A 51,053-nucleotide genomic window follows, 5' to 3' on the forward strand; every position below is an offset into this window, starting at 1 on the left:
ATCACTGCTCTAGAGGAGATCTGCATGGAGGAATGGGCCAAAATACCAGCAACAGTGTGTGAAAACCTTGTGAAGACTTACAGAAAACGTTTGACCTGTGTCATTGCCAACAAAGGGTATATAACAAAGTATTGAGAAACTTTTGTTATTGACCAAATACTTATTTTCCACCATAATTTGCAAATAAATTTATTAAAAATCCTACAATGTGATTATCTGGATTTTTTTTCTTCTATTTTTTGTCTGTCATAGTTGAAGTGTACCTATGATGAAAATTACAGGCCTCATCTTTTTAAGTGGGAGAAATTGCACAATTGGTGGCTGACTAAATACTTTTTTGCCCCACTGTAAATTCCATTGCCATAAATGGATAATAAATTACCCTAATGTACAGGCTAATCAAATCAGGAAGTTGCCGCCTCTTCCTCCGAGTTGACACCTATTGTTCTACTCAGTCAGAGAAACAGTTTGCATCTGAACACCACGTTGAAAGGAGAGTCACTTTTAGCTCTAAAATATGCTGGATCAGGTAGTGCTCATTGCAGGAGTAACGGTGTTGGGTGTGTTAGAGCAAGGTAAGTTGATAATATTTTCTTTCTATAAAAAGTGCAGTGCTTTTATGATAAACCTGTGGTCATTATCATAGTACAAGTAATTAAGTGAACTTGTTTATATTCAATTTAACATTGTAAATGTTAACCTGTGGCAGAAAATGCACATCTTATCATATCTGATTCTTTGAGTGCTGGTACAATTTCCTTGTCAAGAAGTGTGTGGGGAAATTATTTTTCAGGTTTTTATAGCGTGGCTATTGTGATGTGTGTTTTTGTTGTAGCTTACTTCTCTCTGCAGGTGATATACGCCAGACGCAAGTACTCTGTCTCCCCACCTAGCACCTCAGGACCCCCAGAGTTTGAGAGGGTCTTCAGAGCTCAGTAAGTCTGCTAGATCTGAAATGACAAATGTCTATCAGCAATTAATACTGATTTCTATACTTAATTTACCCAAATATAATTTTAGTATTAAGTTGTTACATTATCATACTGGTGAGACCTGACTTTCGCAATTAACCCCTGTCTGCAAGCGGGGCCAATAACAATGGCCCTTATTGTCATTGGAATTGAACCAACTAATATGAGTGCTTGAATATTAAAAACAAGGGGAAACAACCAACTCTGTTTCACAGACAATAGATGTAGAGTGTAGGCCTATTTAGTTTATTGTCAAAGGTGTTTGAGGTTCTTAAAGTACTTGAATTTGGCACTCTGAAATTCAAGTACTGGAATACCTTAAATCTGACATTTTATGAAGTTGGTACATGAAAAGTAATTAAATTAAAATGAGAGGACAAAATGATCAAATATGGTAATATGAAAAATATTAGAAACGTATTTGTCTTGCAAATGAATTTCCAGGCAGACTACAGAGTTTATTTCCTCAAGTGTTTTGCGGTCTGGTTGCCAGAAGAGCTCGCTCATTCCACTCACACTGCCACTCAGCCAGCGCCTAATCAGAACTGATTGATTTTAGGCACCGCGAAACACCACATCGACAGCTAAAATGCCGGGCAAATGTATACTGAACAAAACGCAACAGGTAACGTGTTGGTCCCATGTTTCACGAGGTGAAATAAAAGATCCCTGAAATGTTCCATATGCACAAAAAGCTTATTTCAAATTTTGTGAACAAATTTCTTTACATCCATGTTAGTGAGCATTTCTCCTTTGCATAGATAATCAATCCACCTGATAGGTGTGGCATATCAAGATGCTGATTAAACAGCATGATCATTGCACAGGTGCAGCTCGTACTGGGGTTAATAAAAGGCCACTCTAAAATGTGCTTTTTGTCACACAACACAATGCCACAGATATCTCACGTTTTGAGGGAGTGTGCAATTGTCATGCTGACTGCAGGAATGTCCACCAGAGCTGTTGCCAGAGAATTTAATCATAATTTCTCTACCATAAGCTGCCTCCAACGTTATTTTAGAACATTTGGCAGTACATCCAAACGGCATCACAACTGGCAGACCACGTGTAACCACGCCAGCCCACGACCTCCACATCCGGCTTCTTCACCTCGTCTAAGAGCAGCCACCCAGACAGCTGATGAAACAGGAGTATTTCTGCCTGTAATAAAGCCATTTTGTGGGGAAAAACAAATTCTGATTGGCTGGGCTCCTAAATGGGTGGGCATATGCCCTCCCAGGTCCACCCATGGCTACGCCACTGCCAAGGCATGTGAAATCCATAGATTTGGGCCTAAAACATTTATTTCAATTGACTGATTTCCTTATGAACCATAACTCAGTAAAACCGTTAATTGTTCCATGTTGCATTTCTATTTTTGTAAAATATAGATTTAAGTCTGCCTGGCAGAATATTGATGATTTATTAATTTTTTATTTTATTTTACTTCACCTTTATTTAACCAGGTAGGCTAGTTGAGAACAAGTTCTCATTTACAACTGCGACCTGGCCAAGATAAAGCAAAGCAGTGCGACACAAACAACACAGAGTTACACATGGAATAAACAAACATACGGTCAATAACGCAATAGGAAAAAAAGGCCAAATACAGTGTGGGCAAATTGGGTAAGATGAGGGAGGTAAGGCAATAAATAGGCCATAGTGGTGAAATAATTACAATTTAGCAATTAAACACTGGAGTGATAGATGTGCAGAAGATGAATGTGCAAGTAGAGATTCTGGGGTGCAAAGGAGGAAAAAAAACAGTTTGGGGATGAGGTAGTTGGATGGGCTATTTACTGATGGACTATGTACAGGTGCAGTGATCTGTGAGCTGCTCTGACAGCTGGTGCTTAAAGTTAGTGAGGGAAATACGAGTCTCCAGCTTCAGTGGTTTTTGCAGTTCGTTCAGCAGAGAGCTGGAAGGAAAGGTGGCCAAAGAGGAATTGGCTTTGGGGGTGACCAGTGAAATATACCTGCTGGAGCGTGTGCTACAGGTGGGTGCTGCTATGGTGACCTGTGAGCTGAGATAATGCGGGGCTTTACCTAGCAAAGACTTAGATGACCTGGAGCCAGTGGGTTTGGCGATGAATATGTAGCGAGGGCCAGCCAACGAGAGCATACAGGTCGCAGTGGTGGGTAGTATATGGGGCTTTGGTGACAAAACCAATGGCACTGTGATAGACTGCATCCAATTTGCTGAGTAGAGCGTTGGAGGCTATTTTGTAAATGATATCGCCGAAGTCAAGGATCGGCAGGATAGTCAGTTTTACGAGGGTGTGTTTGGCAGCATGAGTGAAGGATGCTTTGTTGCGAAATAGGAAGCTGATTCTAGATTTCATTTTGGATTGGAGATGCTTCATGTGAGTCTGGAAGGAGAGTTTACAGTCTAGCCAGACACCTAGGTATTTGTAGTTGTCCACGTGTTCTAAGTCAGAACCGTCCAGAGTAGTGATGCTGGACGGGCGGACAGGTGCAGGCAGCGATCGGTTGAAGAGCATGCATTTAGTTTTACTTGCATTTAAGAGCATTTGGAGGCCACGGAAGGAGAGTTGTATGGCATTGAAGCTCATCTGGAGGTTTGTTAAGTGTCCAAAGAGGGGCCAGAAGTATACAGAATGCTGTCGTCTGCATAGAGGTGGATCAGAGAATCACCAGCAGCAAGAGCAACATCATTGATGTATACAGAGAAAAGTCGGCCCGAGAATTGAACCCTGTGGCACCCCATAGACTGTCAGAGGTCCAGACAACAGACCCTCCGATTTGACACGCTGAAGTCTGTCTGAGAAGTAGTTGGTGAACCAGGCGAGGCAGTCATTTGAGAAACCAAGGCTGTTGAGTTTGCCGATAAGAATGTGGTGATTGACAGTCGAAAGCCTTGGCCAGGTCAATGAATACAGCTGCACAGTATTGTCTCTTATCGATGGTGGTTATATCGTTTAGGACCTTGAGCGTGGCTGAGGCGCACCAATGACCATGGTTTTTGCCAGACTCAGCCAGTGATGTAGTAGAGGGTAAACGTTGTTTACGCACCTTTTTTATTTTGTTAATTATCATTTACCCACTTATTGCGTTCCCAGCTTTGATCAATGCTCAGAAGCCTTCTTGATCTGACAAACACTGTATAGCTAGCTCTGCAAACGAGTGGAATCATGTATGCTCGTTATGTAGGCCGTCATTGTAAATACGAGTACAGCTCCTTAATTCTTGGGGCTATGTGGGACGTTAGCGTGCCACCCGTGGCGCACCCTATCAACAGCAGGTGCATTTCAAGAGCGGCAAATTTGAAACCAAATAAATGTCAAAATTCAAATTTCTCAAACATACAACTAACTTACAGCCTTTGAAAGATAAACATCTTCTTAATCTAACCACGTTTACCGATTTCAAAAAGGTTTTACGGGGAAAGCATAAAGTTAGGTTATGTTAGGAGAGTACATTGACAATAGCTGTGTGTAGTGTATTGTCGATTCAAAGACAGGCGTCACCAAAACCATAAAATCAGCTAAAATTATGCACTAACCTTTTACAATCTCCATCAGATGACACTCCTAGGACATTATGTTAGACAATGCATGCATTTTTAGTTCTATCAAGTTCATATTTATATCTAAAAACAGCGTTTTACTATGGCGTTGATGTTCAGGAAATCGTTTCCCTCCAATACCGGCAGTCAAGTCATGACAACAAAATAATTAATTAATATTAGAAAACATTGGTAAAATATTATATTGTCATTCAAAGAATTATAGATTTACATCTCTTGAACGCAATGGACTTGCCAGATTTAAAATTAACCTTACTGGGAAATCACACTTTGCAATAATCTGAGCACTGCACCAGAAAAATACGCATTGCGATACAGACTAACCGCCATGTTGGAGAGATCGAAAATACTATGTAAATAATCCATTACCTTTGATTCTCTTCATCAGATGTCACTTCCAAAGAATCCCAGGTCCATAACGAATGTAGTTTTGTTCAAAAAAGCTCATCATTTATGTCCAAAAACCTCCGTGTTGTAGCACATGATCTAAGCCAGCCGGACTTCACTTCAAGAACGGAAAAAATATATTTTCGTTCGTTCAAACATGTCAAACGTTGTATCGCATAAATCATTAGGGCCTTTTTTAACCAGAACATGAATAAAATTCAAGGCGGACCATTGGGTTCTCTTTTAAAACGTTTCGGAATGAGAGTACCCACCATCAAATCACGCGCCAGGTGTCTAATGGGCCATCGCCGTTCCAACGCTCTTCTTCAGTCAGACCTCACTGTAGAAGACTCAAAACACTTTGTAAAGGCTGGGGACATCTTGTGGAAGCAATAGGAAGTGCCAAAATATTCCTCCTTCCCTTTGTTTTTCAATGGTATAGGCTTAAAGTCAATTCAACACATCAGGTATCCACTTCCTGTCAGAATCTGTCTCAGGCTTTTGCCTGCCAAATGAGTTCTGTTATACTCACAGACACCATTCAAACAGTTTTTGAAACTTTAGGGTGTTTTCTATCCATATATAATAAGTATATGCATATTGTAGTTACTGGGTAGGATTAGTAACCAGATTAAATCGGGTACATTTTTTTATCCAGCCGTGAAAATACTGCCCCCTATACCCTAACAGGTTAAGGATAGGGGGCAGTATTGACAATTTCAGAAAAAATATGTGCCCATATTAAACTGCCTCCTACTCAAACTCAGAAGCTAGGATATGCATATTATTAGTAGATTTGGATAGAAAACACTCTGAAGTTTCTAAAAACGTTTGAATGGTGTCTGTGAGTATAAAATAACTCATATGGCAAGCAAAAACCTGAGAGAAATCCTACCAGGAAGTGGAAATCTGGATGCATGGGCTCTCTTCAAGTCGTTTCCTATTGAATACACAGTGATGTAGTAATAATTGTGCACTTCCTACGGCTTCCACTAGATGTCGACGGTCTTTACAAAGTTGTTTGAAGCTTCTACAATGAACAGAGCCTGAATGACAAGGAGGGGAAGTTGTTGAGGCAGGGGTGACATCACTTCTTGGAGCGCGTTCATGAGGATGGATCCCTCCCGTTCCAAAACCTTTTTCTAGACACAGGAACCATCCGGTTGAAATATTATTGAATCTTCATGTTCTGAAGGCCCTAAAGATTGATTTTTTTACAACGTTTGACATGTTTGAACGAACGTAAATACAACTTTTTTTTAAACTTTTCGTCGCGACATCGTCCGCGCGCTTTCTACACTTGGAGTAGCTTACTGGACGCACGAACAACGAGTTATTTGGACTTAAATTATGGACTTTAGCGAAAAAACAACATTTGTTGTGGACCTGGGATCCCTGGAAGTGCCTTCTAATGAAGATGATCAAAGGTAAGGGAATATTTCTAATGCAATGTATGATTTTAGATGACTCCAAGATGGCGGCTATCTGTATAGCCTAGTGTATTTTTCTGAGCTCAGTACTCAGATTATTCCAGAGTGCTTTCCTCGTGAAGCTTTTTTGAAATCTTTCATAGCGTTTGCATAAAGGAGATGTTCATCTATAATTCTTTGAATGACAGCTTAATTTTTTATCAACGTTTATGACAAGTATTTTTGTAAATTGTAGCGCTGATTCACCGGCAGTATTTGAGGGAAATATTTTCTGAACGTCACGCGCTGATGTAAAATGCTGTTTTTATATATAAATATGAACTTTGTCGAACAAAAAATGCATGTATTGTGTAACATGATGTTCTAGGAGTGTCATCTGATGAAGATCGTCAAAGGTTAGTGCTGTGTTTTGGGTATTTGTGATGCATGCTAGTTGCTAGGAAAATGGTTGTGTGGTTGTTTTTGTCGATGTACTCTCCTAACATAATCTAATGTTTTGCTTTCGCTGTAAAGCCTTGTTGAAATCGGACAACGTGGTTCGATTCAGGAGAAGTGTATCTATAAAATGGTGTAAAATAGTCCTATGTTTGAGAAACAGAAATGATTAGATTTGGTTTTGAATATGGCGCTCTGATTTTTTTTCGCTGGCTGTTGATCCCGGTTACGGGATCCGTGTGGCAAGACTGATTTGCCTAAATAAAGGTTAAATTAAAAAAGTAAGCCTGCTCCCCCGGATTTGCCCTGATGGCATCGTATTCATTCACTACTCTGCCCAATGGGAAACTTCGCCACGACATAAACCGAGGTTAAAAATAACTACCTAAGTCCAGACCAGTGTGGGAAAGTAGCAGTGAGACGCCGCTGAGAGTGGGAATGTTTTTAACATCCCTCGACTCTTGCGTGTCAACATACATCCCCCCCAAACAAAAGAACTGACTCTCGGAAAATGAGTGTACAACTTGTAAATAGTCACTGATATTTCAGTCAGTCTAGCTAGTTAGGTAGCTCAAGGACTTTGGCTGTTAGCTCGCTAGCTAACGTTACCTGGCTATGACTAGTTAGTTAGAAGGATGCGGTTGGAAGCTAACGTTGAATGGCGCCTGACCACAACAGGAGCAGTTGACTGAAATTAAACTAGCTAACTATAATCAAAAGATGGGCTATAAATTCTCATAACAAAATACATATTCTTTATAGCGAGTAGTGAGACAGTGGTGAGTCAGGCGGCAATGGAGGCAAATGAGATGCACATAGGAAGCATTGAAGCAAGCAGGGAGAGAGGTTAGTAGTACTGTGGTTTTATTTAATTTGGCAAGTCAGGTTAAAACACATTTTTATTTACAATGACGGCCTACCAAAAGGCAAAAAGCCTCCTGTGGGGACGGGCTGAGATTTAAAAATACAGGACAAAACACACATCACGAAAAGAGAGAACACTACATGGAGACCTAAGACAACACAGCATGGCAGCAGCACAACATGATACATTATTTGGCACAGACAACAGCAAAGGGTAAGAAGGTAGAGACAATACATAACGCGAAGCCGCCACAATTGTCAGTGCCCGTGGTTGAGTCTGAATGAAGAGATTGAGATCAAACTGTCCAGTTTGAGTGTTTGTTCCAGTCGCTAGCTGCAGCGAGATGAAGACGAGCGACACAGGGAAGTGTGTGCTTTGGGGACCTTTAACAGAAAGGGTCCCATGTGGGGTCCCCTAAAATTTAAATATGATTCCCTGAGAGAATATTTGATCTTATCAAACACATGAACTTGTTTCTCTTCAAATGGGTATAGAATACATCATTTTAGAGTCAATTAAGGGCCTTTTACGCTGTCGGAATTCATTTCCATGTCATCTGTTGGGACAGCCTGTGGGACCTAAAATGTAGTGAAATATAAAGACAATTTAATATGTACACTGAAAAAAATATAAACGCAACATGCAACAATTTCAAAGATTTTACTAAGTTACAGTTCATATAAGTAAATCAGTCAACATCATCAGTACTGACTTACCATCATGTATGTAGTAAATAAGTAGTGAAACACGTATTGTTGAGTAGAACTTGTAAGGTGGTGATGAATAGTAAAAATAAAAATCATGAGGTTGTGGCCATAATGCCATCTGGTGGCGACTAGAAACTATTGCATGGGGGGGAGCTATTACATCTTCATGGTCCTTGAAAATAAATATTAGTACTTGAACAGCCTTGAATTTGACTTGCCACGGTCTGTATGAACCCTGGAATATTTACCCAAATACATTGCAAGATAATTTGGTCAAGAAAAATGTTATAGTCAGAAATGGCATGCCCAAAAGCCACCGAATCGCCCCTAGGTCAAGAAAAATGGATTTAATGTTTGCCTAAAAGCCACCGCATTTGTAGAATTGCCCATATGTGCTTGCTATGTATTTTTCAATGATTCTTGGCTCTTGGATGGATTTTTGTTTTGTTTCTTTAGAGCCAACTGCTCTGAATATTTCCCGATCTTCATCATCATCCTATGGGTGTCTGGACTCTTCTTCAGCCAAGGTAGGCACCCAAAATACATTTTCTGCTGCCTCAGTGCACCCACAGAGCCCCATGCATTTTCTTACAATTTCACTGAATGTTTGTATTGTGACTTCCTCTTTGAGTCAAGTTGACTCCCATTGAGGAAATGAAAAGAAGATTTTATGTTTTGACAGGCAGAGATTGGCAAAATATATATTTTTACAAGATACTCTAATGATACCAATGTATCAAAAATAAAGAGCTAAATCATTTTGTATTGGATCTAGATTAAAATACAGGTATTTTGTATATTTTAACATTTTCTAACACGCCTTCACTGCAACAACATTCTCAGTAATGGGGGAAAAACTGACTTGCTATCACTGTGATATTTGGTTGTTTATCTACCTTAGTTGAATGCACTGACTAAGTCGCTCTGGATAAGAGTGTCTGCTAAATGAACAAACTGTAAATGTAAAAATGAACAATTGCAAAGCACACTGGGTATTATTATTGGCCTTGTTTTGGGGGAGGAGCTCATGACAATAATACCAAACATGCTTTGCAGGTGTTCATTTTAACATTTACATTTGTCATTTAGCAGACACCCTTATCACACCATAGTGCAATTAGACTTCTGATACCAATGTATAGCATCACATAGCCATTGATTCTTGAAGAGTAAAACTTATAAATGTCTCATGAGCTTAGTTTAACTGTCTTACTCATCACAACCCAATAATATAAGCTTGTTTTACTCCATTGTTTGTGAAGTATGTAAACAAACACTGTACAGCTTCAAAATATGATTAAAACTGTTGTTTGATATCATGGATGGTCAGTCCTTGCATCAATAGCTCCATATATGAATTTGAGTGGTTTCTCCTGCCCCATCCCTCAGCTGTTTACTAAAAGAAGTGGCGGAGTGACCGCTTTGTTGTTTAAATCCCAGATTTCCCTTTTAACTGCTAAATTATGACAACATTTTTCTCTTCGTCACCTAGGTCTGTCAGCACTATGTGGACTCCTATACCTGTACGGGCGCTACCAGTACTTCAGGGGCTATGCTAAAACGGCACATGGACGGTAATGACCTATCGGTCTGTCCCTCGGGGCCTGTTCCTATAATTATGCCTCATTCCTTGGCATTGCAGATCATCGTTCTGTTCCTTGGAATTACATGTCTGGCGTATTAGATCATTGATTCTCAAGAAAGGGAGTAAGGAGTGATTTCATTTTGAAGTATAGAATCAGAATCAGTGTTCCCTCATAATAAATAGCAGCAGGTGCCTTCTACATGTGGATACCAGAGCCTTCTTTTTGCAGAGTTGTCAAAATGGGGTGGTCTGTTTTCTATTATCTGGAGGCTTGAACAATTCCTCAACTGTCACTTTCCCTGTATCTTTCCCATAGGAAGTTTTTTAGAAAAGTTGAATCTCGTATTCTGTCCAAATGTAATTTAGTCTTGTTCAGTCAATGTACTCCAAACCAACAATATTAAGTCATTGTTTCTGAATTATTGTGCAACGCATTGCTGAGAATTAAATTATCTTGCTCTCCCCCCCCTCTTTCTCTCCTTCCCAGACTAGCCCCTCTGTATTTCTGTGCCAAGGTTCTGTGGGTTCTGATCGGGTTTTCCGCCCTGGGGATTCTGGGTTCTATGTGTCGGTTCTACCTGGATCTGGACCTGAAGCAGCTCGCCAGTTCTATCCTGGACCTGACTGAGGAGGAGGGGGCGGGACTGTAAGGGATGAGCAGGAGAAGAGATTTAAAGGAGAGATGATGGGATACACTAACAACTGCAGACAAGCTACCTCCATTGCCAAATCAAGACTACTAAATGGAATTGTTGATTGAAGTAGGGAAAGATGTGTTCCAACCTTGAGCTGCAGTTTTGAAATGATAGTTATGTCCGGTCTTGGCCTATTGTAGGCTATTTTACAAACTGCTTGTAACCTCATTTAGATTGAGGTTACAGTCCCCCTAAACCAAGGCATGTTTCAGACTGAAATATGGAACAAAAACATTGTTTTGATGAAAGCAAACAGGGTAGGCCTATTCATTAATTAGTAAAGTTAGCTTAATCTTTTCCAAAAACCTGCATACCAAGTGTAAGCTCATATCAAACACAGCCAAAAGAAAACACCTGCAAAATGTGAGTACCTAATAGTTAAGAAGGGAATCATTTAAGCTTTAATGCTTTTAACTGTGTGTCTCAACTCATATTATTAAGCGGATTACTCCGTTAAAACGGGAGCGAACAGTGATATTGATTAGAAAGAAGCACCTGTTTGGGTATCGTGAGTCGCAGCTCAAATTGCCCCCAGTCCTTCATTTAGCAAATCACCTTGCAACTCCAGTAGGCCTAAGTGTTTTTCAGTTTAGACAGAGAATATAGGCTTAAACATTTTATTTAGTTGTCCAGTGTGCTGACTGACTAGTGTGCTAGCTAGCCTGTGTGTTTAGTGTCATTAATTGCCATAAGAAAAAGGCTTGTGGAAAAAGCAACTCCCTTGCTATCATTATTGCCAAAAAATTAAATGTTAGATTACTTCACTTGGCTACTATTAGGCTACTAACTAATCCACATTTGTGAATTCCAACTCTGTTCAAGCAAGGGTACTTCCTTACAAAATTAGCAAGCAATTTGGTAAAACCCGAGAGAAAAAAAGGGGCTAGACTGTTGTCATAAGTGTGCTGATGCATCCAAACGATGTTAAAGCCCCATGTTTATTTTATTTAGAAATTATTTTATGTCTAAATCTGTTTGTTTATTGAAAATAACTCAATATATTTATAATTTACTTCCCCGAGCATCCTTTTGCCATTGGAATGCTCAGTCTGATCTTGTGGGTGTGTTGATACAAATGTAAATATATTTACATACTCAGCCCTGATTGGTGGATAGAATTGTCTAGACCAGGGATGGGCAACTGGCGGCCCAGCCCTCCCTTTGTAGGCCCGCGGACCAATTTCCAAAGACCAAAGAAAATATTGTTGCGATCTAAACTTGCAGTAATCATGGTCGAATTACCAAACATTTCTCTCCACTCTATTGCAAAATGTGTAGCATTGCAGTAAGTTAGCTGTAAAACTGCACATTTTTCTCTCTGCACCATGGCAAAATGAGTAGAATTGCATGAAATGATTTCTAAAATTGCTAAATCTTCTCTCTGCTCCATTACAAAATGTGTAGATTTTTAGCAAACTTGCTTTAAAACTGCAAATGTTGCTTAGGGCCTCCAAAAGGCTAGGGTCTGCTCTAACTGCATGTGTGGGTATGCAGACCCACGAGCCACTACGGCCTCCCATGATGAGTTCAGATTTTTTTGTGGCCCTCACCCCCATCAACGTTGCCCATCCCTGGTCTAGACTCTAGAGCCTACCCCGTGTACCCCTTCAAAGTTGGAGAATACATATGCAAATAAAAGATGATTGGTCAGAATAATCAGATTCTGATGTCATTATCTGGACCAAAAATGCCATCTCACCTAAAGAAAGGTACTTTACATTTTAATGATTAAATGGGCCAAATTTTGCATGTTAACTGACCATTTTATTTTGGGTAAGTAAAACATGACCTCTTTTTGGCCAATGGACTAAAGGCCCAATGCAGCTGTTTATATATCAATATCAAAAATATCTGCGTAACAATTTAAACCTTACAGTAATAGTTTTCCATTAAAATTGACCAAAATAGCTTTTTAGCAAAAATTAATTTTTCTAGCAATAATTTTTTTCTCTGTCTAACTTGGAGTGGTCTTAGTGGGGAGGAGAATTTAAAGTAGCTGTTATTAGCAGCGAGGTTTTGAACGCTTGTTATTGGTCTGTTAACCAACTATTAGCCTGGTGATGTCAAGCCCAAACTTAAACCCATTCAAACATGCTGATTAGAAGGTCCTGTGTGGATAGTTGCTTGTTGAAAATACAATCAGGAAATAACTGACTCATTTTTTCACAAGTTTAATCAGCTGTTGTGCAATATGATATAAAACACAGGGAAAAACTGATTTTTCATTGCACTGGGCCTAATGTCAACACAGGTATATTGTGTAAAATGGTTTTTGGAATCCCCTGTTTTCCATTGGTGATTTAGTTTCTGTTGTATGGCATAGTGATCTGTGCTGGATCTTAGTGTTAAACATCAAGAAATAAAAAACATTTGGATTACTGTTGATATTTGATATCTGCTCATTTGTACATTTTTATTTGAATATAATCTTTGGTGAGATGTTCATTTGCACTGAAATTGTAACTTCATAAATAAAGCAACTAACTTTGTGAATGTTAAACATTAGTTATTCTATTTGTATTGAAGTTGGGTAGAAATTTGAAATAATTTGAGACCTATGCACATATGGGGGACACTGTTTGGGCTCCCCAAATCCTTCAGCTTTAGCAGTTTGTCGTTTGGGGAAAATCTGATCATTTTAGGAAAAGACAAACACAGAGAGACCAGCATATGGTAGCTTTAAAGACTTAAAGCTACCACAGATGAGGAGGGATACAACGCAGCTTCTGCTACTTCTGGATGGTATTTTATAGTGGAGTAATACTACTTTATTTATCCTGTAAATATGTCATTATTTGTAAGTGTTTGTTAGATTTGACTTGTTTTTGGATTTCAAAAAATATTGCTTATTTCTGGTGGTTTTGACCCACATATTTGCAGTTTGACTGGCAGGTCACCTGTTTTTGGCTTGCAAGCTGGCTAATTGTTTCTGGTTTTTCAAATGATGCATCGACACTGGACCAGCTTTTTTGTTATACCTGTCTGCTGGTTCCTGATCTTTTTGAAAACATCAGTTGAAGAGTCCCCTGAAGCTTGAGAGGATTGGAAGATGCAGTGCTGAGGCAGAGGGCTCGTAGTGAGGATGGCTGGCTACTACTCTGAACTGTGGGTGAGCTTTCAGGCGCACAGAGCTGCTGTATGGCACCAAGTGGGTGTCATACATTGTGAAGGAGGAGAAGTCCAGTAGCTGAACCATCATCCTTCCTCTGATCAAGCCATGAACTGTCCCTCCATCTTTGGAAGATGCATGCACAAAGATTTGGCCTCTATTGGTTGACCTAACTATAGCTAGGCTTCTCATTATGTATTTCTTGTTTTTTTTGCCTTTGAAGCGCTTTGAGATTGCTATGAAAATAATTATACAAATGTAATTTATGATTATTACTATCCCGGAGTCTTACTGTACACTGGAATGATTCTAAATGTCATTGTCCTCCAACATTTCCATGCTGTTGCTATGGTAATGTGCAAAGATTCCATACCATAACAGAATAATGAGTAATATTTATAAAGTAATTTTCTCAAACCCAAGGCGCTACACGCCTTGAGAAGCATGAAAAGTATCAGAGAGGAGTGGCAGGAGGAGTGGGTAAGTTAATGATTAAGTCTTCATCTCCATCTGTAATATATTTTTTTCAAATAAAATGATTTTTTTTCTGTTTCCCAATTTTGATCTTGTCTCATTGCTGCAACTCCCCAACGTGCTCGGGAGGCGATGGTCGAGTCAAGCGTCCTCCAATTTATGACTCGCCAAACCGTGCTTCTTAACACCCGCCCGCTTAAACCGAAAGCCAGCCGCACCTATGTGTCGGAGGAAACACTGTTCAACTGACGAACGGGGTCAGCCATGAGCCAAGTGAAGCCCCCCCCGGCCAAAGCATCCCCCAACCCTGATGACGCTGGGCCAATTGTGCACCACCCCTATGGTACTCCCCGATCAGGGCCGGTTGTGATGCAGCCCGGGATCGAACCCTGGTCTGTAGTGACGCCTCTCAGCGTATTCTTCTGGAGGTGTTTTAAACCTATTAATCAGATCAGGGCTGACCAACTCTCTTCAAGAGATACTATATGTGCAGGTTTTCTTTGTTGCAAATAAATGTAACTAATCTATGTGGATGTTTAGAAGAGGTCCTGGTCCTGTCATCATGGAGCCTTAACAGGACGGTAGGAAAGGCTTGGTTGTTGATTGTGCTCTGAATGGAAGTGGAGGGTCAAATGAGGTGCTTCTACATTCAGTTGAATGTATCCCAGAGGGGGAACCCTTAACTGGACACCACAGGTTTATATATTGAGGGGTTGTTTGACTGTTTATACAAACTTTTTGGTAGAATGATTTTTTTTTAATTTGGGAATTTATGCAACATACTGTACATAATGTATGGTCAGGTGTTTTTAAAGCAGGGTTGAAACAAAAGCCTGCACACCCTCGAAAGGAATGTTGGCTATCCCTGTCTTAGATGTTTAGGGACTACGGAAACACTGTTTTCAGTTCTCTTCTGCACGAAATGAATGTTGTGCAATGCATCATGCCTGCATTAGTGTAAAACATTCCCAGAAAAATGTATTAAATGATTCACCAGGGCAGGAGCAAACCCGGCGCAGGAACCCGAGGTGAGCCAGAGCGCCGTCCCAAGATGTCCATATTCAGAGAGATGTGGGATAAACTGGGGACCCCGTCGACGGCCCTCTCCCCAGGCAACTGGAACCCCAAACTCCCTCCCGCCAGGCTCGACGCCTCCCTTTCTTCCCTTTACTACCTTGACTTCAACTCCCGTGAAACCGAGCTGGGGCCCGATTACGCCCCCCTGGCCCTCACCCTGGGGGGCCACAGCCTCATCTTCCAGGAGGGCCAGTGGCTGTTGCAGCAGAGGCCCCAAGGGGCCAAGGGCCGGAGTCCAAAGGCAGGGGACCGAACCCGCATCCACCGCCTGAAGAATAAGAACCGGGAGTTACAGGAGGAGAATAATGCCCTGAAGATCCGGGTGGAACTGCTGATGGACATGCTGGCAGAGACCACAGCCCAGCTACAGGGCTCTGATCCTGGGGAGGGGGGAAGCCAGGACAGCCTAGCAGTACCACAAACACCTCAGTTGAAAAGGGCAAGCTTCCAGATTGGGTCTACTAAAAGAAAGTCCTAAAACAGTATGATAACAGTGGGACCGTGTGAAGTGGATGAAATGGTTCCTGCTGGACGAATAAACGGAGGTTGACTGTCATCTGTTTCATTGGTCTTGGTGTTTTTTTTAGAATGATAAGTATTTGACTGGCTATTCTAGCCTGTGCTACAGCAAGTGTGTTGGCGTTAGGGCAGCTTTATACCACTGCTGATGCATAGTTGTCTGCTGAGTGCTTTCGGGTGTGTGGTGGAGTGATGGGAAATGAGGCTGGAGACACCATGTTTTTCGCTTTCAGTTTTCTGACACAGATCCTTAGCCAGGATGTGCTATGCAAAAAAGTTGAGATCCCGCTAACTTTTTAGTTGGACGGTGCAACGAAAATGTAGTGCATCTCATATCTTTCCCTTTTGATTTGCCCCAAAGCATGGCTGTCATTGAACGCCATTGGTTTGACTGAGTTTTGGATGTGTCATTTCGATTGGTTTGGAAGCACCTTTAGTCTTGTTGTGTACTGGTTTGTCCAGGAACAGTATGGTGTACAGATGCTGTGGTGGTTACACCATAACTTATGTCACATTAGCTCTTATTTTCCCTTAGAACTGTGGGTAAAAAGATGTCTGTGCCAATGAACTTCCTGTCTGAAATTAAGCTTTTCCACACAGTGTTCCACAGCTGACACACACGCATATTCTAATTTACAAGTATTGTATTGATGTTAAGCAGCAGAATTCATTTCTCATTGATACTGTATGTGTATCACACTTAACCTATTGATACCCTGTTGATAGTTTTGCAAAATTCCAATAGGCAGCTTTCAAGGTTCAATCGAGTATGTAACTACAGCTTATAGACCCAGGTGGACCCGACCACGGCTCTGCATAGCCTTATAGCGTATTTACTTTACGCTAATAAGGTGAATTTATTGAATTATAGAAGGCCTAGCCAACATATAGACATATTAGTTAACCAGAAGAGCAACTTCGCTGATAAACAGTCTTTGGTCACTCGGGTCCAATCAGGTCTGTGTCCCCCTTGAAGGAAAAAAAGATTCTGCTTCGGCACTCATTGTCATCAGGTCCGTTCGGGTCCGGGCCCAGCTTCTTGGACCGGGGAAGACCTACATTGCATCCCCAAAAGACCAGTAATCCCCCCCCCCCCCCTCAAACAACTGGGATGCATCTGCAGAAAGATATTAAATCGGAGAGAAGAAAAAGAGAGGAAACGTTTGTATCTTGTGCCAGCATGGAGATAATCTGTGGCGCTATCCTCTGAAGTCCTGTGAGCTGTTCGCAGTAAACTGTGGATGAGCTATTGGTTCCTGATATGCCCTCAACTGCTCTTAGTGAAGGAATTGCTTATAAAATCCAGATTAAACACGAGGTTGACTGACGAAGAAATAATCAGTTCTGGTAGAGACTTGGACATTTATCTTTAGTCATTGTTTTATTTATATATATATATTTTAATAAGTTTTTCATGAAATACTGACACCATCATTTACACTGCAGCTTCATGCTCATTTTGTCAGTTATAAATGTTTGCTTTCAGTTGGAAGATAACAGAACCCATTCTCTCATCCTAAGTGGAATGTAAGTACTCCATTGAGAGAGAATTTGCAGGCATGTGAAAAATGCATCTGTTTGAACTGTCTTATATTTAGCTAATATTATCGAATCAACCAGATGCTAAAGAAATAGGATGTCTGTGGAATGCTCAAACTTGAGTAGAAATCAAGGATTCACTTTCAACAAGGGAGAGGGACCAAGGGAGAGGACATGCGAGAGGAAGCCATTTTGAAATAATGGGACATGCCACGTGCCAGTGCCACACGCTTTCCTGAAGTGTCAGTGCATCATAAATTAAGAGCGAAACAGCTCAATTGAACAGATTGTAACTTGGATAAGCAAGGAAGTTTAGGCTATGTGTGTCTGTCGTTTGTGTGTGTGTGGAAGTAGCAGTGATCGGGGGGGGATAATTGTAGCTTCCTGTCATTGTTAATCCTCATGTAGCCTAGTGACCTTATCTCCCCTCACCAGACACTCCCAGCAAGGTAAAACCACTATAACAACTATCTCCTGTCACTTGACTCCTATGTCACTCAACACATGCAGTCACATCCTATGAACGAATTGCAACAACGATACTTGTTGCAGAAATTGCCTTGTGTGCTGCACAGATACATTAGGACACAGAGGTGTGACGTGCTCCTAATTGTCTTCCCGTGTTTGCGCCCTTCCCTTGATTCATTGCTTCCTTTTCAAAACACATTGGTAGAGAAATTCTGAAGGTTTCCCGAACTTTCTCACTTGTGTGTTAGTCAGACCAAAATGAGTCTGTGTTTGGGTTGTTCAGTCTCCATCTCCATACTGCATGATAGGCGGATGGTGTATCCAGCTCAGGGGAAGTCAGCCGTTCTCTGTAAGGGTAAACTTTCCTGTCGTTGCATCGGGGCTAGAAGCCAACCGGATCAGTCTAGTGTTAACTGTTTCTATGGCCTGGTTGCTGTCTAAATCACCACTTGGAAGCCAGAGGGGAAGTGTTGACCCCCCCCCCCTAGGTAAAAAGACAGTAGGTAAAGTGTTTACTCTCAATAGCCCAAGTCTTAAATTGAGACTTTGCGTGCACAACTGACTGTCCCCCATTGACATCAATGTATGACTCATTGAAAGCAATAGGCCGACATGATTTTCACCACACTTAAGCCTGCGTGTCTCAATATGGAGTTAGGCCCTATGACAGAGTTCCACAGTAGCAGACGATGGAGGGGGATAATCTATGTTTAGATCCTATCCTAATCAGCTCCTCCTTATAATCAGAAAGGAACGCAGACAACAATGGGACCCTTATGTGGCAGTGTGTGGTGTAGCTTTTGCTTGTTAGCATGAGTCTTTATCATAAGCTTATATGTTTCTGTACTTTTTGATATCTTCTATTAGATTAGGCCGACAAGACCATATTGTGAAGGTTTTCCACTGATTTCTGATGACTCATGTCGTTATGAGTGGGAATGTGTTCACAATCAAGTTACCAGGGGAAACTAGGGTAAAAGATAAGTCAAGCACAACCTTTTCCTTCCTCTTCCTATAACCCCTTCAGTTGTGTTATGACATGTCCTGTTATATCAGATTCCGTCCTCTGTCATCACATAAATAAGAACACTGTCGTTTAAAGTCAAACGCCACAGTCAGCAAGGAAAACAATAAACCATTACAAAGGTGAATGAAGCTACACAGGTTTTGCTGATGTTCCCAAGGGCTGCAATGGGTGATTGTTCAGGCTGGTGTTCCAATATCACTGACGGTGTGGGGAACTGTTTCGTTTGGCACAGCCTTGTTCAGTGTGTTGTCGCCACTCTGTTTCATGCTGCTGGAAGGCCTGGGTAGTACAGTTACTTGTGCTAAAAGCTTAGGGGGTAACAGCTGTGTCAGTTTTTAGCATTTTCTTAGGATTTAGCATGCTGGGCCTAGGGCAGGTTAATGGACAAGAGTTGGTGTTGGCTCCAAAGAGTGCCCATGATACATACAGTACATACAGAAATTTAGTGGCCTTTATTCTCTAAGTTCTGTAGTGTCGTGAAACCCATGGGTTTGGAGAGAGAGGAAACAGCGAAGCAAGAGGGTCCACTCCTGTCAATCTGTTCATGCTAGAATAAAGCGATAAGCAGACCAAGTGGGGAGTTTTTGTATGGCTGTCTATGAGAGCGTGTCAGATTTGGTCAACAAAACATTTGATTGCTAAGTGAGGCTTATTTGATCGAATAGAAGTTTTGTAAACGTTTAGGTTGTTACGAATGTACTGATCTAAGTGGACGCACGTGGAATTTCGTCAATGTTGAGAAACTATTTTATATCGGAGTTGTCAGTTATTCACACGCGTATCTGCCCTCTCATTGACTAGAATGTTCCCACCTGATCTCGCCTCCTCCCGCCTACCTTCCATCTTTGAGGATATGTATTTCCATTGTTAGAGCGGTCACTTGACTATCTTGTCAATATAAGATTGGAAATTCTCTGTGCTACACTCAACATTACCTAAGTAGTAAAGCGAGCTAGAACATTAGTAATGGTCCGATTTTTATTTTTAATAGCTACTCTTAACTAATTTTCAAATGATCAGCACGCACGAACAACCGCACACTCACTCTTGTTGTATAAAATGACTGGTTAGTCGCCCATCTACAGCAAACCTTTGGACGGCCCTGCCATCTTATTAGTGCACTGGCACAACATTCTCACCACCTCTCTCTCTCTCTCACCCCGTCTACACTTGACATTGGTGTTCCAACACCACCATCCTGGCTGCAGGAAGTCATGTTTCTGGCACTGACCACCAGATGGGATTTAGCTGCTTCCTCTGGCAGGAAGCTGGTTCAAGTATGCTAGGAGGCAGGGAGGAGAGGGGGTTGAACGGGGGAGGACGGAGGGGTAGAGTGGGGCTCAAGGGGGTAGAGCTATGTCAACAAACAGCGCCAAGTTCTAACAATGTCAGTGGGACAATAGTCAGCGGGTTAGTGGGTTCAGACCGCTGAGTGTTTGGGTGTAAACGGGCCCGTGTCATCGCCTGTTGTTGTGTATAGGCTAGCACTCCAATAGCTTAAAGCTCAGGGTGGAAGAATCCCTAAGAAGGATGTTTAGGTAGCGGAGCTTGGGGATTGGTCAAGCGAGGGTGGAGTGGGCGAGGTATTGATGTTTTTTTTTTTTTCAAGGCTGGATGTTTTAGGGATAGTGGTTAAACAGGCTGTTGTGTCATGTGGGGGCAGCAGGTATCCTAGTGGTTAGATCGTTGGACCAGTAAACCGAAATGTTGCTGGATCGAATCCCTGAGCTGACAATGTAAAAATCTGCCGTTCTGCCCCTAAACAAGGCACTTAACCCACTGATCCACGGTAGGCTGTCATTGTAAATAACAATCTATTCTTAACTGACTTGCCTGGTTAAATAAAACAATTGTAAAGTGGGAAAAAGTGTACTGCCACTACCTTATATGAATGCAGGACAAGCTGAATGTGTGCCACATTGAGTGTGGTGTGCATTTGTTGGCAAACATACAGACTCAGATTTAAGCCATCATAAATGTTACATACACTAAATACTCTAATGTCAAAGTGGAAGAAAAATTCTAACATTTGTTCAAAATAATAATGACAAAAAATACTAATATCCTCATTTAGATATGGATTCAACCCCCTGAGTTGATACATGTTAGAATCACCTTTGACAGCGATTAAAGCTACGAGTCTTTCTGGGTATGTCTCTAAGAGCTTTGCACTCCTGGTTTGTGCAACATATGTCCATTATTCTTTTCTAAATGTTTCAAGCTCTGTCAAATTGGTTGTTGATCATTGCTTGACAACCATTTTCAGGTCTTGCCATAGATTTGAAAACTTGGCCACTCAAATATGCACTATGTTCTTGGTAAGATTTGGCCTTGTTTTAGGTTATTGTTCTGCTGAAAGGTGAATTCATCACCCAGTGTTTGATGGAAAGCATATTGAACCAGGTTTTATTTTAGGATTTTGCCTGTGCTTAGCTCCATTCAGTTTATTTTTTATCCTGAAAAAATCCCTTGTCCTTAACAATTACAAGCATACCCATAACAGAGAGGGGTACTCAGTAATGTATTGTATTTGCCCCAAACATAACACTTTGTATTCAGGACACAAAGTTAATTTCTTTGCAAAGTTTTGGTATTATTACTTTAGTGCCTTGTTGCAAACAGGATGCATGTTTTAATCTGTGCAGGCTTACTTTTTTTGTCACACTCATTTAGATTAGTATTGTGAAGTAACTACAATCTTGTTGATCCATCCTCAGTTTTCTCCTATCACAGCTATTAAACTCTGTACATTTTTTAAAGTCACCATTGGCATGGGGAAATCCCTGAGCTTTTTCCTTCCACTTCGGCAACTGAGTTCGGAAGGACGCCCGTATCTTTGTAGTGCCTGTATTGATACACCTTTCAAAGTGTAATTAATAACTTCCCCATGCTCAAAGGGATACTCAGTGTTTAAAAAAAAAAATAATAATAATTTATACCCATCTACCAATAGGTTGTCTTCTTCGCGAGGCATTGGAAAACCTCCCTGGTCTTTGTGGTTGAGTCTGTGTTTGAAATGCACTGCTTGAAGGACCTTACAGATAATTGTATGTGTGGGGTACAGAGATGAGGTTCTGTAGTCATTCAAAAAACCATGTTAAAAACTATTGCACACAGTGAATCCATGCAAGTTATTGAGTGACTTGTGAAGCAAATGTTTACTCCTGAACTTATGTAGGCTTGCCATAACTAAGGGGTTGAATACTTATTGACTCATGACATTCCAGCTTCATTTTTGATTAATTCATCCAAAAATCTATTTTTAACATTATGGGGTATTGTTTGTAGGCCAGTAAAAAAAAAAATCTCTATTTAATCCATTCAGGCTGTAACACAACACAATGTGGAAAAAGGCGAAGGTTGTCAGTACTTTCTGATGGCACTGAATAGCAAATGAGTGGCACGACCTTTACCACATGCGCATCTTTTTCCACATGCGCATAACTAAACTACGTGGATGTTTAGAAGAGGTCCTGGTCCTGTCATCACGGGGCCTTAACAGGACGGTAGGAAAGGCTTGGTTGCTGACTGCACTCTGAATGGAAGTGGAGGGTCAAATGAACTGCTTCTCTAACCAAGACTAACTTCTACATTCACTTGAATGTAGTCCAGAGGTGATCCCTTAACTGGACACAACACATTTATATATTGAGGAGTTGTTTGACTCTTAATACAAACTTTTGAGGATTTTTTTTATTTATTTGTGAATTCATACAACATAGTCAAATCCAATTTTATTTGTCACATGCGCCGAATACAACAGTAGACCTTACAGTGAAATGCTTACTTACAAGCCCTTAACCAACAATGTTGTACATAATGTCAACATGATTGACAAAGCAGTAACCAGAGGAATTTCTCTTTATTTATAGGGTGTGTATCAAAATGTTTTCTCCCACTTCGTTCCTACTGAACACCACTGCTGGTTTGGAGTGCAGGCTAGATTCAACCAATGACTGGAAGCCAGAGATTCTGCTCTGTGTACTTTCACACCCCTCGTGACCACCCACTAGTTTCCCAGCTTTCTGTGGGATGTGGTGATTTTGTGACCTCATTGCTGTATCAGAGTAGCTTGTAATTTTTCAGTGGTACTGTGACTTCATCTACAAATCCATAACACTGGTGGTAAATGTTGTCTGTGTACAAAACGTGTTGAATTGGAAATGTGAACGTAGTCTTTCTCAAGACCGGATGTTGGCATGCAAGTGTATGCACGTGCGTGTACAGTATGTTTGCAGTCCAGTTTGTGTGTGTGTACGCGGTCGTCACCCTGTGTGACGCACCCAGTGAAAGGCAGGAACCACTCCACCTTTGGAGGTCAGAGAGGTGTAACACATGGTCTGGCAAGTGTTCTCCCAATCAACAGGGGTAGTGTGGGTGTGTGTTCACATACAGCTGCAGGAAATATGATATCCCAATTTACCTAATTTGCTGGCTTTCATTTCCCTTCAATCTATCTTTTGAAGCTCTTTACCGTTCGCTTTGCTGGCGTGTAATCGCCCTATGCATGTGCTCACATGTGTGGGTGTGTGTAATCACTATGGTCTGGTATAGACTCCAGCAGCTCCTAGACTAGACAGAGGCAGTGAAATTGCACTTGGCCTTGCTCTCTTGTTTACTAGCTTCCAACAACAAGTCAAATAGCCGGTTTCTCCCTGGAACCACAATGTCTCTCTGCGGCTTCGTCGACTCACTTTCCTGTTTTTCCAAGTATCACCGCCTATTGTTTTCGCTTCACATGGATGTTTAGATACCTAAACCCCGGTCGGCACCTGTCAGTTTGTGTGTGTTTGTTCTCTGTCGGGGGTCTCCAAAGTGAGAGGTGGGGGACAGAGAGGGAGTATATGTTTGAGTGAGGAAAGGGTGGAAGAAATGCTCCACAGTCACACACACAAGAAATGTGGCAACCAGACTACTACCAGCACAAAGGAAGTCTCCCCCACAAGTATTGTCAGATGCCAGCCTACAAACACAGAACAACTTAAGAGGGCAAGGAGGGGGGGGAAGGAGTGGGGAGGACAGGGAGATTTAAGTGAGCAATGGCCCATCAGATCCTCTCTGATCTGTCGTCTCTATTGCATGCTCTGCTTATCAGCTATGTGGAACAGGAGAGCACAACAAAAGCCAGAGCCAAATCTCCCTATGGTCTTACTATGTTACACTCCCTGAGGCTGTGTGTCTGTCTGTAGATGTTTTCTTCCTTTTCCTCAGCTGTATTTGTATGTAGTGACTATCGCTGGAGTCGCCGACACTTCCTTTTCCTCAGCTCCTATGTATTTGTATGTAGTGACTATCGCTGGAGTCGCCGACATTTCTAGCATGAGAGCTACTTTTATATATTATGGAACATGTCACGAGCTACTCCTTAATTTGTTCCTAGCTTTCAAATAAGTACTGTCTTGGTATTTTCCTGAATCCCATTAATTTTCCGTTTTTCCCTAACTTAATCCTGTCTTTTAATTATAAAATTATAAGTATTCATACAGAAACAATGAAATTGGATGTTCTGAGTCCATGTCAATGCTTAAAGTAACAGCCCAGTGCTTCCAGATTTCTATTAAATTTGACCTATAATTACTTACAATGAGTGAAAGTTTTTCTTCCCAAAAATTGTAATTAAGTTTAGTAAAAAAAACAGCTTACCTGTGATGGAATGGTGCCGGCGTACTCCAACCACAGAATGATGTTGACGTGTCATTAAAATGTAATTAAAAAAATTCATGCAACTAGACCGCTGATTGGCCAGCTCATCCTCCTCAGAGAGATGACATGTTCTCGGGCTCCCGAGTGGTGCAGCGGTCTAAGGCACTGCACCTCAGTATAAGAGGCGTCGCTACAGTCCCTGGTTCGCATCCAGGCTGAATCACATCCGGCCGTGATTGGGAGTCCCATAGGGCGGAGCACAATCGGCCCAGCGTTGTCCGGGTCTGGCCGGGGTAGGCCGTCATTGTAAATAAGATTTTCTTTTGTTCTTAACTGACTTGCCTAGTTAAATAAAGTTTTTTTTTTTTTTTAAATGCATGCACCACACATACTGTACAGGGGCAATATTGCTGGAAATTAATTGGCAGATATTGTTACATTTGGCTTTTTAAGCCAATTGTGGCTAACCGGGGTTGTGATAATGTCAGTGTGGATGTGATTGGATAGGAGGTGTCTGATACTTCTGCGATTTGTTTGAGGTGGAACGCGTGAAAAATACATGCCCTTTCAGAATTGTTTGGCGAGCTGCTGCGAGGTTCTGGTAGCTCGCGATCGTCCTGTTGGAGAACCCTGGACTAGAGACAGATGAATTGTTGGAGTGCCAAAAAGGCGATTGAGCATTATTCTAAAGAAATGTATTAGTAGCTTCTCTGGAATGTGTATGTGTGTTTGTAATGCATAGTAAAGCTTTGGATCAGACTACATAGTCTAATGGCAGTGTTTCCAAAATGGTCATCGATGGTCACTTCTCGGTTGTGTGTCTTTGTGTAAGAGGCTTTCTTTTGCTTCTCCTGTTCCACTGCAGTGATGAGGATGACAAGTGGAATGCACACAAACACTAAGTAGGTAGGGTTGACACACACACACGCACACCCCTACCTTGCTACTTTTCTCTCTCCTTGATGTTCTCCACTCTCTGAATACTCAATTGCTCCTAAGAGTCCAGCTTGAAGTTCACTTCCAGGTGCTCTTGACTGCTTGACTTCACATGAAGCCTGTAAAACTTCTAAAGTCTATGTTTTGACCGTTTCTTACTGTTTGCTTTGTAAAACAAAAACAAAACATAGCACTGACGATTTGCTGATAATTACCACACGCCCTCCCACAGATGTGAAGTTTGGGAGTTAACATCTGTGAAGGTGTGTGTTATGTTATTTAGGACAGGGAGTGGTGTTGTGGTTGCGTGTGTGTCTGTATACTCTGATAGAGAGAGAACTGTTAAGGAATCCCCGCCTGCTCTCCAAATGGGGAGAATTGGTCGGCGGAGAGAGCAGCTTTATGTGTGAAACGGATCCTCTGTTTGTTTAGGAGATAGAGCCTAATCGTATTGGCCGAACCTTTGCGCTCTCTGGCCACGGAGACAGCCGCCCATTTTGGCTTTTTACGAGGTATGGTGACCGAAGCCCTTAACTGTGTCTCTGAGAACTTACAGTGGACTAAGGGGACTGATATCTTTAGTATCATCTTTCCCAGAGTTATCACCCTGTCCGCTGTTGGCACTCTGTGAAAAGCTTTTATTGGCCCGTGCAGTAATGGGTTTGTTGATGTCCGAGCTGAAGGGGGAAGTGATATGCTTGAAACTTTGCATGCTATTCTTTCTGGTGTAGCTTATAGGCCTACGGCTCCTTCATTTTAGGTCCTCAAATAGTAGATGAAAAATAAGAATTATATTAATGCAAACAGAAGAATTATGTACATGTAAACATTGATTGATCAGGTTGATTGGTAAGGTTTTGTATGTTTGAACCGTACAGAGTATAACAAACCTTGTCTTTCTAGGCTCAGGCTATTGGATAATTTCCCGTCACACATTCAACTTTTATATTTATACATGCAGAGCTAAGATTATGCCATTTCACACTCTTTTTATAAAAATGTTCCTATCGTGGAGATCCTGTACATATAGTTGTCAAGATGTATAATGGTCTGATGTTGTTTATCAGGATTGTTTGCCCTGTTTATATTATCCGGAACTGCAGTTTTGTGTCATTGTTGTGAGCCCTTCAGTATGGATAGATTCTACTTTTTACAGCAGCACAAATTTTATTTTCTTCACTGTGCTATGTGTGATAACAACATTTGCAGCTTACTGCTGAGAAACCCAACAAAAACCATATATTACAACAAAAAAATAAAAAAATGGAAAGTAGTCCAGAAAGGGTCATTTAACCAGCTAAAAGATGTTTACGGCTGACAAGTTTAAGTTTGCCACACATTTATCAGCAAGGGTTATCTAGCGTTTAGGATTTCTGTCGCGAGCCCAGACCTTACGTCATGGAACTCTGAGTCGAGAGCAGGCCTGGTTACAGCTCGAAGTCCCATAGGGGCCACGCTTAAAGCCCACTCTGATTTCTACTGAGGTTAAAAATCCACAATGCAGGTTTCTGATGGTTTTTTGAAGATTGCAGGAAAAAAGCAACAAGGCAAAAAGGAGTGAAGGACTGGGGGCAGAGGCGGAGGGAGGATCACATTTCTTTAAAAGCACTCCAATGTTTCAACTCCTGCTTGATTTCCCGAGGGCCCACTTCTGTTTTGGGGTGTGGAGTTTAGATTTGCATATGCTCCACCCCCCTGTTCTGATTGGTTGGGTCCTATCCTGCATGTATCATCACAGATCCAAACTTCCTCAGTGCTCTCCTTGCTTTACTTTGTAGCTACAGGCTGATGAACCGGGACGCTGGGAGCCAGCAGCTGTGTGAGTGATTCATGCAGTAAGCTGTGAGCGTGTGTATGTGTAAGAGAGGGAGGCAATAGCTCTAGTTATAGGGTTCTGTAATTTAGTTATCTGACTAAACTTAAGGGTTCTAAGGTTGTTGTTATAAAGGGATGTAGGGTTGTCTTTCATTAATTTAGTCTTTAATTCAAATCTGTTTTTTTAGGAAAAATATTAGATTGTTTGTTTCATTGATTGAGCTGTAATTGTTGGTATATTTTGTGTTGATACTCAGAGCTTGGTAAAAGTGCAAGAATATGGGTAGATGATCTGTTTGATTCATGGCTTATATTGATAGAATAAATGTATGTTTTCTCGATTTATAACAAAAATATTTGACTTTTTTACTGTATCGGGCTATTTTAAAAGGATATCTTTTCTATCAATAGTTTCGTTTTTCATCAGTCATCATTATTTAAATTGAAGAAGGGGAAATAAGTAGTTTTTTGTGGGTCTTAGCCATGCCCTTTTAAATGCTGGACAGGACAGTAATATCTCACACAGTCATGCTGCTGGCTCTACTGCTGGTTCTGTGGCTTAGTTCTGGGGCCCAGTCTTCAGACCCGGCCCCATTAACTGTCATGTACCAAGTCTGGGAGGAGCAGCCTGTGGGCACCAGGGTCGGCCGTCTGGTCGATGACCTGCGTCAGAGAGGCGAGACCGGGGTACTGGAGGATTTCCAGGTCGTGGAGCATGGTCAAGCCCTGCCTTTCTCCATTGGAGTAAGAGATGGAACTGTCGCCACCCTAGGCCAGCTGGACCGGGAGGAGCTGTGTCGAGGCTTGGACCTGTGTCAGTTGGCCTTCAGTGTACTCTACAGGAAAGGTGGTGTTATCCACTTCCTGAAGGTGCGGGTGGAGGTGATGGACCTGAATGACCACAGCCCAACATTCCCCAGCAGCCAGCAGGAGATGGAAATCTCTGAGATGGCCACATTGAGGATGCGGATCCCCCTGGACCGAGCGGTGGACCCGGACGCCGGACCCAATGGTCTGCAGACCTACTCGCTGTCCGTCAACCAGCATTTTGCCCTGGATGTAAGGAGCGCTGCGGATGGGCCAAAGCAGGCAGAGCTGGTGGTGATCAAGGAGCTGGACAGGGAAGTGCATTCCTCCTTTGAGCTGACTCTGGTAGCCTGGGACAAGGGGAATCCTCCCAGGTCGGGCAGTACTCTGGTCCGGGTCAACGTCTTGGACTCCAACGACAACAGCCCCATGTTTGAGGATAGCACCCCCACTGTGGAACTAGCCGAGGATACAGCCCGTGGGACTATCGTCATTAACCTCAAGGCCACTGACCCTGACCAAGGGGCCAACGGGGAGGTTGAGTACTCTCTAAGCAAGCATGCTCCACCTGAGGTGCAGAAGCTTTTTGGTATCCACCCCCAGAGTGGGGCAGTGACTTTAAAAGGCCCACTGGATTATGAAGCCAAACACTTTTATGAGGTGGACATCCAGGCTCGCGATCTTGGGCCCAACGCCATCCCCTCTCATTGTAAACTACACGTCAAGCTGAGGGATGTCAATGATAATGCACCAAGGATCCACGTCACTTGGACACCCCCTGATTCCCCAGTGGCAACTGTTTTAGAAGGTGCACCAGAGGACACGTTCCTTGCACTGGTGATGGTCTCTGATGCAGACTCTGGGGACAACGGGAAAGTGCACGCCCACATCCAGCATGGATCGGGCCACTTCCACCTCAAGAAAATCCATGGCGACAATTACATGATCGTAACCAATGGCACCCTGGATCGGGAAAAGGTCATGGAGTATAATCTCACGTTACTTGCCCAGGATTACGGTGACCCTCCACTGTCATGTGTTAGACACCTAGTTGTCCATGTGTTGGATGAGAATGACAATGCCCCTGTGTTCTCCAAGTCCCACTACAGGGCTTCCTTCAAGGAGAACAATACCGTGGGGCTCCAGGTCCTTAAGGTAGAGGCCAATGATGTGGACATTGAGCTCAGTGGCAGGGTGTCCTTCTCCATCCGAGAGTCCAATGAACTGGGACCTCCCACGGCGTCTTTCGCCATCCACTCCACCAGTGGTGTAGTCAGCGCCCAGCAGTCATTGGACTATGAGGAGTCACCCACATACTCCTTCATTGTGGAGGCCATAGACCATGGGCATCCACCCCTCACCAGCACCGCCACGGTACTCATCGAGATCCAGGATGTCAATGACAACTACCCCGTCATCAAGGAGCCGATGCCAAAGAAAGGCATAGCCTTTGTGAGTGTCCCGGTCAACGAAGAGAAGGGGGAGATAGTGACAGAACTAGGGGATGGTGCTGAAGAATGCTTCACCGATCCTCATACTGGTCGCTCTGTCCAAAATGGATTTATGGGATTCCTGGCCACTACCATCAAGGCAAATGATCCAGACTCTGGCCTGAATGGAAGACTCAGCTACATGATCACAGATGGAAACCCCACAGGGCTATTCAGACTCAATGACACCACCGGACAACTGTATGTTAACACGACCAATGCTACAGAGCTCATTGGGAAAACTTTCAAAGTGGATATTGCTGTATCGGACAAGGGTTCTCCAAGGCTATTGACAAAGGCCACCTTGGAGGTGGCTTTCATCAACTTGCGGGACCATCTGAAGAACTCAGCCCCTGGTAACCATGGTCAGCTGAGTTTCACCATGATGGTGGCCATCTGCCTTGGGGCCAGTTGCATCCTGCTTCTCCTGGCTGTTGCCTTGGTGACCACCTTCTGTCGCCCTACGAAACGAGACAACCATTCCTACAACTGCAGGACGGCCGAGTCCACCTACACGAGCCACCCTCGCCGCCCGCAGAAAAACATCAGGAAGACAGACATCCAACTGGTGCCAGTCCTGAGGGGACGAAGGGAGGAACCTCCAGAAGCTGACGAAGCCCAGCCCCTCTCCCCGATGCTCCTGGTGGTTGAAGAGCAAAACACCGAAAGGCAGTACAGCGTTGCCAACTCCATGAACCCAACAGTCCACTCCCAGGCCTACCCAGAGGGGGGATCAACGCTACCAGTCTCCCATTCCAGAACACTCAGGAAACCTGGGAGCATCGAGCTGGACGGCACTCTTCCTCGGACCCCGGCCACTCCTTACCGAACCCTGCGTAAGGCAAGACACCCTTCATCGTCCTCCTCACTGTATCAGACCAGTACCCTGAGGCGACATGGGAACTTTGAGATCCAGGATAGCCCTGACGTTGAAGAGCCAGAAACATCGTCCCAGGTGGCAACACTTAGAAGGCCCAAGAACACAGATACCAGAAGTGGACTTGACGCTGAAAACCACAGACGGATGCTGAGGAACCTGGTCCGTCTCTCCATGGCTGCCTTCGGAGAGAACTCCATTGAGTTGTCTGCTGCCTCTCCCGAAGTGCAGGTAATAAACCTTTTAGTTATAATTACTTCAAACGTGAATGCACATTTGGTATATCTTATGCAATGCATTACATTGGTTTTAATCATTCTCATGTTAGAGACCCTATATCCATTTAATGAATAACAGAAAGAAAACCTTTTTTTCTCAGACCTTTGTACAAATAAGCCTTAATTTTTTCACATGCTCTAACTTAAATAATTAAGTGTAACCTACAGGAATTGAGATGCATTTAAATTGAAGGTCCTGAGAGCAGATATTTTCCCCCCCTCTTGTGTATGGCTTACATAGGAAGCCTGAGGGGACAACTAACAGATGATGCTGGAGCCAAAGCATTGCGTTTATTCAGGTGCTCATGTGTCAGCCACTGTAATCTTGTCTACTCCCATGCCCCTCAAGCAATCGCACCAATCCTTTTACTCAATATCGCATAACACACTCATATAGAGAAGGAAAAAACCCAGCCAAAGTAAGCTCTGATATATCTGTAGAGTAAGGGAATACTGCTTTGACATTTAAGCACCGCGAGTCGTCAGTGACAAATGGTCCAAATTGCTGATCTCACTTTAAGCAAAGAAAAGCAGCATCTGTAAATGTCTACTCAAGAAGTGCTGTGCTAGTCAAACGACACATCGTCATTGAGGGGGAATAGACGCAGACGGCGATGCCAACGCCCAATAGTCTTAGAACAAAGAGTCTGGCAAGGTTTTAAGGCCTCATGTATATTCCATTATAAGCGCAGGAAGATGACTGAGTGTTGACCCACCTCTCCTTCATCTTCGCCTGCTCGCCCCAGCTGGAGGTTTTCAGCCCCCCCCCCCCCCCCCCCCCCCCACATGACCATATTTCAGAGGTTCATCCTGGAAGGAAACAGATCAGAGAATAATAGCCCTTTACGTAAAGCGCTTTCCTGTCCACCCTCTGAATCCTACACACACACACACACACACACAAACCACCCTCTCTACACCTCACAAAGGCTGTTTCCTCTCTGAATGTGGAGGCCAGAGTTAGCAGCACATCCACAAGAAAGATATCAGCACAAACTGCTCAAAATGAACTCCCCAATGTTAGGGGTTGCCATAGTGAGAGATGGGTTGAATAGAGTCTCACAGAACAAATACTATTTATTCATTTGACGATTGTCACCTCCACCCAATACACTCAACAGCTTCAATACAGCACATTCTCAAAACCCTAGTTTGTTATAATATCACTGTTTCCTTACCCCTTTCATCATCTCCTGCCTCCTTACAGCAGGTTTCTCAGCTCCTCTCCCTGCTCCACCAGGGCCAGCTGCAGCCAAGACCAAACTTCCGAGGCAACAAGTTCTCCCAGCGGGCTGGCAGGTGAGCACATTTCCTCTTGTCTTTTTTTCCCTTTTTCTTTTCATTATCCCTCCTTTGTTTCAGAGCCAGTTGGCTGTTGACCACTACATGCATCATTATCCCTCCTTTGTTTCAGAGCCAGTTGGCTGTTGACCACTACATGCATCATTATCCCTCCTTTGTTTAAGAGCCAGTTGGCTGTTGACCACTACGACCACTACATGCATCATTATCCCTCCTTTGTTTCAGAGCCAGTTGGCTGTTGACCACTACATGCATCATTATCCCTCCTTTGTTTCAGAGCCAGTTGGCTGTTGACCACTACGACCACTACATGCATCATTCGTTTTAGATTGTATTGATGCCTTATGATTCAACAGGCTACATGACAATCTGACTTTCATTATTATCTTTTCATGAAATTGAACTTGTCAAAAATGTAGATTTACATACATATGTTTGTTATTTATCCTTTTTTTGTACAAGTGATCCCACTGAGATTTTATATCAACTTTTCAAAGGAGACCTGCCCGAAACACCCTATGAATATTGTTTCAAATCGTCCTACCCACTGGGCGCAGACGTCAGTTCAACGTCTAGTTTTGATTTACATTTGGTTGAGTTGTCAACTAACATAAGGTCAATGTGAGAAAAAAATAAAGAATAAAATAAGTGATTTTGGTAAAAATTTGGGTGGAAAAAAATACACAATTCCCTTACGTTGATGATTTTTACAAAATCCAATCAGTTTTCCACGTTGATTCAACATCGAATTTTGTTGAAATGATGAGGAAACAACATTGATTCAAATCCAATTTATTTACAGAGCCCTTCTTAAATCAGCTGATGTCACAAAGTGCTTATAGAAACCCAGCCTAAAACCCCAAACAGCAAGCAATGCAGGTGTAGAGGCAGGTGGCTAGGAAAAGCTCCCTAGAAAGGCCGGAACTGAGGAAGAAACCTAGAGCTGAACCAGGCTATGAAGGGTGGCCAGTCCTCTGCTGGCTGTGCCGGGTGGAGATTATAACAGAACATGGCCAAGATGTTCAAATGTTCATAGATGACCAGCAGGGTAAAATAATAATCACAGTAGTTGTCGAGGGTGCAACAGGTCTGCACCTCAGGAGTAAATGTCAGTTCGGCTTTTCATAGCCGAGCATTCAGAGTATCTCTACTGCTCCTGCTGTCTCTAGAGAGTTGAAAACAGCAGGTCTGGGACAGAGGTAACACGTCCGGTGAACAGGTCAGGGTTCCATAGCCGCAGGCAGAACAGGTGAAACTGGAGCAGCAGCACGGCCAGGTGGACTGGGGACAGCAAGGAGTCATCAAGCCAGGTAGTCCTGAGGCATGGTCCTAGGGCTCAGGTCCTCTGAGCGAGAGAGGGGGAGAGAGAAAAAGAGAGCATACTTAAATTCACACAGGACACTGGATAAGACAGGAGAAATACTCCAGATATAACAGACTGACCCTATCCCCCTGACACGTAAATTACTGCAGCATCAATTCTGGAGGCTGAGACAGGAGGGGTCGGGAGACACCGTGGCCCCATACGACGATACCCCCGGACATCCAACCAGTTTGTGCACAGTGGGTGGTAATATAGCTAGACAATGCTGCTCAGGTATGTGTCTGCCCAATAACAGGAAGAGTGTCTCATACCATAAGTGCTCTGCCAGTCATCCAGTCAGTCACTGTGGCAGGGAGCACGTCAGAGCAGGACTCAGTGCCTACCACACTGCCCTGACTCATTCCCAAAGGCAGGAGCCAGCACATCCACTGATCACAATGTTATGTTCTATACACAGTATGATGTGAGGGGTTCATATCTGGTTCAGGCTCTTCGCTTTCATGGATAATTAAGAATCTGTCTACGTGGGGTGTATGTTTTGTGTCATGGCTGACTATCTGGGATGTTGTCGGCCCACCTGGTTAATCTCCCAATTATACAACGGTGGGTCTAATCCAGGATGCTGATTGGTTAAAACCACATTCCAGCTGGTGTCTATTCCACAAATTACCACAAGCTATGATGTTGAAATGCCTATTTACTCTGTTCCATCTCAGTGGAGATCAAGTTTATAAATTGCCTGGCTGGGCTGATGAGACGGTGGATTGCGCAGTGGAGTAAATAGGCATTTCAACCTCATAGTTTTAGCCGGTGGTAATTTGTGGAATAGACACTGTCTGGAATGCAGTTTTAACCAATCCAGGATTAGACCCACCCGTTGTATTCTGTTCACGAGAACGAGCGTTCAAATCCCACCTGGAAAACGGCCTCCTTTAACCTTTTATTTTGACAAAAACTCCCTCATTTGCTGTATGATTTGGAAATATTGGAACTCGGACATGATGACCGTTTCTAAATGAAAGAGCTATGGCAAATTTGATCAAATTTCTGTAAAGGTGTGGGCAGAATGTTTTAACATTGTGAACTGAATTTTTCAAACTAAACATAGCCGAACCGGCCGCAAATTGGCGTTATTATCCATTTTACATAGTTTGTCATCTTACATGCTACTTTAATGTATTCAGCAGGCAATACACTGGTGACCCCCATGGACGGCTTGTACATAAAACATCCTCCATTCCGGCTACAAGGTTTCCTCCTTAACTCGAATGAATGGCTCATTGGTGGAAAAAATAAGCATATAAGCATATGGTGGGCGAAATAAGCATATTGTCTTAATAAAACACTATTTTCCACAACCATTTTAAGAGTTTCGGACAACTTCTGGATGTTGTACACCATGCGAGTCTGTTTACCCCTGGTTGAATGCGCACCGCAACATCAAAAAGTAACATTAGCCACCCTAGTATGGTGGTGGAAAATTGTTTTAAGACAGTAAGCCCCTCCCAATCGACGTGTCATTAAATCGAGTAAAGGAGGAAACTGATGACGTTGCAGCCTGAATTGAAGATGTTTTATACAAAATCCGGTCCATGGGGTACACGAGTGTATTACTGGCTGGGCTGACTGTGTCGATACCTAGAGGTAATACGACATCAGGAAGAACTACGTCCTCTAGGGGTCTCGGCGCTAGCCACCTACAGTGAGTGCCAAACACTGAATGCATTCTGCCAGATGATTGATTGTTTACTCAAACAATTTAAAACTAGATGCTAGAGCCCACACTTCTATGAAAAAGACGAACGGTTGTTAAATATTTTGTTTATCGATAGATGATAGAAACACAATCTCCTGCCTTGGTATAGGCGCTGAGATTAAATAGGCTACAATTTCGCGATCCTATTTGCACAGAAATACTGTGTATTATCCATACCCTACACATGGCCTACTGTCAAATATTTTAAGTAGGCTACTGGTCTGTTTACTTTAGAGCATTCTTGGCTTTTGAATGGATGAATGGACATATTTATCGTATAGTAGCGGGAACTAACCAATTATGTCAGAAAAGGAGATGATAATAATAATGAAAGAAACATATTAACTTACATGCTGTTATGCAATCTCCTTACCAGTGGTAAATGCATCTGTTTTATTACGTTTTCATGTTTTTATCACCATTTATTATGAATTATTTCCCGTGCCTTTTCAAACGCCTCAATTTCCTTAAAAGAACAATATGCTTGCAATACAATTCTTTAACAACTAGAAGTGTGTACGCATGGTCTGAGCTGTGCGTGGAGATACGCACATTTTCCAGTCGGGTTCAAAATGGATAAATACCAATCTTTGCGGAAAAACTGGGGCACGCAAGGTTTTGTCTTTTTTGTGCATACGCACCTTTTGATAAAGAGGCCTCAGGTCTGTCTGGTCTCTAACTGTCTCTGATCAAGTCTCTGACAGGGAGCATGTTCTGTCTTCAGTCTATACCTCATGTCTCTGGTGTTTTATCACCAAACTTTAAAACCCCCATAAGTACGTGAAGTAGGAGGCAAAGATGAGTGTTGCACAAGACCTCTTAGCATGGCTTTGAGCATCTCGGCACAGTTAAATGCCACTTAGCACACCCTTTGTCTGGCTCAATGCACCTCAGCATTGAGCCGGGGTTGGAAGCTATTCAAGTATTAAACTGGGCTCAGGTCAACACATTCCAGAACAGCTTGATTCTTGGGAACAATTGAATATGACATGACGGTCATAGTGAAGGTTCCACAAGATGGCTGACTATCGATAATATGACTCCTAAACGTCGGTTCTAAAATGCCCTCTCTCACTGTCCCTGACGCTCCCCTGTCTGTTTCCTTTGCTTCCCTCAAGGTCTTACGCTCAGGACACTGATTGGCAGAGCACCAAGGACAGCGGTCATGGTGAGAGTGAGGCCGGAGACGTGGACTGGGACATGGACCGAGACTCCCCCGTCGACCCGCTACTGGAGGAGGGGCTTAATAACCTGCTCAACAACCCTGGTAAGAACTTTTTCAAATCGAAACTTTATTTAACCAGGTTGACCGATTTTGACAAGAGAAATGATCTTATTTTATAGTCAACAAACAATAGCTTGAAGGGAAAACATTTTAATGGTCAATATTAACGAAGAAAAAAACACTTATTTGAATTCTTAGCTCTCTGTTGGGCTTCTACCACTTAATTATGTTCTTAAAATTCATAGCAAACTTAAGTGACTAACAATATCATAAGCTGAGCGTGGCTGTTTTCACTCAGACGTAAAGATACATATTGCTGTACTGTATGTGACATTGTTTGATGTGAAACAATGAGCGCAGCGCTTAGTATGATTGACCAGACTAATACATATGTTCAAATTCTATATAGTCCAACCTTCATTGAATGTACGAAACATTAGGAACACCTGTTCTTTCCATGAGACTGACCAGGGGAATCCTTGTAAAAGCTATGATCCCTTATTGAGATAAATCTAATTTAATCAGTGTCGATGAAGGGGAGGAGACAAGTTAAAGAAGGATTTTTCAGCCTTGAGACAATTGAGACATGGGTGAATGGGCAAGACATCATATTTAAGTTCCTTTAAACGGTGTATGTTAGTAGGTGCCAGGCGCACCGGTTTGAGTGTGTCAAAAACTGCAACCCTGCAGAGTTTTTCACACTCAACAGTTTACCGTGTGTATCAAGAATGGTCCACCACCCAAAGGACATCCAGCAAACTGTGGGAAGCATTGGAGTCAACATGGGTTAGCATCCCTGTGGAATGATATCGACACCTTGCGGAGTCCATGCCCCGACAAATTGAGGCTTTTCTGAGGGCAAAAGGGGGTGCAACTCAATATTAGGAAGGCTTCCTAATGTTTGCTATACTCAATGTATGTACACAGTAAACATACGTATTGAGTTCCTTCCAATTGTTTAGGTCCTCGTCACGTGGGTTCTGTCTTTGTTCTTTTTAAAAACACGGCACATAGTCTCTCAAGACTTCAAGGCAGTTGATCTTGAGTTAGAGCCATTTAAAGTATATGCCAGTACAGTAATCTCACACGGGTGTTACAAAGACCTGCGTGTGTGTTTGTGTGTCATGCTTGAGTCACCCACGCCCAAAGGGGTCCTCCATTAGCATTGTAACTCACACTAGATTTGTGAGGCTTACGATCGGTGAGAAGCTCATGCTCTTTGAGGATCTATGACGTTGTTCAAACATTCAAACAGCCTGTGTTTCTGATTCCCTGGGCAACACATTTTTTCTTTTCACCTGGAGAGCCCCATCTTTTCAGCTGCATAGAACAACCCCAACACACACACACCCACACACACAGTCACCACCACCCACTCTGCCCTGAGGCAGTGTTTCAGCGAGATCTGAACAGATGGCCTTGAATCTGACCTCTGATATCATGTTCCACATCTGTCTTTCGTCCTGATCGACACAATGCAAAGGTGTGTGTGGGTAGATCAGTGTGTTTTCAGCACCCCTTCTTCAGAATGCGGCCTCAGTCTATCTCTCCTTGAGCTCTGCTATTTTCTTTTGAGTCTGCATTCCTTTGTTTGGTAGCCATATCACCCATTAAAGGGACAGTTCACTCGAAAATCAGTCTTAGAGCTGATGGAAGATGAATCTCATATCACCAATTGAATTGTCAGTTTTCAGTCAACTGATGATTTTTTTCAATATTTGCCATTATGACTTATCAAAGTTGAGCTCTGACTTTAGTCAGGTCTGTGGATCTAACACTTGGCAGTATGCTTTAAACTGCTTCAATATCTTCGGGTGTTTTATTGTGGTTGTAGTCAATCAACCACAGCAGGGGTGTTCTTCACATCAAGCGTGTGTGTGTGTGTGTGTGTGTGTGTGTGTGTGTGTGTGTGTGTGTGTGTGTAAGGGGGTTCTTTTGGTTCCAGTAAGAGGGTAATTGTTTTCTGAGGATTTAGGGTTTCCCTGCTTGTTGGTCCTGTCTAATTAAGTTTGGAATGGTGGGAGCCATGGATCACGAGAGATAAAGAGAAGGGGGTGTAGAGTGGGGGTGTAGAGAAAGGGAGATGAAGAGAAAGGGGGATGAGGTGAAGAGAAAGGGGGATGAGGTGTAGAGTGGGGGATGAAGAGAAAGGGGGATGAGGTGTAGAGTGGGTTGTGAAGAGAAAGGGGGATGAGGTGAAGAGAAAGGGGGATGGGGTGAAGAGAAAGGGGGATGAGGTGAAGTGAAGAGAAAGGGGGATGAGGTGAAGAGAAAGGGGGATGAGGTGTAGAGTGGGGAATGAAGAAAAAGGGTGATGAAGAGAAAGGGGGATGAGGTGAGGAGAAGGGGGATGAGTTGAGGAGAAGGGGGATGAGGTGAGGAGAAGGGGGATGAGGTGAGGAGAAGGGGGATGAGGTGAGGAGAAGGGGGATGAGGTGAGGAGAAGGGGGATGAGGTGAGGAGAAAGGGGGATGGGGTGAAGAGTGGGGGATGAAGAGAAAGGGGGATGAGGTGTAGAGTGGGGGATGAAGAGAAAGGGGGATGAAGAGAAAGGGGGATGAAGAGAAAGGGGGATGAGGTGTAGAGTGGGGGGTGAAGAGAAAGGGGGATGAGGTGAAGAGTGGGGGGTGAAGAGAAAGGGGGATGAGGTGAAGAGAAAGGGGGATGGGGTGAAGAGAAAGGGGGATGAGGTGTAGAGTGGGGGGGATGGGGTGAAGAGAAAGGGGGATGGGGTGAAGAGAAAGGGGGATGGGGTGAAGAGAAAGGGGGATGGGGTGAAGAGAAAGGGGGATGGGGTGAAGAGAAAGGGGGATGGGGTGAAGAGAAAGGGGGATGAGGTGAAGAGAAAGGGGGATGAGGTGAAGAGAAAGGGGGATGAGGTGAAGAGAAAGGGGGATGAAGAGAAAGGGGGATGAAGAGAAAGGGGGATGAGGTGAAGAGAAAGGGGGATGAGGTGAAGAGAAAGGGGGATGAGGAGAAGGGGACGAAGAGAGGGGGGATGAGGTGTAGAGTGGGGGGGATGAAGAGAGGGGGATGGGGTGTAGAGAAAGGGGGACAAAGAGAAGGGGGATGAGGTGAAGAGAAGGGGGATGAGGTGAAGAGAAGGGGGATGAGGTGAAGAGAAGGGGGATGAAGAGAAGGGGGATGAAGAGAAGGGGGATGAAGAGAAGGGGGACGAAGAGAGGGGGGATGAGGTGTAGAGTGGGGGGATGAAGAGAGGGGGATGGGGTGTAGAGTGGGTTGTGAAGAGAAAGGGGGATGAGGTGTAGAGTGGGGGATGTAGAGAAAGAGGGATGAAGAGAAAGGGGGATGAGGTGAAGAGAAAGGGGGATGAGGTGTAGAGTGGGGATGAAGAGAAAGGGGGATGAGGTGTAGAGTGGGTTGTGAAGAGAAAGGGGGATGAGGTGAAGAGAAAGGGGGATGGGGTGAAGAGAAAGGGGGATGAGGTGAAGTGAAGAGAAAGGGGGATGAGGTGAAGAGAAAGGGGGATGAGGTGTAGAGTGGGGAATGAAGAAAAAGGGTGATGAAGAGAAAGGGGGATGAGGTGAGGAGAAGGGGGATGAGTTGAGGAGAAGGGGGATGAGGTGAGGAGAAGGGGGATGAGGTGAGGAGAAGGGGGATGAGGTGAGGAGAAGGGGGATGAGGTGAGGAGAAGGGGGATGAGGTGAGGAGAAGGGGGGATGGGGTGAAGAGTGGGGGATGAAGAGAAAGGGGGATGAGGTGTAGAGTGGGGGATGAAGAGAAAGGGGGATGAAGAGAAAGGGGGATGAAGAGAAAGGGGGATGAGGTGTAGAGTGGGGGGGTGAAGAGAAAGGGGGATGAGGTGAAGAGTGGGGGGTGAAGAGAAAGGGGGATGAGGTGAAGAGAAAGGGGGATGGGGTGAAGAGAAAGGGGGATGAGGGTGTAGAGTGGGGGGGATGGGGTGAAGAGAAAGGGGGATGGGGTGAAGAGAAAGGGGGATGGGGTGAAGAGAAAGGGGGATGGGGTGAAGAGGAAAGGGGGATGGGGTGAAGAGAAAGGGGGATGGGGTGAAGAGAAAGGGGGATGGGGTGAAGAGAAAGGGGATGAGGTGAAGAGAAAGGGGGATGAGGTGAAGAGAAAGGGGGATGAGGTGAAGAGAAAGGGGGATGAGGTGAAGAGAAAGGGGGATGAGGTGAAGAGAAAGGGGGATGAAGAGAAAGGGGGATGAAGAGAAAGGGGGATGAAGAGAAGGGGGATGAGGTGAAGAGAAAGGGGGATGAGGAGAAGGGGGACGAAGAGAGGGGGGGATGAGGTGTAGAGTGGGGGGGATGAAGAGAGGGGGATGGGGTGTAGAGAAAGGGGGACAAAGAGAAGGGGGATGAGGTGAAGAGAAGGGGATGAGGTGAAGAGAAGGGGGATGAGGTGAAGAGAAGGGGGATGAAGAGAAGGGGGATGAAGAGAAGGGGGATGAAGAGAAGGGGGACGAAGAGAGGGGGGATGAGGTGTAGAGTGGGGGGATGAAGAGAGGGGGATGGGGTGTAGAGAAAGGGGGACAAAGAGAAGGGGGATGAGGTGAAGAGAAGGGGGATGAGGTGAAGAGAAGGAGGATGAAGAGAAGGGGGATGAGGTGAAGAGGGATGAAGAGAAGGGGGATGAAGAGAAAGGGGGATGAGGTGTAGAGAAAGGGGGACGAAGAGAGGGGGATGAGGTGTAGAGTGGGGGGATGAAGAGAGGGGAATGGGGTGTAGAGAAAGGGGGACAAAGAGAAGGGGGATGAGGTGAAGAGAATGGGGACGAGGTGAATAGGGGGATGAGGTGTAGAGTGGGGGATGAAGAGAAAGGGATGAGGAGTAAAGTGAAATGGGGATGAGGTGTAGGGTGGGGGTGAGAGTAAGGGGGATGAAGTGTGGAGTGGAGGGGTGAAGGGAAAGGGGGATGAGGTGTAAAGTGGGGGGTGAAGAGATAGGGATGAGGCGAAAAGTGAAATGGGGATGGGGTGTAGAGTGGGGGTGTAGAGAAAGGGGGATGAGGTGTAGAGTAAGGGGGATGAGGTGTAAAGTGGGGGGTAACGAGATGGGGATGAGGTGTAAAGTGAAATGGGGATGTGGTGTAGAGTGGGGGTGTAGAGAAAGGGGGATGAGGTGTAGAGAAAGGGGGACGAAGATAAGGGGGATGAGGTGTAGAGTGGGGGATGAAGAGAGGGGGATGAGGTGTAAAGTGGGGTGTGAAGAGAAATGGGGATGAGGTGTAAAGTGAAATGGGGATGTGGTGTAAAGTGAAAGTTATTTCATCCTTCCACCAGACGATATAGTCCGGGCTAAAGCCGGTTCTGACGTTGCTAACCATCAGGCTGGTTGTTAATTATATTCTCATGTTTTGACCAAGTCGTTGCTATGCTAAACAAATCATTGGCATGTAGCTAGCTAGGTAGCAGAGGTTCAATTATTACAAGAGAGAGGCGAATTTAAATGTAATAAATAATTTATAAACAGGCAACAACCAGCTAATGGTCGAGTCAATAAGAAAGTTAGGGAGGATAGCTAGGCTAAGTTTACTTCTCCTTTGCTAGCTAACTAGCCAAATACACAATCACATCAAGCAGCTGAAATGACGGCAAACTGCAGTTTTGTTGGTTTTACCTTTGTTTCTATATCCATTACAATGATCCTGATCAATTAATTTGTCTGGATCAGATAAGCTGTCAGTCTCGTCACATAATATGGAGATCGAAAAATGTAAAAAGAAACGTCAACGTTGGACAGGTTTATATTAATCCCCTCTGTACCAAACCAAATGCTAGGCTAGTAGCATGGGGAAATATTCTCAAGACGCTTTTTTTCCAGGGGAGATTAAGATTATAAATTGACTGGCTGGGCTGTGGGACAGTGGATGTGCATCGATACATCTAAAGGAACCGTTAATAGGCATTACACATGGAATGCAGAATAGTGGCGCTATAACTCACTGCTATCAATCAGCCTCCAGGATCCAAACAACAGGATCCCATCCCGTTTTATAAAATGAGATGCAGAAGGGGGGGCGGGACGGGACTGAGGCGATTGCAGAGAAAGGGGCCAGAAAAGGAAGCAGCATTTTTAGAAAACCTGACGTGATTGAACCCAGGCAGTTAGCTTGTGAGTTAACCTCTCTCTCTGATGTGGCTTGCTGTGAGTTAGATTGATCACTGCCTCCCCAGCCTCCGTGTCAAAGTCAAGCAGAAGCAACAGACTGTAAAAAAGGGCCAGCCTGCCCCCATTAGTTTCTGACAGTGTTTTATATGTACGCTAGCCCTGTTAGCAACGCTCTCTTCTGAGGTCTCCTGGAGACGACAGACATGAAAGATGGTGGTCGACTGAGTCAGCGCAACTTCATTTGATGACCTTTGCGTGTAGTTCAAACCCCCACATATATGGAGCTCAGTCTTCCATTCAAAAACAAATATCTCACAGCAGAGCCTTTGAACATTTCAAACAAATACAGCGGGGGATAACTATCTTAGAAGGACTTGGGGCGGAACATGATGCATTTGAACATCATGTGGGATTTGTGTTGGTTACTTTTCACTGATGTGTCTTGTGAAATCAGAAGTATAAGGACTTGTTTGGTTTATGATTGAGATTTAAGTTGAGGGCTGTCAGTGTCACGCAGTGCATGTGGTGAGGGGGAGTATAAGTGTGTGTGCATGAGAGAGGGAATGAGGGTTTGTGTGTGGTGGGGGTAGGTTCTGGGGTTGTTCAGTGACTGCTCTGTAAGTTTGTGTTAGAACAGTGGATCCCAACTTTTTTTTGGTTACCGTACCCCCAACTGAATTTCGCTTTGCCTGGAGTACCCCTAAAGTATCCCCTTGTGCATTTTACCAGTAATCCTATGGACTCGTTAGTCTTTTGAAGTACCTCCAGGGGTCCCAGTACCCCTAGTTGGGAACCACTGTGTTAGTGTGTGCGTGCCCGGGTCTGGTTGTGATTAGATGAAAAGGACCACAGGGCAAGTGTAACATGCAGGATATGAACCCGGGTCTCCCATGGAAGCAACCAACGTCTTAGACCAAGAGGGAAAGTTCTCTTGGTCTGAAGGGCAGACAGTGTTTTTTGAAGTTCGCAGGCGGGGGATACCTGACGGGAGTGCTAGCTTACTAGGTACATATAATAGCTTTAGGTTGGTTGTTTTTCCATCGACGACGTTGCCCCTCTGACGATGTAAAACTTAATTCAAGGGCTAAGGGTTTAGGACCGAGGAGCATTTGACACAGCAGAGGATCGGTTCCTCTTCCACTCCCTTGAGAAATTTGGCTTTAGGGATTTTTTTCTGTGAGGCTATTAAGACACTATACTAATGTTAACAGCTCTATCAAACTGAAACATGGCACCTGACCTAGATTTGAGTTAGGACAACCTTGCCTAAATCCTCTCTATCTCACCGTATCATTTTTTATTAGTCGTCCAACTTATTACAAAGTCTTTAAATAATAGTCCTGTACAAGGCATTTCCATGGCTGGTAAATAAATGATGATCCAGCTGGCTGACGATACTCCACTTTTTCTGAAAGACACTAGTCAGATTCCCATATCGATCAATGTGATATAATCCTTTTCCAAAGCATCTGGTCTATATCTTAACATTTAATAAATGTGCACTCATGGCTGTCAAAGATTGTGTGACACCTTCATATTATGGTATTCCAGGGAAAGAAGAACTTACATTTTTAGGCATAACCATTAGTAAGGTTCAGAAGTCTAGAGGCTTACTACATTTTAACCCTCTTGTTAAAAAAACCCACAGAAGAAGCTAAATCAATGGCCACAGAGGGACTTCTCTATCAAAGGAAGAGTCCTAATAACCAAGGCTGAAGGTATCTCTAGACTAACATATGCTGCTCTATCTTTATATCTTGACTGGAAAATAAGCAAAGAGAGAGACCAGATGCTTTTAAACTTTCTGTGGAGAAACTGTACCCATTACATTAGGGAAACTGTTGTAATGAACACTTACGAGTATCGTGGGCTGAATTTTCTGGACTTTACTACCTTTTAGTTTTAAGATAAATTTGAGAAAACAATTCCTAAGAAGACCCACTTCTATGTGGAACTGTATTACTCATGTCTTCTCTACTTTTGGTGGCCATAATTTCATGTTGGTATGCATTTATAATATAGACAAAGTCCCAGTAAAAAAATGTATTGTCATGGTCCTTAATTTATAACCATAATTGTTCTCCATACAGATATTATATATGGAATAGTCGGGACATATTGTATAAAAAATACTTAGTGCATTCGGAAACCTTGACTTTTTGTACATTTTGTTACATTACAGCCTTATTCTAAAATGTATTAAATTGTTTTTTTTCCTCATCAATCTACACACAATACCCCATAATGACAAAGCAAAACCAGGTTTAGACATTTTGGCAAATGTATAAAAAACTGAAATATTACATTTACATAAGTATTCAGACCCTTTACTCAGTACTTTGTTGAAGCACCTTTGGCAGCGATTACAGCCTCAAGTCTTCCTGGGTATGACAATACAAGCTCGGCACACCTGTATTTGGGGAGTTACTCCCATTCTTCTCTGCAGATCCTCTCAAGCTCTGTCAGGTTGGATGGGGAGCGTCGCTGCACAGCTATTTTCAGGTCTCTCCAGAGATGTTCGATCAGGTTCAAGTCCTAGCTCTGGCTGGGTCACTCAAGGACATTCAGAGACTTGTCCCGAAGCCACTCCTGCATTGTCTTGGCTGTGTGCTTAGGGTTGTTGTCCTGTTGGAAAGGGAACATTCGCCTCAGTCTGAGGTCCTGAGCGCTCTGGAGCAGGTTTTCATCAAGGTTCTTTCTGTACTTTGCTCTGTTCATCTTTCACTCGGTCCTGAGCTCTGTCAGAGTGACAATCGGGTTCTTGGTCACCTCTCTGACCAAGGCCCTTCTCCCCCGAATGCTCAGTTTGGCCGGGCGGCCAGCTCTAAGAGAAGTCTTGGTGGTTCCAAACTTCTTCCATTTAAGAATGATGGAGGCCACTGTATTCTTGGGTACCTTCAATGCTGCAGAAATGTTTTGGTAACCTTCTCCATATCTGTGCCTCGACACAATCCTGTCTCGGAGAACTACGCACAATTCCATCGACCTCTTGGCTTAGTTTTTGCTCTGACATGCACTGTCAAATGTGGGTCCTTATAGACAGGTGTGTGCCTTTCCAAGTCATGTCCAGTCAATTGAATTTACCACAAGTGGACTCCAATCATGTTGTAGGAACATCTCAAGAATGGTCAATGAAAACAGGATGCACCTGAGCTCAATCCAAGTAGATTGATGATGATTTTTATTTAATCCATTTTAGAAAAAATCTAACATCTGAATATTTTCAGAATGCACTGTTTTTGTTTGTAAAATATTGGTTCCCGAAATAATATCCTATTGGTCAGCCAACTTGTAAATGCAGAGGGACTTTTACTTATTTATAAGGAATTCTTATCACTTCATAAGATCCCCGTAACACCTAAAGAGTTTGCAAATTGTTTTAGATGCCATTCTCTCAGGTGTTTTATTATTCAGAAACGTGTCAAGACCTGACCCTCAGAACATACCTACGATTAACCCTGTTGACTCATCAGTAAGAAAGATTTGTTTTTCTTTTGGTCCATTCAACAACATTAGAGCTATACGAACCTTGTTTCAACAGAATGTTATACAGTGGGGAGAACAAGTATTTGATACACTGCCGATTTTGCAGGTTTTCCTACTTACAAAGCATGTAGAGGTCTGTAATTTTTATCATAGGTACACTTCAACTGTGAGAGACGGAATCTAAAACAAAAATCCAGAAAATCCCGTATGATTTTTAAGTAATTACTTTGCATTTTATTGCATGACATAAGTATTTGATCCCCTACCAACCAGTAAGAATTCCGGCTCTCACAGACCTGTTCGTTTTTATTTTAGAAGCCCTCCTGTTCTCCACTCATTACCTGTATTAACTGCACCTGTTTGAACTCGTTACCTGTATAAAAGACACCTGTCCACACACTCAATCAAAGACTCCAACCTCTCCACAATGGCCAAGACCAGAGAGCTGTGTAAGGACATCAGGGATAAAATTGTAGACCTGCACAAGGCTGGGATGGGCTACAGGACAATAGGCAAGCAGCTTGGTGAGAAGGCAACAACTGTCATGGATTAAAATCCTGCAGCACACGCAAGGTCCCCCTGCTCAAGCCAGCGCATGTCCAGGCCCATCTGAAGTTTGCCAATGACCATCTGGATGATCCAGAGGAGGAATGGGAGAAGGTCATGTGGTCTGATGAGACAAAAATAGAGCTTTTTGGTCTGAACTCCACTCGCTGTGTTTGGAGGAAGAAGGATGAGTACAACCCTAAGAACACTATCCCAACCGTGAAGCATGGAGGTGGAAACATCATTCTTTGGGGATGCTTTTCTGCAAAGGGGAAAGGACGACTGCACCGTATTGAGGGGAGGATGGATGGGGCCATGTATCGCGAGATCTTGGCCAACAACCTCCTTCCCTCAGTAAGAGCACTGAAGATGGGTCGTGGCTGGGTCTTCCAGCATGGATTATTTACCTATGATAGGAATAAGTTGAAACAATTTCATGTCATTCATTTCATTATTCTTTTAGCCAAATTTCATTGTCACAAATGTAACTGCCAAAACTGCCGGGCCAAAACCGCCCTCAAAGTTTATTTTTATTTTTGTGAATTTCATTTGTTGGTTAAAATATACTAAAATCACCAGGAATTCAGCTAAAAATGTGTTTAATTTAGGAAATCTGTTCCCAAGTATTCCCACGAATACAAAAAGAGATGTGATCGTGCCGCAATGTAATCAAGGTATGAAATTGTAATTTTGAAGTACAATCTCTTTTCGGGCTTAGTTGTGGTCAATTTGCATTGTACAAATAATTATAATTATGTTGGGCCCCTGTCCATCCTGTCCATCCGCTCCGACAAAAATTGGCCCGCGGCTGAATCTAGTTGTCTACCCCTGCCATACAGTTAAACCACAACTAAAGTTTTCTTTTTATCAAAACAAACAAACTAAAGCAGTATGATGTTGGTCATGATAATCAGGTTTGCACAACCCCATACAAAAAAATGATACAAGAATGCCTGTAATGCTTAGCTGTAGACAATGGCTTTAAATTGATTTTTGACCTGTTTTGAGTGTGTACGTGCTCATTCTAGCCTCGTTTATACCTGGTGCTAACATGAGTCCTTTGTCCTGATCTTGTCTATATTCTGATGGTGCCCACATTTTCAGAAATATGTCTACACATGGAATATAAATGTGTCTGTTATCCGTCCACTGTGGCGGCATTGTGACCAGATTTCCTGGCCCCTTTATGCAAATCATTTCATAGATATTCTTTCAAAAATAATATTTATTTATTGTAAGACACATTGATGTAAACAGTCAATGGTGCCACCTGCCAATTATTTAAATGTTTTCTCTGTCCATATCTGTCTACACTTGTAAGATATCAAGACACAATATGTGTCTGACTACCAGAAGTGGGCAGGGTGATCAGATCACAATGTGTCTTTTGATTGTCTTAACAGGGTTTGTGTGCAGAACCACTTTAATGCCGATGTATGGTCATTCCACAATCTGCATTGGCCATACAGCATTTACTGCGATGCTGCCTCTGCATAAGGAATGGAATTGATACTTCTTGCGCTTGTCAAGGAAGTGAATTTGTGTTCATACAGGATGTACCGCCCCCACCTACCGTCATCCAATCATGTCAATGCGGAGATATATAGTGAGCCCTCCGCATTGTTAAAAATTGGGGAGGTGCATGCGGTACGGAGCTTGTTATGGCCTTTTGCGTCACACCCTCTTTACGGCGCCTCTGCACCGCATTCCCAGATCAAGCATAAATCAGCTTTTACTTGACTATAACTCCGGATACAGCCAGGAGATGACAGGAAATGCCGGTTCACAACAGCCAGATAAATATTCTCCTGTGATTTCCTCTATCCTGTTTTCGTCCCACAGTGTTTTTCTCAAGGAGATTGAAGGAAAAGGCAAGATTAGACTTATACCTCCATAAGCTTATTTTTATTAACTTAGTTTCTATTTGTCGTCTTCGACATACCAGATAATCATTCTCCCAGCTTCAGATTTCATTTAACTTTTTCACGTGAAGAAATTCATTTTCACAGGGATAAACAACAATACTGACCAACAACAAACACTATAACAAAGAACACCCGCATGTTCCCTGTGTCACATCCAGCACTGTATCACTGTAGTGTTGTTGCTTTGTCCTATGTTGTTAAAAAAATGCTATTGCCAATACTCCATACTTTATTGACATGTTCTCATCTCTCCTCCTCTCATCAGATGACGTCTTTGCTGACATAGAGGACCCTGCGTGGCTGTCCCGCCTCTCCCTCCCCCTAACTGCCGACTACCACGAGAATATTTTTGTTCCCAATGGGCCACCGTCCCCTGAAACCCATTGCTCCCCAGACACCCTTGACTCTGCCTCCTTCTCCACCTTCGGTAAGAAGCCGGAGGATGGCTCACTGGGCGGGGCGTTGATCTCCGAGGTCAACACTTTGTTTAATATGCTCCTGACCCAGAAAGGCGACTCTCAGCCCTGCCCCTCGCCAGACGTGCTCTACAGACTGTCCGCCACCTACCGGCGCTCGCTGGGGCTGGAAGGAGATACCGCCGCAGCAGGGGGTGCCAACATGCAAAGGAACTCTGTGAACCCCGAAAAGAGGTCCCCCCTGGCTCAATGCCCTTAGGCCCAACCCCTGGTATGAGAACAGTTGCCTCAACTTTATTTGATTGGTTCTTGTGTGTTTGGGTGCCTAAGACCCCCCCCCCCCCCCCCCCCCCCCAAAAAAAGAAACTGATGACTTTGTTTTACCTGTTGCTGAAATGACTGAACTGCTCAAGCTTACAACAGCAACTCTCCTCCTAACATATCCCCATTAGGAGATGTCCAATACATGCCTACGTTCTGACAGCCTGCTTCCCTGTCTGAAACAGGACAAGGTCAGAAGAGGGACAGGAGTTAACCAAAGGTCTTTATTCAGTGCTGGAAAAAACACAATGTACTATACTGTACTCCCTACTTAGAAAAGTGTACATTTACCTTAAGATAAATGTTACACAATGAAACTGTCTTCATGTGGCACATACTCCTCTGTATCATTCTGATGCAACAAAGATTCACTTTGTCTCTCGTCAGAAGTGTTTATCAGTGGGAGCAACAACATGGTGCTATCCGTTGTTAGCGTTGTCCATGGTATGAATGGCTTAAGTTTAGCAGCCCCATTCAAAGAGCCCAAGAAGGAAACGGCTCTGTCTTCTTTGAAGACAAAACACTAACAACATTATGTCCTGTTCCTGAGGAGGAATGTGTGAAATGTGTGTCACAATGGACCTAGTCTGCTGACACTTCCTTCACCACCATTTTGAGAAATGTTTCCATTATTGTTTACTATTTGTATTTACTCAAGTAAATTATTTAGCTACTGAAAAATGTAATATTTACAGAGGTATAAATGTTTGTTGATATGTCTGTGTAGGAAACACTTACAGTGCCTTCGGAAAGTATTCAGACCCCTTGACTTTTTCCACATTTTCTTATGTTACAGCCTTATTCTAAAATGGATTAAATACAACAACAAAAATCCTCAGCAATCTACACAACGTACCCCATAATGACAAAGCGAAAACAGGTTTTTAGAAATGTTTGCAAATGTAGAAAACATAAAAATCAGAAATACATTATTTACATAAGTATTCAGACCCTTTGCTATTTATTCATGTTTTATGGTAGAGCGGCCAGACGGAAGCAACTCCTCAGTAAAAGGTACATAACAGCTGACTTGGAGTTCGCCAAAAGGCACCTAAAGACACTCAGACCATGAGAAACACGATTCACTGGTCTGATGAAACCAGGATTGAACTCTTTGGCCTGAACTCTTTGGCCTGAATGCCAAGCATCACGTCTGGTGGAAACCTGGCACCATCTCTATGGTGAAGCATAAGGGTGGCAGCATCACGCTGAGGGGATGTTTTTCAGTGGCAGGGACTGGGAGACTAGTCAGGATCGAGGGAAAGATGAACAGAGCAAAGTACAGAGATCCTTAATGAAAACCTGCTCCAGAGTGCTCAGTACCTCAGACTGGGGTGAAGGTTCACCTTCCAACAGGACGACGACGACCGTAAGCACACAGCCAAGACAACGCAGGACTGGCTTTGGGACACGTCTCTGAATGTCCTTGAGTGGCTCAGCCAGAGAGCCCGGACTTGAACCTGATCAAACATCTCTGGAGAGACCTGAAAATAGCTGTGCAGCAATGCTCCCCATCCAACCTGACAGAGCTTGAGAGGATCTGCAGAGAAGAATGGGAGAAACTCCCCAAATACAGGTGTGCCAAGCTTGTAGCGTCATACCCAAGAAGACTCAAGGCTGTAATCGCTGCCAAAGGTGCTTCAACAAAGTACTGAGTAAAGTGTTTGAATACTTGGAACTCGAACCTTCAGCTCCCTCCACAGATTTTCTATGGGATTAAGGTCTGGAGACTGGCTAGGCCACTCCAGGACCTTAATGTGCTTCTTCTTGAGCCACTCCTTTGTTGCCTTGGCCGTGTGTTTTGGGTCATTGTCATGCTGGAATACCCATCCACGACCCATTTTCAATGCCCTGGCTGAGGGAAGGAGGTTCTCACCCAAGATTTGATGGTACATGGCCCCGTCTATCGTCCCTTTGATGCGGTGAAGTTGTCCTGTCCCCTTAGCAGAAAAACACCCCCAAAGCATAATGTTTCCACC

At 43.4% G+C, this 51,053-nt stretch overlaps 3 protein-coding genes across 4 annotated transcripts; all 3 read left to right on the forward strand.

The window, feature by feature from the left end:
• The first annotated feature begins 392 nt into the window (after positions 1-392).
• On the forward strand, positions 393-13,118 carry ltc4s (leukotriene C4 synthase). The gene is made up of 5 exons (XM_029770817.1): positions 393-575; positions 836-935; positions 8,799-8,869; positions 9,835-9,916; positions 10,415-13,118. The coding sequence occupies exons 1-5, from the start codon at positions 518-520 to the stop codon at positions 10,575-10,577; spliced, it is 474 nt and encodes a 157-aa protein (XP_029626677.1). The 5' UTR covers positions 393-517; the 3' UTR covers positions 10,578-13,118.
• Positions 13,119-13,835: 717 nt separating this feature from the next.
• Positions 13,836-15,782, forward strand: LOC115205134 (protein chibby homolog 1-like). The gene is made up of 2 exons (XM_029770816.1): positions 13,836-14,211; positions 15,203-15,782. Exons 1-2 carry the CDS (start codon positions 14,176-14,178, stop codon positions 15,758-15,760), a joined length of 594 nt encoding a protein of 197 aa, XP_029626676.1. The 5' UTR covers positions 13,836-14,175; the 3' UTR covers positions 15,761-15,782.
• An 11,404-nt stretch (positions 15,783-27,186) lies between these two features.
• On the forward strand, positions 27,187-49,101 carry pcdh12 (protocadherin 12). Of its 2 annotated transcripts, none has more exons than XM_029770819.1 (4): positions 27,187-30,634; positions 31,889-31,980; positions 36,182-36,330; positions 48,603-49,101. In XM_029770819.1, the coding sequence occupies exons 1-4, from the start codon at positions 27,725-27,727 to the stop codon at positions 49,010-49,012; spliced, it is 3,561 nt and encodes a 1,186-aa protein (XP_029626679.1). In that variant the 5' UTR covers positions 27,187-27,724; the 3' UTR covers positions 49,013-49,101. The 2 variants fall into 2 exon arrangements, with proteins under 2 accessions (XP_029626679.1, XP_029626680.1); XM_029770820.1 differs by having other exon boundaries at positions 31,922-31,980.
• Positions 49,102-51,053: the final 1,952 nt, after the last annotated feature.

This window comes from Salmo trutta, chromosome 13, assembly GCF_901001165.1.
Source record: "Salmo trutta chromosome 13, fSalTru1.1, whole genome shotgun sequence".
Lineage (NCBI taxonomy): Eukaryota > Metazoa > Chordata > Actinopteri > Salmoniformes > Salmonidae > Salmo > Salmo trutta.

Coding starts and splice junctions, on each gene's coding strand:
- ltc4s (XM_029770817.1), top strand. CDS start 518: ATGCTGGATCAGGTAGTGCTCATTGCAGGAGTAACGGTGTTGGGTGTG. Junction 936..8,798: donor GAGAGGGTCTTCAGAGCTCA/GTAAGTCTGCTA, acceptor TTGTTTCTTTAG/AGCCAACTGCTCTGAATATT. Junction 8,870..9,834: donor TGGACTCTTCTTCAGCCAAG/GTAGGCACCCAA, acceptor TTCGTCACCTAG/GTCTGTCAGCACTATGTGGA.
- pcdh12 (XM_029770819.1), top strand. CDS start 27,725: ATGCTGGACAGGACAGTAATATCTCACACAGTCATGCTGCTGGCTCTA. Junction 30,635..31,888: donor CTGCCTCTCCCGAAGTGCAG/GTAATAAACCTT, acceptor GCCTCCTTACAG/CAGGTTTCTCAGCTCCTCTC. Junction 31,981..36,181: donor TTCTCCCAGCGGGCTGGCAG/GTGAGCACATTT, acceptor GCTTCCCTCAAG/GTCTTACGCTCAGGACACTG.
- LOC115205134 (XM_029770816.1), top strand. CDS start 14,176: ATGAAAAGTATCAGAGAGGAGTGGCAGGAGGAGTGG. Junction 14,212..15,202: donor AGGAGTGGCAGGAGGAGTGG/GTAAGTTAATGA, acceptor ATGATTCACCAG/GGCAGGAGCAAACCCGGCGC.